Below are 68,973 nucleotides of genomic sequence, written 5' to 3' on the forward strand. Positions count from 1 at the left end.
CTGTCACCCTGACCCCTTTCCAGAGCCCAATCCATCGTGTGTGGGTGGATGGGGATGAAGGTGAGATAGAGAGCTGAGCTTTAGTGCGCACACCCTTAGGAAGGCTAGATGTCTATTCTGTCCTCAAGCCCCATCGGGCCCCAGCTCGCCACTCCAAATCCCTCCTGGCATGAGCGAGGAAGTGCCCTGAGGATGACACGCCAGCTATACCCTCCTGCCCCGGAGGACCTAGCTTTCAGCACAGGCCACCTGGCCACCAGTTCCACAGCCCTGCTATAGTCCACTACTCTTCCTTTCTTCTGTGAGGTCCTCCTTGTGCCCCTCCCCTCCCTTCTGCTCCTTCAGCTCCAATGCTGCCCTCCTGCTGCCACTGGCCCCAGAGCCCACACAGCCTCCTCAGCACCCCGTGAAAGTTGGCTTGGAACCTGGAGGAGTAGACAAGGGGGTTGACATAGGAGTTCAGGGTGCTGAGAAGCATCACGTAGGTCCTCCACACCGTGCTTTCACCCTGGACAAAGCCCAAGACATGGGACACGTGCAAAGGCCCAAAGCAGACAAGAAAGTTGAGCAGTGCGGCTGCCACCAACCCCGCCACCCTTCTCTGCCAGCGGTGGCTGCCCCACCTGCCGAGGATCCACACCAGGCGGCTATAGCAGCAGTTTGTGATGATCAAGGGGAGCACAAAGAGGGCCACAACCATCTCCAGCCACACAGGCAGGAGGATGACCAGCTGGTCCTCCTGGAACTCCATGTAGCAGGTCTCAATGGTATTCTGCCTATGGGAGGAGTTCCTTGAGAATTCCATGATGTAGACCACGCTGCAGTGAGCAGAAGACAGCAGCCAGCAGGCCACACTCACCAGACCCGCCTGTCCCAGCCTCGGCCGGGTCTTGTACCATAGCGGGTGGGCCACGCTCAGGAAGCGCTCAATGCTCATGGCTGTCAGGAAGAGGGCAGGGAGATAGACAGCAGTGAAGAAGATGAATCCGGAGAGAGGGCAGAGGATGAAAGGCAGGGGCCAGCGCATGCCACTGGCCGCCTCCACTATGCGAAAGGGAGGAACAGGTCGGAGGCGGTCAGGTTGAGCAGGAGCACGTCCACGGCCACTGGGTGGCACTGCAGCTTGCCCACGAAGACCACCAGGGCCAGCAGGTTGAGGGGGATCCCCACCAGGAAGGTGAGACGGTACACAGAAAAGGCGAGCCAGTGATTGCCAGAGAAGTAGGACTTGTCGGGGCCTGCACCCATGGTGGTGGCCACCGGTGAGAGAGAGAGAGACATGGAGTTGGTAGCGGGGGGCCTTCCTGCCCCTGGCCAGCAGCATCTCACCCAAAAGGGCACGTGGTCACTACACCCACCCTTCTTGTCTCTGAGTGTCTTGAGGCGAGGTCAGCCTGCCTGTCTTCCTGAACATGTCCTGTCCCCTGTCTCTTCCCCAGCAGAGAAGCACCAAGATGCTCCTCCACCCAGCCCCTCGGACCCAGGCTCACCTGCTTCTTTGAGACCCAAATGCTCCACCGCACAGCACCTTGCTGTCTCTCCAGACCTAGAGCGGTTGGCTATTTATCCGGCATAACTGATAAAGACCTGGCAGTGCCCATGATATCACTCACTGTTGAGCAGTGGCACAAAGATGCCTTGAGCTCCATTGCTAGGGCTGGTCAGTATGCAAAAACGGGAACAAATTTCATGACTGCGTGCCTCCCTCCTCATGCAGCCTCAGCTGGGATGCTCTGAACAGGCCTCAGCTGACGTCTTCTTCCCCTCCCCTTTCCTCCACTTGAATTCTGTCTGCTTCTCTAGAATGGCACTTATCTAGTTTGCCTTGTAAGGGCACAAAGCATGAGGCAGTGACAGACTGGACTCCGTGAGGTCTGTTCCTTCCTGACTTTGTGATTTGGGGGAAGTGATGTGTCTCTGCTTTCTCCCCTACAAAGCAGGGATCGTCATAGTACCCGTATCATATTTCAAAGCATGAACACATGCAGATTAAAACATATATACAGGTAGATTAAAATGTTAATAATATAGGTCAATTGCTTTTTGGAAATATTTATTTTAGATTCAGGAGCACATGTGCAGGTTTGTTATCCGGGCTTATTGCATAATACTGAGGTTTGGGCTTCTATTGAACCCATTATCAAAATTGTGAACTTGGTACCCAACAGGTAGTTTTCCCACCCTTGTCCTCCACCCTCCCTACCCCGCTTTGGAGTCCCCATTGTCTGTGGTTTCCATCTTTAATGTTTGTGTGTATCCATTGTTTACCTCCCACTTAAAAGTGAGAACCCAGCGTTTGATTTTCTGTTTCTGTGTTAATTCACTTAGGATCATTCACTTAGGCCTCCAGCTGCATTTATGTTGCAGCAAAGGACATGATTTCATTCTTTTTCATAGCTGCATAGTATTTCATGCTGTATACATACCATTTTTTCTTTATCCAGTCTGCCATTGATGGGCACCTAAATTGGTTCCATCACTTTGCTATTGTGAATAGTGCTGTGACAAACATATGCACGCAGGTGTCTTTTTGGTAGAATGATTTCATTTTGTGAAAAATGACATGGATAATTTGGTAGGAATTGGGTGGAATCTGCAGATTGCTTTGAGCAGTATGGACATTTTAATGATATTGATTCTTCTGATCCATGAACATGGAATGTTTTTCATTTGTTTGTGTTTTTTGGTTCTCCTTGTAGAGATCTTTCACTTTCACTTCCTTGGTTAGAGGTATTCCTAGGTATTTTATTTTTTGTGTGTGGCTATTGTAATTGGGATTGTGTTCTTTATTTGGGTCTCAGCTTGACAATTGTTGGCATATGGTGATGCTACTGATTTTTATACTCTGATTTTGTATCCTGAAACTGCCAGTCTCATTTATCAGGTCTAGGAGTATTTTGGAGGAATCTGTAGGGTTTTCTAGGTATAGAATCATGTCATCAGTGAACAGAGATAATCTGACTTTCTTTTCCTATTTGGATACCTTTTATTCCTTTCTTTTGCCTGATTGCTCTGGCTAGGACTTCCACTACTATGTTTAATAGGAGTAGTGAGAGTAGACATCCTTGTCTTGTTCCATTTCTTAGGGAGAATGCTTCCAATGTTTGCACATTCAGTATGATGTTGGCTGTGAGTTTGTCCTGGATGGCTCTTATTATTTTGAGGTATGTTCCCTCAATGCCTAGTTTTTTGAGGGTTTTTATCATGAAGGATGTTGGATTTTATTATACTTTTTTTCTTCATCTATTGAGATGATCATATAATTTTTGTTTTTAATTTTGTTTATGTGGTGAGTCACATTTATTGATTTGCATATATTGAACCATCTTTGCATTCCAGGAATAAAACCCACTTGATCATGCTGAATTATGATTTTGTCGTGCTGCTGCATTTGGTTTGCTAGTATGTTGTTGAGGATTTTTGGATCTATGTTCATCGGGCTATTGGCCTATAGTTTTCTTTTTTCACTGTGTCCTGACAGATTCCAATATCAGAATGAGACTGTTTTTGTAGAATGAGTTAGGGAGGAATCTCTTCTCCTCAATTTTTTTGGTATAGTTTCAGTAGGATTTGTACTATCTCTTCTTTGCAGGTCTGGTAGAGTTTGGCTGTGAATCTGTCTGGTCAAGGGCTTTTTAAAATTTGTAGATATTTTATTACTCATTCAATTTTGTAACTCAATATTGGTCTGTTCAGGGTTTCAATTTCTTTCTGGTTCAATCTTGGTTGTGTGTTTCCAGGAATTTATTTGTTTCCTCTAGATTTTCTGGTTCATGTGAATATAGATGTTCATCGCAGTCTCTAAGGATCTTTTGTGTTTCTGTGGAATTAGTTGTAATGTTGCCTGTGTTATTTCTGATTTGCTTTTTTTGGAGGTTTTTTTTTCCTTTGTTAATCCAGCTTGCAGCCTATAAATCTTGTTTATTCTTTCAAATAACCAATTTTTCATTTCATTGATCCTTTGAATGGCTTATTGGTCACAATTTCATTTAGCTCTACTCTGATTTTAGTTATTTCTTTTCTTCTACTAGCTTTGGATTTAGTTTGCTCTTGTTTTTCTAGTTCCTTTAGGTGTAATGTTAGATTATTAATTTGAGAGCTTTCTAACTTCTTGATGTAGGCATTTAGTGATATAAACTTTCCTCTTAAAACTGCTTTTGCTGTATCCCAGAGGTTTTGTATGTTGTGCCTCTATTTTCAGTTGTTTCAAAGCATTTTTTGACTTCTGCCTTAATTATTTGACTTCTTCCTTAATGACTTACCCCAAAGTCATTCAGGAAATAGTTGTTTAGTTTCCATGTATTTGTGTGATTTTGAGAATTCCTTTTGGTATTGATTTCTATTTTTATTCCACTGTGGTCTGAGAAGATGGTTGGTATGATTTTCATTTCTTTAAATTTACAGAGATTTGCTTTGTGACTAAGCATTGGGTCACTCTTAGAGTATGTTCTGTGTGCAGATGAGAAGAACGTATATTTTGTGGTTGTTGGGTGGAGTATTCTGTAGATGTCTATTAGGTCCATTTGATCACGTGTCCAATTTAAGTCCAGAATTTCTTTGTTAGTTTTTTGCCTCAATGATCTGTCTAATGCTGTCAATGGCTGCTGAAGTGTAGCTGTCCATCTCTTTTCTTAGGTATAGTAGTAATTGTTTTATAAATCTAGGTACTCCAGTGTTGGGTGCTTATATATACAGGATGTTAAATCTTCTTGTTTAATTGAACCCTTTATCATTAGGAAGTGCCCTTATTTGTGCTTTTTTACTATTGTTGGTTTAAAGTCTGTTTTATCTCATACAACAATAGCAACCCTTTGTTTTCCATTTGCATGAAAGACCTTTCTCCATCCTTTTGAGGGTTTGGGTGTCGTTATATGTGAGATGGGTCTCTTTTAGACAGCAGAAGGTAGGGTCTCATTTTTTTTAATCCAGTTGTCCATGCTATGTCTCTTAAGTGGAGTGTTTAGGCCATTTACATTCAAGGTTAATATGTGAGGTTTTGTTCCGGTTGTGATTTATCATAGTGTTGTTAGTTACTTTGTAGTCTTGATTGTGTAGTTGCTTTATAGGGTCTGTGGGCTTTGTACTTACGTTTACTTTTGTGGTAGCGAGTATCATTCTTTTGTTTTCACGTTTAGAGCTGCTCTGAGCATTCTTATAGGACCAGTCTGGTGGTGATGAATTCTCTTAGCATTTGATTGTCAGGGAAAAGAGTTTATTTCTCCTTTGTGATGCTTACTTTGGTAGGATATGAAATTCTCGGCTGGCATTTTTTCTTTAAGAAGCCTAGAAGGCTGGGAGCAGTGGCTTATGCCTGTAATCCCAGCACTTTGGGAGGCTGAGGCAGGTGGATCACAAGGTCAGGAATTTGAGACCAGCCTGGCCAATATGGTGAAATCCTGTCCCTACTAAAAATACAAAAAAAAATTAGCTGGACATGGTGGTGCATGCCTGTAATCCCAGCTACTTGGGAGGCTGAAGCAGGAGAATTGCTTGAACCCAGAGGCAGAGGTTGCATTGAGCCGAGATCACGCCGCTGTACTCCAGCCTGGGTGACAGAGCAAGACTCCATCAAAAAAATGAAGCCTAAAAATGGCACCCAATCTCTTCTGAATTGTAAGACTTCTGCTGAGAAGTCCACTGTTATTCTCAGTGGACTCCCTTTATAGGTAATTTGGCTCTTTTCTCTAGCTTCCTTAAAGATATTTTTCTTCCATGTAGTCTCATGACTATGTGCCTTGGGGATGGTCATTTTGTATAGTCCCTCTCAGGCATTCCCTGAATTTCTTATATCTGCATGTTGACCTCTTTAGCAAGATTGGGGACATTTTCCTGAATTATACCTTAAGATGCATTTTCCAAGTTGCTTATTTTTTCTTCTTCTCTGTCAGGAATGCCAATAAGTCATTCCAGGGCTGGCGGAAGGATGGGGAGGAGGAAGGTAAGGGACGGGAGCAACCTCCGCTGGCCAGCACTGGAGGACCCAGGCAGTGGCCTCAACTCCAAGGACTCTTCCCAGTGTGCGTGGCTAGAAATATTGGGTGTCCCTCCTGAGGCACAGGGGATTCGGCCCCAGCCGGCTACACAGCTTCCTTCCCTCAACCCCGGGAATCCCGTCGTCTGTTCAGCTCCCCAGTGGGGTCACTTGGGCCTCCCAGGAGGACCTAAGGAAGATTTCTAACCTCTCTGGACGCTCTGTCAGGTGTGCCCACACCTGCCGGTGAGAAGCCAGCTCTGCTCTATGATTCTGTCTGTGTCTCTCACTGTGCCCATGTCTCTGTCTGTCTCTGTTTCCTCCCGCAGAATGACAACACAACCTCTCCACATCTGTTTTCTCAGGCATGTGTGGGTCACCTGACCACTCTGCCCCTTCCGAGTTCCAGGTCCCCCATCATCAGCCTCTCTCTGTGTGGCCTGGCAGCTCCAGTTACCAGGCTTCAGCGGGGACAACAAGAGGGTCTCAGGCTATCACCACCTCCCTCCAAAGATGCCATCTCCCTCCCTCTCCCATTCTCTGACAGCCCCTTTCCCTTGGCTTCTGAGATGTGTGGAAAATGCTCACCCCCACTCCCACGATCGCTCACACCCTGATGGCTTTTCATCTTCACCTCCCCTGGGCTTTTGCTTATACAGACTGGTCTGAGCTGGGCAACGGCTGGGGACAGCAAAGCCCATGAAGCTGCCTCTGATTCCCTCTTATAAACCCTGGGAGAGGAGTGAGACTCCAGCTCTTCATGGCTCTCTTTTAACTGTGGAGTTTTCAGCTTTTCTCTTCTCTGCCTTGGGGTGGCAGTGCCCATTCTGAAGTTGCAGGATTCCACAGCAGCTTTGTCCCCTTTCTGAGCCACGAAGACCCCTACTTGCATCAACTTCTTTGCAGCCACCAGGGCTGAGTGCCCCGGGGATGGACAGGTGAGCCATGGGACAGAAAGACAGCTCATGGCTTCAACTCTCCACAGAGTCCCTCTCCTCCCGCCTGAAATCCAGTTCTCCACACACAGCCCGTCCTCATTCTTCCAGCACGCTTAACCCCAGGGAGGAAGCAGATATTTAAAGACCGTGGTGTTGAACTCCCCAATGTTCTGAGCCCAGCTGTCTGCATGCAATAGGTGTTCAACAAATGCTTCTGAAATACTGCCGACAGCATGCAAACGGGCTGGCGAGTCTCAGGTTGGGGAGGAGGTCCTGACCAGCTATTTCTCATGGGCCACCACTCGGGAAACATGAAAACTTCCTGAATGGCCACACTTTGATGAATACAGCTCTGAGGAACATCTTTCTGACTCTGCAGAAACCTGAAGTTCATTGTGCTGACTAATTACCTTTTTAATTTTTTCCAAGAGGACTTTTTTACTGGGAAAAGGTTGAATCCACACAAATAGCCAATATGCTTTGCATTTAGTTCTGTTTCTTATCATGGCCTGTTTACATTTGTCCTGCTCAGATGGCCTCATCTGACTTGGGACATTTGACTGGGTTAGGTAACCACAGGTGACACAAAGCTGGAGACAAGCAGAGTGGCTTAGGGGCATGGGTGTCAGAGCCCACTGACGCCAGCTTCTGGTCCCACTTCAATCACCCACCAGCTATAGGATCTCAGGTAGGAGATGTCACTTCTCTGGGTCACTCCCTCATCTGAAACTGGGGATAATGTTGGTACCTACCACAGGGCTATTGAGAGACAGAAGGAGATGATGTGTCAGGCTAAGGCCTTTAGACAGGGCAGCTGTTATTTTCATCCCTGCAAGCCAGATCCTCTCCCAGCATCCAGGCATCCGGTGTTTGGCCCTTTTCCTCCGGAGTCTGGTGTTTTCTCCTTCCATCCACCAGTCCCACCCGGCCCAAGCACACCACCAGAACAAAACCGGAGAAGAAGGAAACACTATTCTCTTTTGCTTGCTTCCACATTTATTTGGGTAATTTTTCTTCTATCATTGTTCATAAATGACTCTGATGATCCAGATTTATTGAGCAATGGGAACTTTCTGAAAAAGGCACTGTGGGAGCAGAATGCGGCCTCATTCCTGGCGCCCTGTCTCCCCCGCTCCTGACTCGCTGGTTGGGAGCAGCCCTGAGGATAGGGTTCTCCCCTCTCCTGCCCCTGTCACTCACTGGGCAGCCCCCTCAGACCCTGGGCACTGCTCTTAGCTCCTCTGCCACCCTCAAAAAAGCACAAAAGCTGCCTGCTGCTACGAGAACCTCATTGTTCTCCAGAGCAGCCTCTCACCCTGACCCCTTCCCATGGTGTGTGGGTGGATGGGGATGGAGGGGAGATGGAGAGCTGGGCTTTAGTGCGTACACCCTTAGGAAGGCTAGATGTCTATTCTGCCCCCAAGCCCCATCGGGCCCCAGCTCGCCACTCCAAGTCCCTGGCGTGAGCGAGAAAGTGCCCTGAGGATGACATGCCAGCTACACCCTCCTGCCGCAGAGGACCTAGCTTTTAGCACAGGCCACCTGGCCACCAGTTCCAGAGCCCGGTGAGTGTTCACTGCTCTTTCTTTCAGCTGGACGGTCCTCTCTCTGCTCCTCCCCTCCCTTCTGCTCATTCAGCTCCACGCTGCCCTCCTGCTGCCACTGGCCCCAGAGCCCACACAGCCTCCTCAGCAGCTCATGAAAGTCGGCTTGGAATCTGGAGGAGGAGAAGTAGTAGACAAAGGGGTCGACACAGGAGTTCAGGGTGCTGAGAAGCATCACGTAGGTCCTCCATGCCGGGCTTACACCGCAGATATAGCCCACAACGTGGGACACGTTGTAGGGCCCAAAGCAGACAAGGAAGTTGAGCAGTGTGGCTGCCACCAGCCCCGCCACCCTCCTCTGCCGGCGGTGGCTGCCCCCTCTGCCAAGGATCCACACCAGGCGGCTGTAGCAGTAGCTGGTGATGATCAGGGGGACCACAAAGAGGACCACGGCCATCTCTAGCCGTACGGGCAGGAGGAAGGCTAGCTGGTCCTTCCGGAACTCCAGATAGCAGGTCCCATTGGTGTCCTGGCTGTGGGAGGTGTCCCCCGAGAATTCCACGATGTAGACCACGCTGCAGTGAGCAGAGGCCAACAGCCAGCAGGCCACACTCACCAGACCCGCCTGTCCCAGCCTCGGCCGGGTCTTGTACCATAGTGGGTGGGCCACGCTCAGGAAGCGCTCAACACTCACAGCTGCCAGGAAGAGGGCGGTGAGATAGAAGGTGGTGAAGAAGATGAATCCGGAGAGAGGGCAGAGGATGAAGGGCAGGGGCCAGCGCATGCCACTGGCCGCCTCCACCATGCGGAAGGGCAGGAACAGCAGCAGGAGCAGATCGGAGGCAGTCAGGTTGAGCAGGAGCACGTCCACAGCCACCGGGCAGCGCCGCAGCTTGCCCACGAAGACCACCAGGGCCAGCAGGTTGAGGGGGAGCCCCACCAGGAAGGTGAGGAGGTACACCGAGAAGACGAACCAGTGATTGCCAGAGAAATAGGACTGGTCGGGGCCTGCACCCATGGTGGTGGCCACTGGTGAGAGAGACATGGAGTTGGTAGTGGGGGGCCTTCCTGCCTCTGGCCAGCACCATCTTACCCAAAAGGGCACGTGGTCACCATGCCCACCCCTCTTGTCTCCAGGTGCTTTCCAGGCTGGGTCAGCCTGCCTGTCTTCCTAAGCATGCCCTGTCCCCTGTCTTCCCCAGCAGAGAAGCACCAAGATGCTCCTCCACCCAGCCCCTCGGACCCAGGCTCACCTGCTTCTTTGAGACCCCAAATGCTCCGCCGCACAGCACCTTGCTGTCTCTCCAGACCTAGTGCAGTTGGCTATTTATCTGGCAGAACTGATAAAGACCTGGCCGTGCCCATGACGTCACTCACTGTTGAGCAGTGGCACAAAGATGCCTTGAGCTCCGTTGCCAGGGCTGGTCGGTATGCAAAAAGGGGAGCAAATTCCACAACTGCATGCCTCCCTTCTCATGCAGCCTCAGCTGGGATGCTCTAAACAGGCCCCAGTCAACGTCTTCCCCTCCCCTCTTCTCCACTTGAATTTTGTCTGCTTCTCTAGAATGGCACTTATCCAATTTGCCTTGTAAGGGCAGGAAGTGTGATGCAATGACAGAGAGCGAGCTCCATGAGGTCTATTCCTTTCTGACTTTGTGATTTGGGGGAAATGACTTAAATTCTCCATGTCTCTGCTTTCTCCCCTACAGAACAGAGCTCGTCATAGTAGTCATCTCATAGATCAACGCATTAACACATGCAAATTAAAACAATATGTAGATAGATTAAAAGATTACTAATACATGTTGAGTGCTTTGACGGAAGCCTGGCATGTGGTGGTGAGTGGGCAGCTGATGCCAGCTGCTATTTTCTCTGTCACTGGTTCAGGATTATCTCTGGGGTGACAATAATAATAATAATAATAATAATAATAATAATAATAATAGCAGTGGTGGCGATGATGACAGCAGCTGCCTTTTTGTGGGCACATAATCCATAGCAGACACTTTGCTTCTAGAGCAATGCTTTTATGTCATATCCTTGTCCCTCACCGTGGTGAAGTCACTTGTTTCAGGTGATACAGCTTGTGAAATGTCACCACCAGGGTTCAAACCCAAGTGCTGTCCAGTTTCCCGGGTGATCTCTTAGTTCATTTAAACAATCACGGGGCACGATGAGATATGATTTCACATCCACTAGAATGGCCACAAGCAAAAAGTCAGACAATGCCTATGGTTGGCGAGAATGTGGACAAACAGGGGCCTCATTCGCTGCTTGTGAGAATAATGGGAGGTGGTGCCCCCGCTTTGGAAAGCAGGTGGCAGTTGCTTAAAAAGTTAAACATAAATTCACCATGCGATCCAACAATTCCACTATAGGTATTTACTTAAGAGAAGTGGAAACTCAGGTCCAATTAAAGACTCAGTCCTAAATGTTCCCAGCAGTGTTGGTCATAGTCGCCAACAGTGGAAATGTCACCTGGCAGCCCATCAGCTGGTGAGTGAATTTTAAAAAGTGGCACATCCATATACTGGAATTCCATTTGGCAGTAAAAAGGAATGAGCTACCCATATACACCATAGCCTTATGCTGAGTGAAACAAGCCAGACATAGAAGACCATATATTGTCAGATTTCATTTATATGATATGTCCAGAATAGGCAAAGTTATAGAGTCAGAAAATAGATTCATGGTTCTCTGGGGGATGGAGGTAGAAATGAAAATTAAGTTGGTTTTTTCCTTTTTTTTTTTTTTTTTTTTTTTTTTGATACAGGGTCTTGTTCTGTCACCCAGGCTGGAATGCAATGGTGCGATCTTGGCTCACTGCAACCTCTGCCTCCCAGGTTCAAGAGATTCTTATGCCTCAGCCTCCCAGGGAGCTAGGATTACAGGTGTCCACCACCACGCCTAGGTAATTTTTATATTTTTAGTAGAGATGAGGTTTTGCCATGTTGGGCAGGCTGGTCTCGAACTCCTGACCTCAGGTGATCCACCCGCCCCAGCCTCCCAAAGTGCTGAGATTATAGGCGTGAGCCACCCTGCCTGGCCCAAGATTAAATTTAAATGAACATGAAGGATTTTACTAGGGTCATGAAAATGTTCTAAAACTAGCTGATGGTAATGGACCCACACCTCAGTAAATTTACTAAAAATCATTGGATTGTACACTTAACATTGGTGAATTTGATGATATGTACAAAATATCTCAATTAAGCTGTTACAAGTGCAGCAGTAGGCTGGGTACGGCAGCTCAGGTCTGTAATTTTAGCACTTTGGCAGGCTGAGGTGGGAGGATTGCTTGACAACAGGTTGTTTGAGACCAGCCTGGGAAACCTAGGGAGACCCTGCGTCCACAGGAAAAACAAACAAACAAACAAAAAAACAAGAAAGAAAGAAAAAAGAAATTAGCTGGGTGTAGTGGCATGTGCCTATGGTCCCAGCTACTTGGGAAGGTGAAGTGGAAGAATCGCTGGAGCCCAGGAATTCAAGGCTGCAGTGAGCCATGACGGTGTCACTGCACTCCAGCCTGAGCAAGAGTGAGACCCTGTCTAAAAGAAAAAAAACCTGCAGTCGTGAACGAAAAGTTTTTGCTGTCATGCTGTTTACATTACATTTGGTGGTGAGGGCTTGGGGGATGTAGAGGAAGGATCATGAAGACATGGATACTGAAAAGGCAAAGAGCCACTGGAGGGAACACTGGGGTGGGGGAGTCATGGGTACACAGGCTTGGCCTGCTGGGTTTGGTGATAGGAGGTTTGGGTCTCACAGGAGTGAGAGGCGCCTGGGGTGGATCTCACTGAGTCTCCTGGGTCCCAGGGAGGCACTGGATTTGCCCTAAGTGGGAGGAGGCAGGAGGAACTGGGAGAAGCAGCCCAGTACCCAGCAGGGGCTGTGGAGCAGGAGCCAAAGTGAGTGGGCCCTGGCGCCCCGCAGTGCGGGAGGAGGCACTGGGGCTCCCTGGGGTGGAGTTTGGGTTTTACTGAAATTCCCTGGTGTCGTCACTGCACAGGGGCCGGGCTTGTTTCTGGCTTCCAAAAGAAGTTACTTAATTTCTCTGGCCTGTTTCCATATTGATAAAACAGATGTAGAACTTTCTTTGGAAGGCCAGTAGAAGCATTCATTCATTCATTGAGTAAACATTTACTGAGCACCTACTGTGTGCCAGTCTCTCTTCTGGGTGTTGGGGGTATATCATCAGTTACAAGAACAATCCTTGGATGCGCAGACATTTCAGCCCGAACAGAGCTCATTTGTAGAAATTGGTGGCCGCCATTTGTTGTGCTCCAATACATCATCATGTGCACGGCATTGCTGTCATTTAGAGCAGGTGCCCAGGTGTCTGTTTCCTTCACAGCCACAGCCACTCCCCTCTGCCCTCCCTCTCATAGATTTGGGATGCCATCCTTTGCAAAATGGACCACAAATACAGGGTTAACTTCCACAAGCCCAGGTTTCCCAAATGTCCCCTGGCCCTTGGGGGTCCCGCTTGGAAGGATCACATCCTGCTTTTACCCTGTCCTTGCTGTAGGGCCTCAGGCAACTGTCTTCATCCTGTTCCAGGATCGCAGCTACCTGGTGCAGCACCTTTGTGCAAACTGGGTGCTCCCTTTCCAGAGGAGCCCACCCCGCACCAAGTGCTGCCTAAGGAGTGGCTGGTGCATTTCTTCAAATTAGAACACAATGCTCCTTCCCTTGATGCAAGCAAGACAGGCATGTGGCTTGCTGAACAAAGCACAGGCTAGAATTTAGTCAGTGTTTGCCCCTCTGCCCAGTACCCTCGTGTAGTGAACACCCACCCATCTGCACAGAAGTCGCATGGCTAAACCACAAGATTGTGTGAAGCTGAAGTGAGACAACACTCATTGCAGACACTCAGCATGGCACCCATCACGTATTACAGACTATATAGTTGACATTTGAATAGCACAGGTTTGAATGTGCAGGTCCACTTACTTGTGGATTTTTTTTCAATAAATATATTGGAAACATTTTCAGAGATTTGCAACAATTTGAAAAAAACTTACAGAGGAACCACAAGACTAGACATATATTTTAAAAATTAAGCAAAAGTTAAGTATGTCACGAATGAAAAAAATATATGTAGGTACTAGTCTATCTTATCATTTACTGCCACAAAATGGATGCAAAGCTTTTTTTTGTTTGTTTTTGTTTTTGTTTTTGAGACAGGATCTGGCTCTATTGCCCAGGCTAGAGTGCAATGGCATAATCTCGACTCACTACAATGGCATGATCTCAGCTCACTGCAACCTCCGCCTCCCAGGCTCAAAGCATCCTCCCACCTCAGCCTCCCAAGTAGGCATACAGCACCATGCCCAGCTAATTTTTTTGTATTTTTGGTAAAGACAGGGTTTCGCCATGTTGCCCAGGTTGGGCAAATCTCTTAAAGAATGTTAAAATTGGCCGGGTACCATGGCTCATGCCTGTAATCCCAGCACTTTGGGAGGCCGAAGTGGGTGGGTCAACTGAGGTCAGGAGTTCGAGACAAGACTGGCCAACATGGCAAAACCCCATCTTTACTTAAAATACAAAAAAATTAGCCAGGTATGGTGATGGGTGCCTGTAATACCAGCTACTTGGGAGACTGAGGCAGGAGAATTGCTTGAAGCCAGGAGGCAGAGGTTGCAGTGAGCCGAGATCACACCATTGTACTCCAGCCTGGGAGACAGAGCAAGACTCTGTCTAAAAAAAAAAAAAAAAAAAGAAAGTTAAAATTTATCAAAAATATACACACACAAATACAAACTCTACTTGGTGCCATTTGAAGTCAAGAGAAATGCAAGCAAACATAAAGATGTGCAGTATTAAGTTATAAGTACATATTTACTATAGATATACTATACTCCTGTAATAATTTCGTAGCCACCTCCTGTGCTGTCTCCGTGAGCTCAGCTGTTGAGTATCTGCTTAAAACACCACGTGAAGCTAATCGTCTCCTGGTGAGCAGTTCTCGCCAGCACATTGTGTATAGAAGTAAAAAGTGATGTCTCGTAGTTATTGCGTATTTTTCACCACGTTTAGTGCAATACCGTAAACTCTGAATAACCCCCTGGGCCTCATATGCGGGGCTGCTAGTGATGCCAGACTGCTTCCAAGAAGCAAAGAAAAGTTACAATATTACAAAAAAAGGTTGAACTGCTTGATATCTACCATAGATTGAGTTCTGCAGCTGTGGTTACTGCTGCTTCAGACAGACACTTTCTGTTATAAACTGACAGCATAAACTTACGGTATGGATAAATACAGCACAGTGCTGTGAAGGTATTTTCTGTTTCTAATAATGTTTTCAGTAACATGTACTTTTCTCTAGCTTACTTTCTTGTAAGAATACAGCACATAATACATATAACATACAAAATATGTCTTTTTCCTTTTTTTTCCAGAGACAGGGTCTTGCTCTGTCACTCAGGCTGGAGTGCAGTGGTGCGATCATGGCTTATTGCAGCCTCGATCCTGGGCTCAAGCGATCCTCCCATCTCAGCCTCCTGAGTAGCTGGGACTACAGGCATGCACAACCACGCCCAGCTAATTATTTTTATTTTTATTATTTGTAGAGGTGGGGGGGGGGGTCTCACTATGTTGCCCAGGCTGGTCTTGAACTCCTGGCTTCAAGCAGTCTTCCGGCCTCAGCCTCCTAAAGTGCTGGGATTACAGGCATAAGCCACTGTGTCTGGCTTCAAATTGTCTTACTCAATTGTTTATATACTGAGTAAAGCTTTTGGTCAACAATAGGCTATTAGTAGTTTAACTTTGGAAGGAGTCAAAGTTATGCACAGATTTTCCACTGCGTGGGGGTTCGGCACCCCATCCCCACGTTGTTCAAGAGTCAACTGCGTGGCCTCTGCCCATCACTGCGGGACCTTGCCTTTTCCCTCCCCGGCTGAAACATCTTTTCCCGCCAGCCTCCGTTCCCAGCTCCAAGGCTGCCCCCTTGCGAGTTTCACATGGTATAACAGTGTCATTATCCTGACTCCTGCCTCCTCTCCTACTCCGAAATCAAATGTTCTCACCTGAGAACTGATTTCAGCCTAGCCTGTCCTCAAGTGCATCACCGGAGTGACCACACCTGTGGGTCAGAAACAGCTTGCCTCCTCCTTCCCGTAAGTACAAGGCCTCTGCTCGCGGCCCACTGAAGACAGGCAGGTGAGGACGTGCAGAGGGGAGAGACAGACAGACGAGCAAAGGGGCCGACGTGTGCAGGGGCAAGCTTACCTCCCCCTGCCGCCGTGCTTTGGCTCCGTGCTCCTCTCTTGACTGGGGTGCTGCCCTCAGCAGGCGCCGCTCTCCGCTTGAGTGGCTCCAGGGAGGCCTCCGGGCCAGGCTGCCCTGCAGTTCCTCCGAAGCAGCCCTCCGCAGGGGCCTGGAGAAGCAGCCAGGCCCTCCTGCCTCATGCTCCTTCCCCCGAGCGGTGGCGTTACTTCTGGGACGTGCTCCCTTGCGTTCTTGCCGCACACACTGTCTTCAGGCCAGGACCCCTTCCCAAGTAACCGGTCACCAGCGGGTTGAGCACCACACTCCAGGCACCCGTGATGAGCCCCAGCTTCCGCCAGGAGCCTCCCAGATTGGGTTGCAGGAAGCTGGCCACGTTGGAGGCGTTGTAGGGTCCTAGGCAGAGCAGCAGCGTGAGGAGGGCCCCGCCGGCTACCCAGGCGGCCCTCAGCTTCCGCCTGTGAGTCAGGCCGGAGTGGGCCAGTGCCCGGAGGCAGCCCACGTAGCAGAAGGCTGTGATGGAGAAGGGCAGGAAAAAAAGCAGGAGAGAGAGGCTGAAGCGGGCCGGGCCGGCAGAAGCCGGGTCCCAGGCCTCCAGGCAGACAGGAGAGCCGTTGACCGGTGTGTTGATGCCCAGGGAGGTGTTGCTGTGGTCCAGCCAGCCTCCCGGAGCCTCCAACCCAAAGACCAGACCCAGGTGACACAGGACGAGGGCCCAGATGGCCGCGCACACACCCCAGGAATAGCACGGCCTCCGGAAGGCTTGGTAGCCCAAGGGGAAGGCCGCTCCCAGGTAGCGGCCTGCACTCAGGGCGGCCAGGAAGCCCCCGCCAGCATACAGTGGAGCAAAGTGGGCCACCCCGAAGACGGGGCACAGCGAGGCCGGCAGAGGCCAGGCCCCGGAGGCCAGCGCCTCCACCGCCTTCAGGGGCAGGGAGACTGTCAGCAACAGGTCGGAGCAGCCCAGGTTCAGGGTGTAGACCAGGCTGGGGGTGAGACGGAGCCGGGCGTGGGCCCTCGCGCCTCGGATGGCCAGGACGTTGAGCGGGAAGCCCAGCACAAAGGCTGCCACATAGAGGGCGAAGGAGAGCTGCGGGGGCAGGTCCATGGGGCCACTGTCCTGGCCTGCAGGACTCCTGTGTGCAGCTGGCTCCCTGGTCTCAGATCTTGGGGCTCCTGAGAGAAGGGGCTCCTGGGATCACTTGCGGGTTCCAGCCCTGCCTGGAGGATTAGAATTCGCCTGATGGGATCACCGAGGAAACGGAGGCCCACAGAGGAAGGCAGCAGCCAGGGAGCCCCGGAGCCTGGATGAGAAGCCAGGACCTGTGGCCCCTAGTCCTGTGCTTTCTCTCCACCATATCACTTCTCAAAACCAGGGAAGCTCCTGCAGTGTCACAGGAGATAGGATGTGGCACAAATGTCCAAGCCGACTCCCCCAGGGTGCATGGCTGGGTGGTGCAGAGGAAGAAGGCTTCTCGATTTCTGAGACTCTGTGGGGAGAAGGGGTGGAGATAATTCAGAACAGGGCTGGGCCCCACAGCCTGAGTCTTCCCTGGGAATGGGAGTTTGACTCCTGAGCCCACTGCCCTGCCCGGTCCCCTGGCAAAGCAAGAGCTACTCCCCGACAGTGGAAAGTGGAAAGCCAGCGGGGCAGCAGGGAGGAGAAGGGTGTGGATGAGGTGAGGGTGTGGCCAGGGGCAGGAAAAGGGGGTCCCCCTGGGAGAGCCCAAGGGTCAGCTGGGCCCCTTCCATGTCACAGTTGAGCTTAGCAGTTCTCAGGGGCCACCTGGGCAGGGGTCTGGAGGTCTGGGGAACAGTTAGGTGAAGAGAGGAACCACAGAGAGAGGGACCCACCTCCTGGCGCTGCCAGATGTCTCTGAGGCTCAGCAGTCCCCTCAGCGGGCTGATGGAGGATGCCCGGGATAAGCAGTGAGCCGGAAGGGGAGGAGGGCAGGTGGCAGGGCCATTAGCCTGAGGTTCTAGCAGCTTGGGTGAGCAGCTAATGGGGCATCCCGGCTGGAGGTGAGGCCACACCAGAGGAGGTGAGGGGCTGGGAAGATGCTGGAACACAGAGGGGCCAGGGAGGAATCAGGGTCCTGTCTGGGTAGGGGCCGGGTGTGTAGCCAGTGCCTTGCAACAGCAGGGCTCGGGGGCTCGGCCACAACCCAGTGCTAGTCCCTCCCCAGCCCTCCTGCTTGTTTATGCCTGCGCTGGGGCCAGGTCTTCTCCACCCTCGATGCACCCCTGGGCAGGCCCCGGGTCTCACTGGCTTACCTCTGACAACACAGGGTGGCCCGTGACCGCAGCCATGAAGCCATCTCCATGTGGCAGTGGGTGTGTGGGAAAAGGAGTGATCACACCCAGGTGCGGCTCTGCACAGGTTGTGGGCTTGTTTTAGTTTTTGCAAGGAGGGGCCCCTCTGTTCTCCCTCTCCTTCCCCTCTAGTTCCATGGTGGTGGCTTCTGACCTTTCCAGCACTGGAGGAAGGAGCAGGAGGAGGAAGGCAAGGGATGGGAGCAGCCTCTGCTGGCTGGCACTGGAGGACCCAGGTTGTGGCCCCCACTTTGCCTGTCAAGGGGTGGCGCAGATGTCCAAGCTGACTCCCCCCAGGGTGCATGGCTGGGGACATTGGGGGGCAGGGCACTCCCTGAGGCACAAGGAATGTGGCACCGGCCGGCTGCGTAGCTTCCTTCTCTCAGCCCTGGGAATCCTCCCAGCCTTTCATGTTTCCCATTTGGGTCACCTGAGTCTCCCAGGAGGACCTAAGGAAGATTTCTAACCTCGCTGGATGCTTCCTCAGGTGTGCCCACGCCTGCTGGTGAGAAGCCAGCTCTGCTCTGTGATTCTGTCTCTGTCTCTCACTGTGCCGGTGTCTGTCTGTCTGTCTGTTTCCTGCCTCAGAATGACAACACAGCCTCTCCACATCAGTTTTCTCAGGCGTGTGTGGGTCACCTGACCACTCTGCCCCTTCTGAATTCCAGGTCTCCCATCATAAACCTCTCTCTGTGTGGCCTCCTGGCAGCTCCAGTCACCAGGCTTCAGGGGAAACAGCAAGGAGGTCTCAGCCTATCACTAACTCCCTCAAAGACACCATCTCACTGCTTTCATACCTTGGAGTCACTAAATTGGTCCATGCTCTCCTTTTTCTCGAGAGCTGCGCATGGGGTGCAGCACCCGCTGTAAGCAGAGAACCGGCCTCCTACTGTTCAGTCTGTTGTTGGGAACCGAGAAATGGACAAAACCGAGGAAGAATCCAAAGCAGTGCCATTTCCCCTCCTATAGCAAAAGTGAAGCCCTGGGCAGCTGTTGGGTTTTCCAGATCTTCTCTGCTTTGGCCCCACCCACCTGGCGTCTGGATCTTTGCCCAAAGTCACCTCCTCCAAGGGCCTTCCGGGGTGCCTCAGCCACACTGATCCCTCCCGTGAATCTCACTTTTGTTGTCTTTCTTCAGTGCGACATTGTCTTGGCTGGCTCCTGAGCTAGAATGCCAGCCTCCTGAGGGCAAAGGCTTTGGTCTGCTTTGTCTACTGCATGTTGCACAGCAAGTGTTTGGGAACCTAAATGCACGATCCATTATCTGGACCTTGGGAGGACGGTGAGAGCTGGGGTTGAGGAGGGCGGCTTGCGTCTGGAGTCCTGACCCCCAGCTTCCTGGCCACCTGCTCTTCATGCTTCAGCAATGTCTATTGATGGCCACATCTCATGGTCAACCAGCCATGTAGTAGGTTTATGTCAGCAGCTGTGCTGAGGGACAGGGTGGGAAGGGGAAGACGCTCGGTGGTTGCCAGGGAGCCCGAGCCAGGCCCTTCAGGCTTAGGACTGCCTCAGCCGCTCCAGGGGATCTTGCCTTAAAAACCCTTCGCAGCCCTAAACTAGGGATCCCCAAGGCTGGTCCTATGCCTTATCTTTTTGGTGCCCTAACAACTGGCTGTGTACTGGGTGCATTTCCAGGTGCTCAGTATCTGTGTGCCGAGTGAATGAAGAAAGGGTTGAGTGACACCAGACCTCATTTTGGGCACAGACACCCCAATGCCCTCCCTGTCTCATTTAAATAGTTTTTGTTTTTGTTGTTGTTGTTTTGAGACGAATTCTTGCTCTGTCACCCAGGCTGGAGTGCAGTGGTGTGATCTCAGCTCATCGCAACCGCCGCCTCCTGGGTTCAAGTGATTCTCCTGCCTCAGCCTCCCAAGTAGCTGAGATTACAGGTGTGAACCACCATGTCCGGCTAATTTTTGTATTTTTGGTAGAGACAAGATTTTACCATGTTGGCTAGGCTGGTCTTGAACTCCTGATCTCAGGTGATCCGCCTACCCCGGCCTCCCAGAGTGCTGGGATTACAGGCGTGATCCACCACGCCTGGCCTTTAAACAGTTCTTAAAGTCTCATCTGCCTCCAGAAAAGTTAATGGTGCTCATGAGAAATCAAACCAGGGACAAAGTGGATTGATGGGGAGATCAAGGCCTCCCTGCACCGTAATTCCTAGAGTTACCATCCAGGTGCTGAGCAGAGATGGGAGGGAAAGGAGGGTGGGAAAGGAAGGTGACAGTTTGGGGAAACCTGCCACGTGCCAGGAGCCGATCTCCTTGATGGTCAGATAATGACACCCCTGCCCTCTAAAGAGAATGGGCCCCTTTGCAGAAGCAGGTGAATGGGTGGAGAAAGATCAAACCTGAGAAGCGAGAGGGGAGCTGGGGCACCTAACTGAAAAGTCTGAATCAGTGAAGAGAATTAGGGAACAGGTGCAGAGGACCTTGAACGACAGAAAAGCTGTGAGGTTTCTCAGGGTGGCTGGTCTTCAGGACTTTCTCTGGCAGCTATGGGTTGTGCAAGAACTGGGTAGCATCACTTTTGGGAAGAGCCGTTTTGAACTGGCTTCCGTTTTTCACATTCTTCGAGAAATGCAAATAAAGGACGGGGGTTTGTTTTCTGGGGGACTTTCAGCTTCTGTGCTGGGTCTCAGTGTGACTCCAGCATACATAAGTTGATGCCTCACTTCCTATCGTGGGCTACCTGCGTGGTAGGCAGTGGTCTCTCCCTCTCCACTTTACAGATGGAGAAAATGAGGCTCAGGCAAGCTGGTGAATGCTGCCAAGATCACTGGGCTAGTTAAGCCAAAGAATCAAGATTCAAGCTCTCATGCTTGTCTGCCTGCAGAGCCAGTATGCTTTTCCTAACAAGACACCAGACTCTCTAATCTGCTGGTTTGATCACTAAACCACTGACTCCATTTCCTTCCCCCCAGGCCGCGTGAAGGCTTTCCCCTCTCCTCATCCCCACTCTGACTCCACAGACTGAAAAGCGTTCGCTGGTTCTTTGAAGTGGCATCTGAGCCATTTTTATTGTGAGCTCTGTCTCCATGGCATGTTAATCCACAACAGTGCGTCCATCTCAAACCTGGAGTCCCTGGAGTCAAGGGGCTGCTGTTATGTACGCCTCCCTGTGCAATGCCTCACTTCCAGAGGAGAAGCCAGGCCAGGACTGGGCCCTTTCCTACTTCATTTCTGTCCTTTTCTGGGCTCTTCCCCAGAGGCAGAAACTGGGAGTAATATTTGTGACTGGGGATGTCAGATCAGAGGTAGGGGGCCAGAGAGATGTAGAAGGGAAGGAAAAATGATGACAAGCAGATCCCAGGAGGGACACAAGCAGCTGGGGGTGGGGGTGGCCAGTGGCCATGGTGGGGGCAGGGGGAGGTGTGCATGTCAGTGCAGGTGTTTAGATGGGTTTCTGGGTAGCAAGGAGAGTGGAAAAGAACAAGGACAGGAGTTTTGGAGCATTGGGGTTACCCTCACCGAAAAGACTGGCTCTGAGCCAGGCACAAGGTTCTCCGCAGTGAGCATGTGTGTGGTGTGTGTGTGTGTGTGTGTGTGTGTGTGTGTGTGTGTGTGTGTACGCATGCGCGGAGGAGGAAGCCGTGTGGTGGTGTCTGGGGAAGCTCTGGGACTTCCCGGGCCCCTGCTGCCTCCAGCGCCTCTGCCGCAGCCCATCCGGCGTCAGTGCTTGAGGATCACATAGTCCACATTTTCTTGTGCCTGAGGCCGCTCCCCAAACCCAAACTGAATCAGCTCTGAGTAATGAATCCCCTCATCTTCTGGAAAATCTGGAATGACGTTCTCATAGTCGCCCTGAGAAAACCGCGTGGTGGTCAGCCTGGCCCCGCTGTCACCAGCCTCCACTGCTGCTTTTCTCTGCATTCTCTCCTTCATTCCACCCGGGGGTCCAAAAGCCCAGGCGGGCATCCTTGTGTCAGGAAACTGGCTGTGGCCGGTATCCAGGACCCAGAGGTACCTGCCTGGCTCTGACCAGCTATGCCAGAGCAACCGTCTCCAACACCCAACCTCTGCCATAACGGATGCCTCCCCAAGTCCTTCCTATGTGGGACCCACCGCGGAAGCCAGGCGCCCGTCCCCAGCCTTCCACAGCCCCACCCTCCTTACCACCTGACGCTTCTGCAACACTGAATAAGTGACTGTGTCATCGCAGTCTGGGGGAGGTCTCTGCATCTCTGAGGTCTCTGCATTTCTGAGAGAGAGGGCAGACAGATGACCATGTATGAAGCATCTCCCATGAACTCTCCTCCCTCTCAGCACCCAGAGCCCCCAACAGCACCCCAACCTCAGCCCCTTATGTAAAACCTGAGGCCTCCCCAGTGCCCAAAGCTCACAGCAGGAGCTCGTGCAAATGTGTGTGGAGGGAGTAGGCGTGGGTGTGTATCACGAGGTCTTGACCTTTGTGATAAGAACGGACTGGGCATGTGCGCTGCTGACTTGAAGAAGCAGGTCCACTTCCGGAGACTGGCCCTTACCCAGAGGCTTGTTACAGAGCAGGAATGAGGCAGTGCATGTATCAGGGTGCCTGGCATGGGCCTGGCACAGAGGGCAGGCGAGACAAGAGCTTTTCCTCCCGCCTCCCTCCCAGGGTGCAGGGTCACGCTCCTGGTACCCTCAGTACCCAGTTCGTGGTGTGTTCGTCTCGGGAAAGCGCAGGGTGGCGTAGCTAATGCCATCTTCCATCATCGGATTGTAGCATCCCAGGGAGTGGGGACCTTCAGAGAGGGGGGTCCTTCTAACCTGGGAGGGATACGAGGGTGAAGTGCTAACCACCTGTTCCCCAACCCTTGGCCCCTTCCCTGGCCTCTGACAGCCCAGGTCTCCCCAGAGGACATTTTATCTCCTTCCTTCACCTTGTTTCCCCACTCAGCTTCACGGTCTGCCTCGTGCCTATCCTTTTTTTTGGTGGGGGTGCAGAGTCTCAGTCTGTCACCCAGGCTGGAGGGCAATGGCGTGATCTTGGCTCACTGCAACCTCCGCCTCCCGGGTTCAAGCGATTCTCCTGCCTCAGCCTCCTGAGTAGCCGGAATTACAGGCATGCACCACCACACCCGGCTAATTTTTAAAATATTTTTGGTAGAGACAGGGTTTCACCATGTTGGCCACGCTGGGCTCGAACTCCTGACCTCAGGTGATCTGCCTGCCTCAGCCTCCCAAAGTGTTGGGATTATAGGCATGAGCCACCGTGTCCAGCTTCATCCTACCTTTTTATTCCTCACAAAGAAGCTCTGGCCACTGGAATTCTCCTGAAGCCCCTGCTGGCTCTGTGTCCTCTTCCAACTGAGAAATAAAGGCACAGGTGTGAGGGTCAGGGACTCCACAGGCTGGAGGCTTCGAGATGGACACGGGTCTCTGCCAAGGGAAAGAGGAGGTGGTGGGGGGCAGCAGGAGCTCACCGTCGCTGGACCTTGAATCCACACATTGCCAGGATGAGGATGGCCAGGCAGGACCCGAGTCCCACAGCCACTCGCCTGCCAATGGTCTCCGGGCTATCTGGGTGGAGAAAGGAGAGACCTTAATCAGCTGAGAGGCCGGCTCTGCCTGGCAGCCTTTGCCTAGAAGGCATCCTGGACTTCTCTCCGCAGCCAGACTTGTTCTTCTCCCCTGCATGCATGGGACAGGGGTGCAGAGGAAGAGGGTGACACTGGCCCCTGCTTGCTCTGGGCCTCCCTTTAGGAGGAAGACACTAATTCTCCTGAGGAGCTGCTTTTCCCACAGACACGGCACGCCCAGAGCCTGTGACCCGCACTCGCATGAATGGGTGCAGCTCTTCACAGCAGTATGGCTGTGTGATCAGCTCTGAAAATGCACCTGTCTTCCACCCAGCAATTCCACATGGGAATGCATCTTGCAACTGTCCTTGCAAGCCCAAAACAAGAGGCTGCAGACCTAGGCCCTGAAGAGGGCACTGGGAGGAGGACGTATGCAACCTTCATATGCGAGGACTCCATGGCCCTGGGAAAAAGAGGAGGCTCTCAGGCTGTCTGCAGAGGGGACGCCCAGGGAACAATGGTTTTATACGATGGGATGTGTCTGTGAGATTTCTGATAACATGTTCCAGATATTTTCCTTTGGCCTTCAGTTGTGCTGGTGATGGTTCCCTTAGATTGACTGATTGATTGAGACAGAGTCTCGCTCTTTTGCCCAGGCTGGAGTGCAGTGGTGAGATCTTGGCTCACTGCAACCTCCGCCTCCTGGGTTCAAGCGATTCTCCTGCCTCAGCCTCCTGAGTAGCTCGGACTACAGGCATGCACCACCACACCCAGCTAATTTTTGTATTTTCAGTAGAGATGGGGTTTCACCATTGGCCAGGCTGGTCTCGAGCTCCTCGCTTCAAGTGACCCACCCACCTCGGCCTCCCAAAGTACTGGGATTACAGACATGAGCCACTGTGCCTGGCCAGGTTCCCTCAGTTTAAGGCCATGTTTCCAATTATTAATCTGAAATAGTACAATAAATTAATTAAATATGTTCCCTATGCTTCCAGATTCTTTTTTATTGTTGTTATTGTTTTGTTTGTTTATTTTAAAAAATTTTTTTGGTATTTTTTGTAGAGATGAGGTCTTGCTATGAGGTATAGGCTATGTTGCCCAGGCTGGTCTCGAACTCCTGGGCTCAAGTGATCCTCCCACCTCGGCCCCTCAAAGTGTTGGGATTACAGGCATGAACCACCACGTCCAGGCTCCAGACTTTAGACACTCTGTGTATGCATAGATACAGAACAATGTCCAAGCAGTATTATTACATGGAAAAAAGCAGAGAAAATTCCTGGGCAAAGTGTGAGCTCTGCCTCGTCTGTGTCACGAGGAAGCGTGTATGGGCACAGACCTCTGTATGTGAATTGCGCATGTGAAAAATACCCCTGGGGGAGACGGGATGACTGTGTGCAGTGAGGACCTTTGGTGGGGATAAGAGTTCTTGGGGATCAAGAGTGAGCCACATCTGTCTTTCCACTATCTACCCTTTCATGCTTACATTTTATTTTTTTACCGTGTGCTTGTATGATCTGTTTAAAAATCACTCAAGTCAACTACTCTGGAGGCCAAGGCAGGAGTATCACTTGAGCCCAGGGGGTCAAGGCTGCAGGAGCTGAGACTGTGCCACTACACTCCAGCCTGTGCAACAGGGTGAGACTCTGTCTCAAAAAAAAAAAAAATTCATTTACATCTTAAAAGATGAAAACAGGCCGGGCGCGGTAGCTCAAGCCTGTAATCCCAGCACTTTGGGAGGCCGAGACGGGCGGATCACGAGGTCAGGAGATCGAGACCATCCTGACTAACACGGCGAAACCCCGTCTCTACTAAAAATACAAAAAATTAGCCGGGCGAGGTGGCGGGCGCCTGTGGTCCCAGCTACTCAGGAGGCTGAGGCGGGAGAATGGCGTGAACCCGGGAGGCGGAGGTTGCAGTGAGCTGAGATCCGGCCACTGCACTCCAGCCTGGGCGACACAGCAAGACTCCGTCTCAAAAAAAAAAAAAAAAAAAAAAAAAAAGATGAAAACAAGGAGCCTGTCAGGGCTGACAGAAGACAGAGTAGTCAGAGAGAGAGAGAGAGAGAGAGAGAGAGAGAGAGAGAGAGAGAGAGAGAGAGAGAGAGAGAGAGAGAGAGAGAGAGAGAGAGACGGGGACTCAGTAGGAGCTCAGGACTTCTGGAAGGTGGAGCAGCCTGAGAGGGGACCCTAGACGGAGGCAGGAGAGACTGCAGGGGAGGTAGAAAAAGAGAGAGACTGATGATGCAGGACAGGATGACTTCTCCAGCACAGTGGCAAGTGGCCTGGAGCAAGGGGTGTGAATGGGAAAGGGGACAGTGACTTGGGGAAGAAGGGGCCAGCTGGTCTAGAAGGCTTTTCGGGAAGTCACAGGAGCAGACAGGGCCAGAGAGGAACCTGAGAGGAAACAGGGAGGAACTAAGGGCACAGTGGCTCATGCCTCTAATCCAAGGGCTTTGGGAAGCTGAGGCAGAAGGGTCACTTGAGGTCAGGAGTTTGAAACCAGCCTGGGAAACATAGTAAGACCCCATCTCTACAAAAATGTAAAAATTAGCCGGGTGGTCTATGTCTATAGTCCCAGCTACTCAGGAGGCTGTGGCGAAAGGATTGCTTGAACCCAGGAATTGGAGGCTGCAGTGAGGTGTCATTATGCCACTGCACTCCAGCCTGGGTGACAGAGTAAGACCTTGTCTCTATAAGAAGAAGGAGAAGGAAAGAGAAGAAGAAGAAAGAGGAGGAGGAGAAAGCAGAAGAAGAGGAAGGAGGAGGAGGAGGAAGAGGAGGAGTCAAAAGAAGAAGGAGAAGAAGAGAGAAAAGAAAGGAAAGAAAGGCAAGAAGGAAAGAAGAAAGAAAGGAAGGAAGGAGAAAGAAAGAAAAAGAAAGAGAAAGAAAGACAGAGAAAGAGAAAGAAAAGAAAGGGAGGGAGGGAAAGAAGGAAGGAAGAAGAAAGAAAGAAGGAAAGAAGGTCACCACCACCAAGAACAAGAGCAGGAAGAGGCCTTACAGTAGACGGTGAGGGTGAAGAGAGGCGAGTGGCCCTTGCCCACTCTGTTGGTTCCCTGGCACCAGTAAGCACCAGAGTGCTGGACCTTCACTGGCTCCAATCTCAGCATCCGGCCAGAGGAGGGAAGGCTTTGGTTATTCCAGTCAAACCAGGTGTAGCTGGAGATGGGAGGGTTGGCGTCACTCTCACAGGTCAGGGTTGCCGTCTTCCCCTCCATCACTTGGTTCCCCTGGCTCATGGACACACGCAGCCTCCTGGGTGCATCTGCATGGTGGCAGGGGGAGGGGGTGCAAAGTCACCACCAGGCAGGCCACTGGTCCCTGCTCTGCTCCACTCTCAGCCTCTGGCCCCAACTCACACAGCACTTCAAGTGTCCAGGCCTTGGACTCCGTCTGTCCTATGGAGTTGTTCACCCAGCAGCTGTAACTCCCAGCATCTTCTGGGGAGATGGAGTCAAAATTCAGCTGTCTTTCTTTCCCCAGAAGGCTGCCATTTTTCTCCCAGAAGAACTGGACTTCTTTGGGGTGGCTGCTTGAGAAGTCACATTGGAGGCTGACCGAGTTCCCAGAGTGAATCTCAGAAAAGGGCTTGATTTTCCGGACCCTCACACCTCGGGGGGCATCTGGAGGGCAAGGGTCCCAAGCTGACCTCTCCGCTCCCTGTCCCTTTTGCTGTCCCCAGGCCTCCCCTCCCCTTGGCCCTGAGGCTGGGCTCCTGTCCCTCAATTCTCTTGAAGACACTGGCCCAGGCTCTGGCCTCGTCCCCTTCTTCCCCTCATCCCAGCCGGGCCACCTCCCAGATCCCCCTGCCTAGCCCAGGGACTCACACAGGACATTCAGAGTGACAGGGGAGGCCCACGAGCACCAGTTGTTACAAGCTGCGCAGGCGATGGCTGTGTTGTTCCAGCCAACGTTCTGGATCTTCAGCACCCCAAGCAATGGCTCCTCCCAGGCGCCGCGGGGTTTCCATTCATAGTGGTTAACAGTGGGGTTACTGGAATTGTAGTTACAGGAAAGGGTCACCGTGTCTCCTTCTCGAATCGGTGTGGGGTTTTCAATTACCATGGTCACCTTCTTGGGAGGATCTGGAAGAAAGCCGGAGAGGTGAGTAAAGAAAAGCCAGCTGTCCATAGTACCTCTTCCCTCCTGCTTCCTCTTCTCCTGTTACCTGTTCCGGGCATCTACACAGTTCCTAAATTAATCTAAGGGGGGCTTGTGCTTCCTTCCTGCATCTATGTGAGAACAGAAACCTTGCCCTGGCTCTCTGGCCTGGCTGTGGTTTGGTACAGGGGTTCGGGGCACAGCACTGAAGCCAGACGGCTGCTGAGAGGTGCATGGGCATGGGCTGCGGGTCTCAGTTTACGCATCTGTCAAATGGGGTCCTGAGGCCGGGCACGGTGGCTCACACTTGTAATCTCAGCACTTTGGGAGGCCGAAGCAGGTGGATCACCTGAGGTCAGGAGTTCTAGACCAGCCTGGCCAACACAGCAAAACCCCATCTCTACTAAAAAGTTTAAAAATTAGCTACACATGGTGGTACATGTCTATAGTCCCAGTTAGGAGGCTGAGGCAAGAGAATCGTTTGAACCTGGGAGGTGGAGGTTGCAGTGAGCAGAGATCAAGCCACTGCACTCCAGCCTGGGCAACAGAGGGAGACTCCATCTCAAAAACAAAGGCCACGGAAGCTAGGTGGGGGGTGAGTCCTGAGAGTTCCTAACCTCCTGGAAATTGTTTCAAGAAGGAAATGAGATGATGCCCTTAGAGCAGAGTGTGGCGTGTGGCAAACACTCCACAAACATCGCTGCGGCTGTTGCAGTTGCGCATCCAGCTGTCTGAGATGCTCAGGATTTGGGCACCCTGTCCCGTTAGCACATATGACATGTCAGGTCCAAGGATGAAGCCTATGCGTTATTTTTGTCCTATGCTCTACTCGGTGACAAGATTCACTGTGTTAAAGAGGGTCTCACAATGGAGAGGTAATGAGACAATTTGCCCCAGTTCTTATCAAAAATTTCAAGACCTCTTTTAAGACTCAGCCACTGCCTAGGTTGGCTAAGTCTCTGTCTGTGTCCCTCATGGAGTCCTGGTTTCCTGCAGTTAATTATTCTTTTTTTTTTTTTTGGAGACAGAGTCTCAGTCTATCCCCCAGGCTAGAGTACAGTGGCCTGATCTCGGCTCACTGCAACCTCTGCCTCCTGGGTTCAAGCGATTCTCCTGCTTCAGTCTCCCGAGTAGCTGGGATTACAGGTGCCTGCCACCACACCCAGCTAATTTGTTGTATTTTTAGTAGAGACAGGGTTTCGCCATGTTGACCAGGCTGGTCTCGAATTCCTGACCTCAGGTGATCCGCCCACTTCGGCCTCTCAAAGTTCTAGGATTACAGGCGTGAGCCACCATGCCCGGCCAATCCTTTTTTTTTTTTTTCTTTTCTTTTATTTTTTTTTTTTGAGACAAGGTCTCGCTGAGTCATCCAGGCTGGAGTGCAGTGGCGTGATCACTGGCTCCCTGCAGTCTCGACCTCCAGGCTCAGGTGATCCTCCCACCTCAGCCTCCTGGGTAGCTGAGACTACAGGCATGCATGACCATGCCAGGCTAATTTCTTGTAGAGATGGGATTTTACCATGTTGCCCAGGCTGGACTCGAACTCCTGGACTCAAGTAATCTGCCCACCTCGGCCTCCCAAAGTGCTGGGATTACAAGTGTGAGTCACCATGCCCAGCTCACACCTATAATCCCAGTCCCAGCATTTTCTTTTTCTTTTTCTTTTTGAGACTCAGGTCTTGCTCTGTCACCCAGGCTGGAGTGCAGTAGCAGGAACACAGTTCACTGTGGAGCCTCAACCTCCTGGGCTCAAGCAATTCTCCCACCTCAGCCTCCCCAGTAGCTAGGACCACCAGCACGCACCACCATGCTCAGCTAATTTTTGTATTTTTTTGTAGAGATGGTATCTTGATGTGTGGCCCAGGCTGGTTTCAAACTCCTGGGTTCAAGAGACCCTCCTGCCTTAGCCTCCCAAAGAGCTGGGATTGCAGGTGTGAGCCACTGCACCTGGCCTCATTCATTCAACAAGCATCTACAGGCTGGGCGTGGTGACTCACGCCTGTAATCCCAGCACTTTGGGAGGCCAAGGCGGGTGGATCACGAGGTCAGGAGGTTGAGATCATCCTGGCTAACACAGTGAAACCCCGTCTGTACTAAAAATATAAAAAATGAGCCGGGCGTGGTGACGGGCGCCTGTAGTCCCAGCTACTCAAGAGGCTGAGGCAGGAGAATGGCGTGAACCCAGGAAGGCGGAGCTTGCAGTGAGCTGAGATCCAGCCACTGCACTCCAGCCTGGGCGACAGAGCGAGACTCTGTCTCAAAAAAACAAACAAACAAACCAAAAAAAAAAAAAAAAAACCCCAAGCATCTACCGAGCACCCTCCGTGAGCTAGGCACACAGCTGTGAACAGCAACAAGCAACAGAGCCCCTGCCCTGAGAAGCTTACAGGTCAGGAGACTCTGACTGCTCCTTGCTCTTGACTCTAGGACCCCAGAATGCCCTGCACCCCATCTGTCTTCCCCCTTCCCCATCCATCTTCTCTCCCTAGAACCAGAGACTCTGTGGCTACTCACACTGGACATCCAGCTCAGCTCCTGGGCCCCTCTGTCCAATACCAAGAATGTTTTCTGCCACACAAGAGTAAGTCCCAGCGTGCCAGGGGAGGATCTTTGGGATCTGGAATTCCTTCTCTGTCCTTCCCTGCACTTCTTTCCCATTGTGGTACCACGTGTAATTTGTTGGAAGAGGATTGGCCGGTGACGTGCAAATAAACTTGACTTCATTTCCCTCCACAGCTGGTGACTGGACAATCTGAACCCTGGAAGGTTCCGGGGTATCTGGAAGAGGGGGCAGAGGTGAGTGAAGGGGTGAGGAGAGCACCCCCAACCTGTGCACACGGTCCCAAGAGTCCCCGTAGCTCCCCTCTCCGGGTCCACCCCTGCTACCTCCCTGCCTGGCCCGTCCCTAGCTCCGAGGGGCTCACACTGCACTTGCAGGAACACTTTTTCCGACGTTCCCGGGCCCACGTCATTGGAGACCCTACAGCAGTACCTCCCACTCTGGGACTTGGTCACTTCGTGCAGGGTTAGCGTGAGTGTATTCTGCTCCTTCAGCGGGGTGCCATCCTTGAGCCAGGATACCGTCGTGTACTCCGGGTTGCTGCTGTTGACCTTGCAGATCATGGTCACAGAGTCCCCCTCCCTCACTATGGCTTCACTGGGAATGACCTCGATCTCCAACTTTGGGGTGTCTGAAGGAGCAGAGGGGCAGTCAGGGAGGGGGCGGGGAATTCTCAGAGGGCAGAGGGTGTGGAAAGTGCTTTTATTCTGACAAAGTGGTGACCTGCCAGTCCCTTCACCCAGGTGATGGTCACGGCCTCCTAACTCAGCTCTCAGCTTCCCCCTCCCACTTCCTCCTCCTGCTAGTCTCCACCAGCAGCATGCAGGGTTCCTAACACCATCCACCAGACCTCACCAATCCTGCTGGAAACCATGAGTGGTTTCCGTGCTTTGCATAGAATCCCAAACCCTCACCTCAGCCCTCGGGATCCAGAGTCCTGCTCCATCTCCTGCCTCCTGTCCTGCTCCATCTCCTGCCTCCTGTCCTGCTCCATCTCCTGCCTCCTGTCCTGCTCCATCTCCTGCCTCCTGTCCTGCTCCATCTCCTGCCTCCTGTCCTGCTCCATCTCCTGCCTCCTGTCCTGCTCCATCTCCTGCCTCCTGTCCTGCTCCATCTCCTGCCTCCTGTCCTGCTCCATCTCCTGCCTCCTGTCCTGCTCCATCTCCTGCCTCCTGTCCTACCATGTGGCCCTCAGAGGCCGTGAACTTCAGCCTCTGAGGTCCTCCCACTCCCAGCTTCTGCCTCAAAGCTTTGAACCTGCTCTTCTCTTTCCCTGAAATCCTCCTGTCACAAATATTTGCTGGCCTCAGCCCCTTCCTCCATTCCAGTCAGCTTAAGTGCTCACCTTCTTAGAGAGGTCTCCCTCCATCACTCCCCTCTCCCGGCCTTATTTTTTCCCTAACACACATATCACTACCTACAATAGTGTTGTATATTTCTTTGTTAACATTGCTTTGTTCCATATTCTAATGTCTTGGCTCATGCTCTGTATTTCTTTGTTAATCCATTTGTTGTCTGTCTCTTTCACTGCAGCGCCGGCTCCGTGTGGGGCAAGAGCTTTGCTCACTGCTGTACCCTGCCCCCACCCTGTGCCCCCCACTGGCAGCCGTAATAAGGCCTGGTGCCTAGTAGGTTCGTGATATATATTTATTGAATGAATGAGGCACAAGATAATGATGCGAAAAAAATTCCCACCAAGAGGAGAACAAAAAGACCTAACCAGATAATCCCCAAATCATGTCATGGCTTGAGGATGGACCGTTTTATTCTGTTAGGCTAAAGCAAATCTGTTTCCCAAAACACCAGGGCTGACTAGGCGGTGTGACCGGGGTTGGAGGACGGCACTGTCTGTGCAGGCTTCTGGGTGCCCTGGGTGTGTGCCCCCTGCAGGGCTGGGGAGAAGGTGACACAGACCTTGCCCTTCCCATAGGCACGTCGGGGAGACTCACGCTTCACGTTCAGCTGCACCGTGTCTTCGGAGAGGACCTTCCCGTCCACATCGTGAAGCTCGCAGGTCACGATCTTCCCATGGTGACTCCACTGTGGCGAGAACTTGAGCTCACTCTGGGTGAAGACAGACTTGGTGCTCAAGGAGGTCGAGGTGACAGCAGTCTGCCTCATTGGAACCCTCTCTAGTAACCACTGCAATTTGATCTGATACCCATAGCAGGAGAAATTCAGCGAGCAGGTCAGAATGACTTCCTGGGATTCTTGAAGTTTTGGAGGGAGCTGGATATGAGGTGGAAAAGGTCTTTCTGCAAAAGAACAGAGTCCATGCTGGAGCCTGGGGGACTGAAGACGTGAGCGTACACCTGGCTTTAGATGTCCTGTCCCAAATCACCCCTCAGGAACCCCTTGCCACTTCATTCCACCTCTCTCCAGTCCTGCTTTTTTGTTGTTGTTGTTGTTTGTTTTTGTTTTTGTTTTGTTTTGTTTTTTTTGAGATGAAGTTTCCCTCTGTCACCCAGGCTGAGGTGCAGTGGCGCGATCTTGGCTCACTGTAACCTCTACCTCCCCAGTTCAAGTGATCCTCCTGCCTCAGCCTCCCAAGTAGCTGGGATTACAGGTGCCCACCACCACGCCCAGCTAACTTTTTGTATTTCTAGTAGACACAGGGTTTCGCCATGTTGGCCAGGCTGGTCTTGAACTCCTGACCTCAAGTGATCCTCCTGCCTCGGCCTCCCAAAGTGCTGGGATTACAGGTGTGAGCCACCATACCCGGCCTCATATTTTTTAGAGCCAGGGTCTTGCTCTATCACCCAGGCTGGAGTGCAGTGGCACAATCCTAGCTCACTGTAGCCTTGACCTCCTAGGCTCGAGCAATCCTCTCACCTCAGCCCCCTGAGTAACTGGGACTACAGGCATGTGCCACCACACCTAGCTTGTTTTTTAAACATTTTGTAGAGACAGGGTCTTGCCATGTTACCCAGTCTGATCTCAAACTCCCGGGCTCAAACGATCCTCCAACCTCAGCCTCCCAAAGTGCTGGGGTTAGAGGCGGGAACCACTGCACCCAGCCCAGTCCTGCTTTTCTCCACCTTGAATCACTTTTGCTCACTTGAAATCCTCTCTGAAAGGCCTTGACCACACTAAACCTCCTTGGGAACTGTAATCCACTCTTTTTTCATGCTCATTGCCAGATGTCTACTTTCTGAATGATTGTAAAGTTCTATTCCCACCACCTCTAAGTGAATTCTATCAGTTTAGTTCACAGGCTTTTCAGCTTTGACAAACTTGTGTTGGTTTCATGGCTTCCTTCAGTACTACAGCCACCCAAACACCACATTCCTTTAGTGGGGTGGGTCTGTGTGCACCCAGCCTCAGCTCTCCCCAAGGCTGGACCACCTCCTTCAGACAGCGGGGTCTGAAGCTGCATTGCTCACCCCAAACTTAAGGCTGCTTAGAACTGCCCATCCAGGAAACGGTGTGGAACGGAGTGCCCACACTCTCTATGGCAGGGGCCCCTCACACCTGTGTTTTATGGGTCAAAGCCACGCCTACATGTGCAGTGCTATAACTGAGCTTATAACTCAGTTATACTGAGCTTACAACAATTTTATGTTATACAAATTGTAAGATGTTCGTTTTGCTTCTTTTCTTTTCTCTTTGTCCTTTTCTTCCTCCATGCACGATTAGTTACATTTGGTCATTTCAGTAGCAGGCAACCATTAATTCACTAATAATTGTTTAACTTACATCCTGAACCCCTGGCAGCTGCCTGCAAGATAAATGAACTTGTCTCTCTTTCAAAGAACAATGATCCTTAGGTCACACAGACCTCCTTGATGACATCCAGAAATTTGATGAGCCGAGAGGCACAACAGCTTTAATGATCGGGAGGTCACCTCCTACACACCTACTTTACTCATAAAAGCCCCCAGTAACGCTCAAAGTCAGGTCAGATTTGAGAGTTTCTCTCTTCTGCCCCCTCGCTTTGGCTAAATTAAATAATCCTTTCTCAGCTTCTAGGCACTGATGTGTCAGTGTTTGGCTAACTACGCATCGGGAGCTCAAACCTGGCCTGTGGGGTTCAACGACAGTGTCATCTAACCTTGAAGAGCTCATGAGAACTTGCCATGAACATTAACACACTGAGAGATTTCACTGGAAAATCTAGATTTCCATCGTCTCTTGAAAAACCAGATCAGGCCAGGTGCGGTGGCTCACGCCTGTAATCCCGATGCTTTGAGAGGTTGAAGCAGGAGGATTGCTTGAGACCGGAGTTCAAGACCAGTCTGGGCAACACAGGGAGACCCATTTCTACAACAAATTAAAAAGTTAGCCGGGCATGGATGGTGGCATGCACCTGTGATCCTAGCTACTTTGGAGGTGGGAGGGATAGCTTGAGCCCGGGAGATCAAGGCTGCAGTGAGCTGAGATCGCACCACTGCACTCCAGCCTGGGTGATGACAGTGCGAGACCCTGTCTCATAAAAAGGGAAAGGAAGGGGAAGGGGAAAAGAAGAGAAAAAAAGTTAAAAATTATTTTATGGTTTTTATAACACAGGTTCAGTTATGGCACTGCACATGTAGGGGTGGATTTGACTCATCAAACACAAGTCTGGGGCCTCTGCCCCAGCAAGTGTGGTTGCTCCGTTCCACACACAGTTTCCTCTATAGGGAGCTCTGAGCAGCCCTAAGTTTAGGGTGAGCGATGCAGATTCAGACCCCGCTGTCTGAAGGGGGCAGTCCAGTCTGGGAGAGAGCTGAGGCTGGCTACATGCAGACCCACCCCACTAAAGGGATGCGGTGCTTGGATGGTTACTGTACTAAGGCCAAACACGAGTTTGTCACAAAAGCTGAAAAATACATGGTGAGAAAGAAAGAGAGAAAGATCAGGAAATCCGACAACCTTGGAATCCAGGTCTCAGAGGGGCAAGAACTGAGGGTCAGTTGGGACATTCAAGGTCCCGCAGCTCCGACTAGTGCTGACGCGTTGCCATCATCACCCGCTGGCGTCCCCTGCCTGAGCTCTGCAGGAAGCTCGGTTTGTGAGCTCTCTGCCAGCAGTCAGGTATTTCCTGCCTCCCACTCACCCCTGCCCAGAGCAGAAGACCCGCTCCCCGAAGGCCTTACCAGAGACATTGAGGTGTATTTTTTCCATCCATTTCTCAGTCTTGGACTCCATCCTCAGCCCCAGCTGACCACTGTCATTGACGTGCACCGGGTGGATACTCAGTGTGCAGTTGTTGTTATTCTTGTCCCCCAGGAATTGCACCCTTTTCTGCCCTGAAGGAACCTTCCCATCCTTTGTGCTTTCATAGAGTCTGGTCCCTTCGAACTTCGAGATGTTCTTGTTATACTCAGGATTGTGGAACAGGATGAAGCTTTCCAGGGCACCATCTAGGACTCTGTAGGTGCAGGGGACCCAGACGCAGGCCCCCTCCCAGGCGTAGAGGGTTTCAGGGTGATCAATATTCCATTTACTTGAGTCAGAGAAAGCCAAGTATTCTAGAACTCACCACAGTGATCAGAAAGCATTACTGAGGGGGGCATGAGAGCCTTCTTTGACAAATTATTCTTTATTTTAAAATTTGTTTAATTTTTAATTCTTTTTAGAGATAGGGGTCTTGCTAAGTTGCCCAAGCTGGCTTCAAACTCCTGACCTCAAGTGATCCTCCCACCTCAGCCTCACAAAGTGCTGACATTTCAGCCATGAGCCACTGCACCCAGTTGAGAACTTTCCAAAAACTAAAGAATTCTCTCTGAAGATAGTGGGAGAAATACAGAGATACACAAAGACAGCAGGATGCAATGAGAGAAGCGTATGTATATATGGGAAACATATATATTTGTATGTACATTTATCTATACACACTGCCACCCCCACCCTACCCTATGTTGACACCTCTCTGCCTGGGTCTTTCCTCCTCCTCCAGTGCCCACTGATAGCCCAGAACCCCAGTACTGGCCCAGGCCACAGTCCTTACCCAGGAGCAGGAGCCAGGGGCCGAGGAGATGCATGGTGTCGTGTCTGGGTGGAAGCCTGAGCAGGGGAGAGTTTGTCTTTGAGCCATCTGGCCACTTACTTCTTCCACATGGCTTTTCTTGCTCACCCACTGAGCTCCAACCCTTCCCCTGGATCTGGTAGGACTGGGTCTGGTTGCATTACGGGGATGTGGCATTTGAGATGCTCACGGAGTTCTTTCCTTTTTTTGAGACAGAGTCTTGTTCTGTCTCCCAGGCTAGAGTGCAGTGATGCAATCTCTGCTCACTGCAACCTCTGCTTCCCAGGCTCAAGCACTTCTCTGGCCTCAGCCCCCCAAGTAGCTGGGTAAAGGCAGGTGTCATCACGCCTGGCTGATTTTTGTATTTTCAGTAGAGATGGGGCTTCACCATGTTGGCCAGGCTGGTCTTGAACTCCTGACCTCAGGTGATCTGCCAGCCTCGGCCTCCCAAAGTGCTGGGACTACAGGCGTGAGCCACCACTTCTGGCCGGGAGTTTTTTCTGGGTATGCTGTGCCTCTCCTTCAAACTGAGAGCCCGGTGAGGGCAGCCTCTCTCTCTTCCCAGAACTCCTTCCTTCCTTCCTTCCTTCCTTCCTTGCTTCCTTTTTTCCATCCATCCATTCATCCATCTCTAATTTGACAAACTTCCTGCCTGGCTCGCAGGCTTTGAGTGGCACCAGACCACTGAGTGCCTTGAATGCCAGGCCCCGGATAACATGGAGCTCTCTCTGGTGCTACTCATCAAGGATTATACTCAGGGACAGACATGGTCAAAACTTGGTTTGAAAGACCAGGCAAAAAGGAATTCTAAAACCAGTAACAAAGTATGGGTGAGCCAGGCGCAGTGGCTCACACCTGTAATCCCAATACTTTGGGATGCCAAGGCAGGCAGATCGCTTGAGGTCAGGAGTTCAAGACCAGCCTGGCCAACATGGCAAAACCCCATCTTTACTAAAAAATGCAAAAAATTAGCCGGGCGTGGTGGCACACACCTGTAATCCCAGCTACTCGGGAGGCTGAGGCAGGAGAATTGCTTGAACCTGGGAAGTGGAGGTTGCAGTGAGCCAAGATCGTGCTACTGCACTCCAGCCTGGGTGACAGAGCCAGATCCTGTCTCAAAACAAAAACAAAACAAAAAATAAAGTGTGACACCAGGAGAGCATTTTGAGGGGTCTGGAAGGTCTCTGGAGAATGCCCCACAGGCCAGGTAGGAAACGTAAATCAACCAAGTGGGGACAAAGGTTGTACCTCCTATAAAGGTGGTAGCTGTCTCAGTTCCAGTCAGTTATTGCCAGACAGAACCTGAGCTCAGCACTGTCTGATCTTCCACTGTTTTAAGAGAAGTAAGAAGCTAAACTTCTATGTGGAATGACCTACTTAAAAAGAAAAATAGACCAAGGAGAAGTGGCCATTGTAGGAGGATTACTTGAGGTCAGGAGTTTGAGACCAGCCTGGGCAACATAATAAGACCACGTCTCTACAAAAAAAGTTTAAAAATTAGCCAGGCATGGTGGTGCACACCTGTGGTCTCAGCTAATTAGGAGGCTGAGGTGGGAGGATCAGTTGAGCCCAGGAGGTCAAGCCTGCAGTGAACGGTGATCTCCCCACTGCACTCCAGCCTGGGCAATAGGGCATGACCCTGTCTTGAAAAAATAAAAAATAAAAAATACATAAACTAAAAATATGCAGAGCTGGTCAAACAAAACCTATCTGTGGGTTAGGTTCTGCAATTGCTGCCCATCTTTCTCTCTTTCTCTGCAATGAGCTTATCCTCCACCATCCCTGACCTCTGCATAGAGTTATATTTACATAGAGTTAAATTTAAGTCCCAATTTACATGATCGTGGCCCTCTGTGCTGGCCCCCGGGGACCCCGAAGGATGTGACAGCAGAGTGTGTCTCCGGTCTCAGCACCAACCCAAGTCCCTCCCACTCACCTGCCAACATTTCCCACGCATCAGTGTTCCTCTCTCTCTCTGTGTTTGTCTCCTCGGGCCACATGGCTCATGCCGAGGGCTGCCGGGTATCAGTTCATGGGTGTGGGGAAAGCTAAGCTGCTTGTGGACAGCAGGAAGGGGGTCTGGCTTGACCTGAGCATGAATTTGGGGTGCAGGGTCTGAAGCTGAGGCAGATTCCCCAGGCAGAGTTGACATGAGCCCTGCAAGTGCTCATAATGTCACATGCAAAAAACATCTTCAAGGTCACATACACTTGAGAAAGGCAGGGTTAAAGAGTTAAGTAAAATTATTATTATTATTATTATTATTATTATTATTATTTGAGACAGAATCTCATTCTTCTGTCATCCAGGCTGGATTGCTGTGGTGTGATCTCAGTTCACTGCATCCTCTGCCTCCAGGGTTCAAGTGATTCTCCTGCCTCAGCCTCCTGAGTAGCTGGGACTACAGGCATGTACCACCACACCTGTCTGATTTATTTGTTTGTTTGTTTGTTTTAGTAGAGATGGGGTTTCACCATGTTGGCCAGGCTGGTTTCAAGCTCCTGACCTCAGGTGATCCCCCCAACTTGACCTCCCAAAGTGTTGAGATTACAGGCGTGAGCCACCGCACCTGGCTTAAGTAAGATTCTTTATTGCAGAGCTTTAAAAACCTTTTAGGAAACTCTATCTATACCATTAATCTCTAGGTATGGGGATTAGAGTATAGTATAATACATTGTCCATACTTCTTTGACCATGGGATCTATTTTACATGTTTCATAAAAAACTTTGCAGGGTTGCAGGACCAGTGTTCTTTGAAATCCCCTTAAGGTTACCTAACGGGTAACAAGGGCTGTGGCAAGGAATAGACTCTGTTTCCTGCAGCCGACACTTGCCTCCAGGAGCCAGGCCATCGTCCCTCCTCTGCTGGCACCCTCCAGCCACACCCTGCCCTGGGCCGGGCTGGAGCATCCCAGCATGAGTGGGAGGTGAGTGTCTCCAGAGCAGGGCTGTGTGCTGCCTCAAGGAGCTCCAGGAGTCTCTGGAGCACAGGAGTAGGGCCCCAGGCCCGGGAATTGGAAGGCTGAGGGTGGGGTGGAGGTTAGGGACAGCAGTTATTATGCACAGAGGCTCAGGACAGGGCCATGCTGTACAGACCTCCTCAGTCCAGGCCTGTTGAGGGCCTTGCAGAACCTTGGGGCCGGCCTCCCTGGCTTCTTCTTCCCTCCTAGGCATCCAGTAACCTACCCTACTCTCAGAAGACTCAACAGGCCTGGCAAGGAGGATGCTCAAGACAGGGGTCTGTCTACAACCTGTTGTAACACAGATAAGAGAGAGCCAGGGAGGTCCCCGCTGTATTCCCAGCTCTGGGAGGTATGCCTGGCCTATAACTGCTGTTCCATAATAATTTGCTTGTTGAATGCAAAATAAAAGCAAAATGGTTTTTACCTCTTTCCGCGTGTCTTCCCTCTTCAGGGACCCTGGCAGCATCTGAGAGCAAAAGGAGAAGTACAGTAAAGTCTCTGGTGACAGAGGTTTCCCCTCCATGGCCACACCCCCTGCTTCTCTATGGCTCTGAGGGGGACCAAGTAGCATCATGATCCGGGGAGTGGGGAAAAGAGACGAATGAGGGGGATGCGGGCTCGGAGTCAGATTGGAAGACTCGAGTATGTATGGGCAGTTCTTCCTTTCAGTATGTGGGTTTGCAATATCAGATCAGTTTCAGAATGGGCTCCTCCACAACTCCCCCTCTACCCAGCTCTCAAGAAATGCGAATGACTCAAGTCAAGCAGGAGAACTGGAGCCCGCTGAAAATGGCACAGGCCCACCTGAAAGTATTTGTAGTTTAGTGACACCATCCACTTATTACCATTTCCACTCTTTTCATCAGAGGCGTAAGTGGTGGGGAATCTGACCACCTACACTGAAGCCCCCAAAGGTTGAGGGAGGAGCACATAGATATTGAGGAGGAAAAAGATATCTCGGCTGGGAGCGGTGGCTCATGCCTGGAATCCCAACACTTTGGGAGGCTGAGGTGATGGATCACTTGAGGTCAGGAGTTCGAGACCAGCCTGGCCAACATGGTGAAATGCCGTACCTACTAAAAATACAAAAAATTAGCTGAGCGTGTTGGCAGGCGCCTGTAGTCCCAGCTACTCAGGAGGTTGAGAAGGAGAATCACTTGAGCTCAGGAGGCGGAGGTTGCAGTGAGAAGAGATCGCATCACTGCACTCCAGCCTGGGCAACAGAGTGAGACTCTGTCTCAAAAAAAAAAAAAAAAAGAAAGGAAAAGAAAAGATATCTTGTAGGGCTGGGCATGGTGGCTCACGCCTGTAATCCCAGCAGTTTGGGTGGCCAAGGTGGGCAGATCGCCTGAGCTCAGGAAATCAAGACCAGCTTGGGCAACCTGGTGAAACCCCATCGCTACTAAAAAAAAAAAAAATCCAAAAATTGGCTGGGCATGGTGGCAGGTGCCTGTGGTCTCAGCTACTCAGGAGGCTAAGGCAGGAGAATCACTTAAGCCTGAGAGGCTGAGGTTGCAGTAAGCAGATCGTGCCGTTGCACTCCAGCCTGGGTGACAGAGCCAGACCCTATCTCAAAACAAAACAAAACAAAAAAAACTAAAAAAGGTATCTTGTAGGAAGTGTTATTGAATGGAGAGTCTTGAGGCTGAAACCTCATCACGTTTATAATCTTGTAGCCAGCGAGTGTCTCAGGAGCAGAACAGATAGCAGTGGAAGCCATGCACATCCTATAGATGATGAGGGATGCGCTGAGAGGTCTTCACTCCAGCACCACTGCCCTCCACAGGCAGCTGGCCATAGGGAGGGAAACAGAGAGAGGGAAGAACACCTTCCAAAAGCACCGATGGGGCTGGGTGTGGTGGCTCACACCTGTAATACACTTTGGGAGAGCGAGGCAAGAGGATCGCTTAAGGCCAGAAGTTTGAGACCAACCTGAGCAACACAGCAAGACTCTGTGCAGCTACCCAACAAAAACAAAAAATGAAAAGTAGCCGGGCATAGTGGCATGTGCCTGTGGTCCAAGCTACTTGGGAGGCTGAAGCAGGAGGATCACTTGAGCCTGGGAGTTTAAGGCTGCAGTAAGCCATGATAGCACCACTGCACTCCAGCCCAGGCAACAAAGTAAGACCTTGTCTCAATGAATAATAAATAAATAAAATGAACAAAAAGCAGTGATGTTCTGGAAAGATGGAGTAGATGTATTTATTTATTCTGCCAAGTATAACTGAAAACCTTGAACATGACAAGATAAGCATAAGAAGACTGAAAGATGGAGAGAAGCAGACTGGTTAGGGACCTCGAGACTTAAGGAACGGTGGTGAATTCCCTGGGATTTCTCTTTGCCTCATATATCTCAGGGTGAATATTGAAGAAGCCAACAACTGAAAATGCCAAGGGGCACAAACAAAACAAGTCCCAACAAAACAAGTTCTAGCAAAACTATGATTTTCTAGCCAAAGAACAAGGAAAGGGGCATCCTAGAAAGACAGAGCTCTTTTAGTCAATATCTGCTCTGCTCCTGCCAAGTTCCATCCTCACCCCTGTCAGCAAAGGCTGGGTGGGAAACCTGGACTTTCACCCTCACCAGGCTGTAACAAAGAACCCTAGCCCACTCCCATACTCAGTCGGAGTGATGCCAGAGTTGGAGCTGGGACCTTCACCCCTACTGGGATCACCCTCTCCCAGTGTGGTGTTGGTGGAGACCGTGTGGGCAGCCTGGATATCCACAGCCACCCCAATGCAGAAATGAGGCCTTTCCCCCACTCCCACTGGAGTAGTGTCAGAGGGGGCCTAGTGCAGAGTTGAGACTTTCACCACCACTCAGTGGTAACAAGCGCCACTCTCTCTCTCTCTGACACACACAGTGTCAATGAAAGCCACATAGGGAGCAGTAATGAAGCAACCCTCCCACTCCCAGCCTGGGAGTTGTCGTGGATTCCTAGTGGGGAACCTGAACTTCCACCCTTACCTAACAATAACATAGAGGCCTCATCTCTCCTAATCCCCCAGGTTCAAGAAAGGCTGAATGGAGAACCTGGACTTTTATCCCTGTCTGGAAGCAATGAGGCAGTGCCCCACTTTATTTCGCTGGAGCGGTATAAAGGGAAGCCCGCTAAAACAAAAGATTTAAATAAGATCCAGAGTCTTATAACATAGTGCCCAGAATATCCTGACTTCAATGGCAGATCACTTGTCATACTAAGAATCAGGCGTTCTCAGACTGAGTAACAAAAGATAATTAACAGACACAAGCATCAAGAGGACACAGATGTTAGAATAATCTGACAAAGATTTTGGAGCAGCCATCATAAAAATGTTTCACTGAGAAATTATAAACGTGCTTGAAACAAATAAGGTAATAAAAAGTATCAGCAAAGAAATAGAAAATATAAAGAAGAACCAAATGGAAACTTTAGAACTAAAAAATACAAGAGCTGAAATAAAAACCATAATGGATTGGCTCAATAGCAGAATGGAGAGTGTAGAAGAAAGAAGCAGTGAAACAAAACATATAACAATAGAAATTACCCATTCTGAGCAATGGAAAGAAAATAGATGAAAGGAAATGGAACAAAGCCTCAAGGACATGTGTAACTATAATAAAAGAAGATCTAACATTTTGTCATTGAAGTCCCAGAAGGGGAGGTAAAGGAGGGTGGGCCTTAAAAAAAATTCCAAGAAGTATTGGCTGCAAATTGTCTTCATTTGACAGCATACATGCACAATATACATCTATAGATTCAAGAAGCTGAGTGCATCACAAACAGGATAAATCCAAAGAAATTCATGCCAAGACACATCATAGTCAAACTTCTAAAAACAAGAGGCAGAGAAAATTCTTGAAAGCAACCACATAAAAATGACACATTACCTATACCAGGAAGACTGTTCAAATAACAGTGGGTTTCTCATCAAAAACTATGGAGTCCATAAGAAAGTGACACAATATTTTTCAGGTGCTCAGAGAACTGTCAATCTGGAATCAGTCCTGTATCTAATGGAAATACCCTTCAGGAATGAAGGGGACATCAAGACATTCTCAAACGAAGGAAAACAAAGAGAATTTTTGTTCAACACGGACCTACCCTAAAATTATGGCTAAAGGCAATTCCCTGAACAGAAAGGAATTAATTTTTTTAAAAAAGGAATCTTGGAATACCAGGATGGAAGAAAGAACACTTGTTGAATGCAAAAAAAGAACAAAATGGTTTTTACCTGTTTCCTCATATCTTGCCTCTTCAGGGACCCTGGTAGCATCTGAAAGTAAAAGGGAAAGTACAGTAAAGTCTCTGGTGACAGAGGCTTACCCTCCATTGCCACCCCCTGCCTCTGGAAGAGCAAACCTATGGGTAAATACAATAGACTCTTCTTTTCCTCTAGAGTTTTCTAAATTACGTTTGACAGTCAAAGCAAAAACTGTAACACTGTCTAATTCTGTTCTCAGTGTATGTAGATAAAATATTTAAGCAATTATCCTATAAATGGGAGAAGAGAAAGGGTTGTAAAGGGAAGTAACTGGTAGAGTGTTGAAACCAGTAGACTCTGATAAATTATGTATGTTGTAATACCTAGAGCAACCTATAAAAAAGCTATACAAAGTAATATACTCAAAAACACTACAGATAAATCAAAATGGAATTCTAAAAAACTGTTCAAGGAACTCACTAGAAGCTGGAGAAAAGAAAAAAGAATAAAAGAAAATAAAAAATAAAATGACACACATCAGCCTTAGCATATAAGTGATTACATTAAATGTAAATGGCCTAAATAAATGCTGTTTACAAGAAAATAGCTTGAAGGCTAGATGCAATGGCCCACACCTATAGTCTCAGCACTTTGGGAGGCCAAAGTGGATGGATCACTTGAGGCCAGGAGTTCAAGACCAGCCTGGCAAACATGGCAAAACCCTGTCTCTACTAAAAGTACAAAAAATATTTGCCAGGCATGGTGGTGCATGCCTGTAATCCCAGCTACTCGGGAGACTGAGGTGAGAGGATTGTTTGAACCTGGAAGGCAGAGGTTGCAGGGAACCAAGATCATACCATTGCACTCCAGCCTGGGTGACACAGCAAGACCCTGTCTCAATAATAATAATAATAATAATAATAATAATAATAATAATAACAATAACAACAACAACAACAACTTCAAATATAATGATATAGGAGAGTTAAGCATAAAATAATGGAAATAGATATACCATGCAAAAAGTAGTCAAAAGAAAGTAGCAGTGGCTATATTAATAACAGATAAAGTAGACTTCAGAGCAAAGAAAATTACCAAGGCCAGAGACGGACATTATATAATGTGGGAAAAGTCAATCCACCAAGAAGACATAACCATCCTAAATATGTATGCACCAAACAACAGAGCTGAAAAATATATGAAGTAAAACCCAGTAGAAATAAAAAGAGAAATAGGCAGTCGGGCTCACACCTGTAATCCCAGCACTGTGGGAGGCTGAGATGGGTGCAATCAGGAGTTTGAGACCAGCCTGGCCAACGTGGTGAAACCTCATCTCTACTGAAAATACAAAAATTAGCCAGACATGGTGGTGAGCACCTGTAGTCCCAGCTACTGGGGAGGCTGAGGCAGGAGAATCACTTGAACTCAGGAGGTGGAGATTGCAGTGAGCTGAGATCGCACCACTGCACTCCAGCCTGGGTGACAGAGTGAGACTCCATCTGAAAAAAAAAAAAAAAAAAAAAGGAACAGGCAAATTCACAAACATAATTGGGAACTTCAGTATTCTCTCTCAACAATAGAACAATCAAGCAGAAAATCAACAAGAATATATAAGAACGCAATGACACACCATCAACCAACAGCATCTAATTGACATTCATGGAATTATCTACCCAACAATAGCATAATACACCTTCTTTTCAAGCATCTATGGAATATATACCAAGATAAATCATATGCAAGGTCATGAAACAAACGTCAGACATTTGAAATAACTGAAATTACGAAGAGTATGTTCTACTACCCCAATGGACTCAAATTAGATACCATAACGGAAAGTTAAAAGAAAAATCTTCAAACACTTGGAAACTAAACAAAGCACTTCTAAATAATCCAAGGGTCAAAGAAGAAATCGCAAAGTAAAATTTTAAAAATACATTGAATGGAATGAAAATGAAAATAGAACTTACCAAATTTTAGGAACCAACTAAAGCACAAGAGGGAAATTTATATCACTAAATGCTTAGTGATTTAGTGTCTGGCCAAGTGAAGCAGCTCACGCTTGTAATCCTAGCACTTTGGGAGGCCGAGGCAGGTGGATCATAAGATCAGGAGATCGAGACTATCCTGGCTAACACAGTGAAACCCTGTCTTTACTAAAAATACAAAAAATTAACCAGATGTGGTTGCGGGTGCCTGTAGTCCCAGCTACTTGGGAGGCTGAGGCAGGAGAATGACATGAATCCGGGAGGTGGAGCTTGCATTGAGCCAAGATCACGCCACTGCACTCCAGCCTGGGCGACAGTGTGAGACTCTGTCTCAAAAAAAAAAAAGAAAACAGGAAATGTCAAATCTATAATGTAAGATTCGATCTCAAGAAACTAGAAAAATAAGAGCACATTAAATCCAAAGCAAGCATAAGGAAGGATATGATAAAGAAAAAGGGAGAAAGCAATGAAATTGGAAACAGAAAAATAATAGAGAAAAGAAAATATCTTTTCAGATCAACAAAGTTGGCAACCTCTAGCAAGACTGACAAAAAAATAAAATAAAAATAGATTGCTAATATCAAGAATGAAATAGGGGATAGCACTACAGACCCTGCAGATACCAAAAAGATAATAAGGGAATACTATGAACAACTTTACATATATAAATTTGACAACTTAGATGAAATGGATCAATTCTTCAAAAAGTACAAACTACCACAACTCACCCAATGTGAGTTAGATAATTTGAATAGCACTATAACTGTTAGGTAATTTAACATGAGAAAAAGAAATCTTCAGACCTATATGGTTTCACTGGAGAATTCTACTCAACGTTTAAAGAAGAATTTACACCATTCCATATAATCTCTTTTAGAAAATATTAGAGGGAATGCTTCCTAACCCTTTCTATGAAATTAGTATTAACATTAAACCAAAAAAGGAAAGTACAGAAAAGAAAATTACAGGCCAATATTCCTCATGAATATAGATGCCAAATCCTTAACAAAATATAAGCAAATAGAATTCAGTAGTAGTCCAGGCGCGATAGCTCACGCCTGTAATCCCAGCATTTTGGCAGGCTGAGGCGGGAGGATCACTTGAGGCCAGGAGTTTGAGACCAGCCTGGGCAAAATAGTGAAACCCCTATCTCTACAAAAAGAAATGTTTTTAATTAGCTGGGCATGGTGGCACGTGCCTGTAGTCCTAGCTACCTGGGAGGCTGGGAGGGAAAAGGATTGCTTACACCCAGGAGTTTGAGTTTGCTGTGAGTCATGATTGCACCACGGCACTCCAGCATGGGTGACAGAGCAAGGCCTTGTCTCAGAAAAGGAAAAAAAAATCAACAATATATAAAAATAATTATATAGCACGACCAAGTGGGATTTATTCATTGCAGGGATGCAAGGCTGGTCTAACAATTGAAAATCAATCAGTGTAATCTTCCATATTAATAGGATAAAGAAGAAAAATCACATGATCATATCCATTGCTGTGGAAAAAGCATTTGATAAAATGAAACACCCATTTGATAAAATGAAACACCCATTAAAATGAAAAGATTTTAAAACTCTTTGAAAACTAGGAATAGAGGGGAAATTTCTTGACTTGATAACCTACAACTAACCTATAAAAACTACAGCTAGCACACTTAACTAACACTGCAGTCCTGAATACTTCTCCCCTAAGATCATAAACAAGACAAGGATGTTTACTGTCATCACTCCCATCAACATAATACTGGAAGTTCTAGACAGTGCAATAAGATAAAGAAAGGCAATAAGAAAGACATAGATCTGAAAGGAAGAAAGAAAACTATCTGTATTTGCAGACGACATGATGGTCTAAGTAGAAAATTCCAAAGAACCAAAAAAAAAACCACCTAAAAATAATAAGTGAGTTTCACACATTTACAGAATACAAGATTAACACAAAGATTAGTCACATTTCTTTATATTAACAATCAACATGTGGAAACCAAAATTTAAAATGCAATTCCATTTACAATGGCTAAAAAAATACTTAGATGTAAATTCAACAAAACACACATGACTTAAATACTGAAAACTACAAAACACTGCTGAAAAAAGTCAAAGAATACCTAAATAGAGAGACATACCATATTCATGGATTGGGAGACTAAACATAGTAAAGATATCAATTCTCCCAAAATTTGATACACATACAGATTTAATGCAATTACTACCATAATCCCAGCAAGATTTTTTTATAGATATAGGCAAGATTATTCTAAAGTTTACATAGAAGGAACTAGAATAGGCCAGGTATGGTGGCTCATGCCTGTAATCCCAGCAGTTTGGGAAACCAAGGTGGGCAGATCACTTGAGGCCAGGAGTTTGAGACCAGCCAGGGCAGTATAATGAGACCCCATCTCTACAAAACAAAATTTTTAAACAATAAATTTTTTAAAAAGAGAACTTAAAATTTTTTTTTTAATTTTAAATAAAAAATTTTAAAAAAGAGCAGTAAGAATATTGTTTTCTTACCTATGGGAAAAGCAAAAAATAGTAATAAAAAGAGTTAGAATGGAAACCATTTCTGAAAAAGAAGAATAAAGGGGGAAGAACCACTATACTTGATATCAAGGTTTATTATAAAGTAATATACAGTAATCAAAACTGTGTGGCCCTGGTGAAGATATAGATGCATCAATCCACTGAACAAACTAGAGAACCCACAAATAGACTCACACAAATATGGCCAACTTGTTTTTAACAAAGGAACAAAAACAATTCAATGGAGGAAAACGGTCTTTTCAACAAATGATGGTAGAGTAATTGGATATCCATAGACAAAAACATGAATCTCAACCTAAACCTCATACTTTCTATAAAAGGTAGTTTAGAGTGGAGCATAGATTTTCACGTAAAATGTTAAGCTATAAAACCTCCCGAAGCGCTGGGCGCCATGGCTCACACCCATAACCCCAGCACTTTGGGAGGCCAAGATGGATGGATCACCTGAAGCCAGGAGTTTGAGACCAGCCTGGCCAACATGGCGAGACCCTGTCTCTATTTAAAAATGCAAAAAAAAAATTAGCCAGTTGTGGTGGTGCGTGCCTGTAGTCCCAGCTACTCGGGAGGCTGAGGCAGGAGGATCACTTGAATCCGGGAGGTGGAGGTTGCAGTGAGCTGAGATCATGCCACTGCGCTCCAGTCTGGGCAACAGAGCGAAAATCTGTCTCAATTAAAAAGTAAAATAAAATAAATTTTTTTAAAAAAAACCTCTGGAAGATAACATAGGAGAAAATCTCTGAGACCTAGAGCTTGATGAAGCATTCTTAGACATGACACCAAAGGTATGATCCCTAAAAAAATCAATCCAACTTCATCAAAATTATTATTTTTTTTTTGCTTTGTAAAAGACCTAGTTAAGAGAATGAAAAGACAAATTACAGACTAAGAGAATATATTTGCAAACCACATATCTGACAAAGGACTCATATCTAGAACACATATATAAAGAACTCTCAATTCAACGTAGAAACGCCACATAAAAAAATCAGATAATCAATTAGAAGACTGGCAAAAGCCATAAAGAGAAATTTCAGCCAAGGGGATATATGGATAGAAACTAATTATCTAAAAAGATATTCAACATCACTAGCCTTTAGACAGGTTAAGACCACAATGAAATATCACTACTACACATCTATAAGAACAGCTAAAATAAAAGATAGTATCAAATACTGGAGAGGATGTACAGAAACAAAACCATTTATATATTGCTAGTGTGAATATAAAATTGTCCAGCCACTCCGGGGGAAAGTCTCAAAACAATTCCTCCAAAGATTAAGCACAGAATAACCATACACTCCTGCATCTCCACTCCTACGTATATAACCAAGAGAAACAAGAACATGTTCACCCAGAAACTTGAACACAAATGTTTACAACAGCATTACTCATGAAAGCCAAAAAGTAGAAAAAACCCACGTGTCCATGAAGAGATGAATGAATAAAGAAAATATGGGAGGCCTACACAATAAAATATTATTTGATAATAAAAAGGAATGAAGTACTGATAGATCCTACAACATGGATGAACTTTTTTTTTTCCCCGAGACCGAGTTTCACTCTTGTTGCCCAGGCTGGAGTGCAGTGGCGTCATCTCGGCTCACTGCAACCTCCGCCTCCCGGGTTCAAGCGATTCTCCTGCCTCAACCTTCTGAGTAACTGGGATTACAGGCATCCGCCACCACGAACAGCTAATTTTTCGTATTATTAGTAGAGACGGGGTTTTACCATGTTGGCCAGGCTGGTCCTGAACTCCTGACCTCAGGCGATCCACCTGCCTTGGCCTCCCAAAGTGCTGCGATTACAGGCATGAGCCACGGCACCTGGCCATGGATAAACTTTGAAAACATTAAGTGAAAGAAGCCAATCACAAAATGTCACATATTGTATGATTCCACTCATGTGAAATATTCAGAAAAGGCAAATCTATAGAGACAGAAATAGATACCGTGGTTGTGTAGGGCTGCGGTGGGGTGGGGAATGTGAGAGGAAATGAAGAGTGACTGCTAATGGATGTGAGATTATTTGGGGGGTGATGAAATGTTCTAAAACTGGTTGTGGTGAAGGTTGCATAACTCAGTGAATAGACTCAAAACCATTCAATTGGACATTTTATATGGGTGTGTTTTATGGTATGTGAATTGTATCTCAGCAAATCTGTTATGTATGTAGAATATATGTAATACATAACAGCTTTATATACAGTGTGTGCATATATGTGTGTGTATGTATATTGTGTATACATATATAATAAAAATCAGGTTGGGCGCGATGGCTCACACCTGTAATCCCAGCACTTTGGGAGGCTGAGGCAGGTGGATCACCTGAGGTCAGGAGTTCGAGACCAGCCTGGCCAACATGGCAAAACCCCATCTCTACTAAAAATACAAAAATTAGCAGGGCATGGTGGTGTGCACCTGTAATCCCAGCTACTCAGGAAGCTGAGGCAGGAGAGTCACCTGAGCCCGGGAGGCGGAGGTTGCAGTGAGCCGAGATCCCGCCACTGCACTCCAGCCTGGGTGACAGAGGGAGACTCTGTCTCTAAATAAATAAATAAATAAAAACCAGTCCAATTAGAAAATAGGCAAAAGACATGATAACACATGTCCCTGAAGAAGGTATATAGAAGGCAAATAAGTACATGAAAAGATGTCCCACATCACCAGCCATTAGTGAAATGCAAATTGAAACCCATGACAAGATACCGCTTTAGAACAGCTAAAATTAAAAAACCAATAATGACAACACCAAACACTGGTGAGGATGCCGTGAACTTGAATCATTCACACATGACCGGTGGGAATGCAAAATGGTCCAGCTACTCTGGAAAACAGTTTGTCAGTTTCCTGAAAAACTAAACAAAATATACCTACCAGATGACCCAGCAATTGAATTGCACTCCTGAGCATTTTATCCCCAAGAAACGAAAACGTATGTCCACACAAAAACCTGCACACAATTAATTATTCACAGCAGCTTTATTTGTAATAGCCAAAAACTGGAAACAGGCCGGGCGCGGTGGCTCACACCTGTAATCCCAGCACTTTGGGAGGCCGAGGTGGGCGATCACCTGAGGTTGGGAGTAATCCCAGCATTTTGCGAGGCCAAGGAGGGCGATCCCCTGAGGTCAGGAGTTCGAGACCAGCCTGGCCAACATGGTGAAATCCTGTCTGTGCTAAAAATACAAAATAAGCTGGGTGTGGTGGTACATGCCGGGAATCCCAGTGTAAAAAGTAAAGTAGAAGTTCCTCTTCAGAGACTCTCCTCCCCATCTAATTAAGAATAAATAGCTGGGCGCGGTGGCTGAAGCCTGTAATCCCAGCACTTTGGGAGGCCGAGACGGGCGGATCACGAGGTCAGGAGATTGAGACCATCCTGGCTAACATGGTGAAACCCCGTCTCTACTAAAAAATACAAAAAACTAGCCGGGCGAGGTGGCGGGCGCCTATAGTCCCAGCCACTCAGGAGGCTGAGGCAGGAGAATGGCATAAACCCGGGAGGCAGAGCTTGCAGTGAGCTGAGATCCGGCCACTGCACTCCAGCCTGGGCAACAGAGCAAGACTCCGTCTCAAAAAAAAAAAGAATAAATAGTAATTTCTCTTAGAAGCAAAATTTATTCAAAGATCTGTGCTAACATTCTTAAATATCTTCTAGCCGTAATAAAAAAATCAATGTACTCCCACAATTTAGCCTAAATATTTGCCCTAGCATGCTTATACTAGTTCAAGAAAGCATTAAGTCATAGTCTGTTCCTCTTCCTTATGTAGAAATGTTTTTACCTTTCTCAGCATTCCACAAGTTACTTCCTCCTTCTTTTTGCTCTCCTCTGCCTTTGCCTCTTTTAAAAAGTTTTAAGTTGCTAGCCAGTCAGGACAAATACAGAATGTGAGGTCCCGTTCCAGCCAATAGAAACCAGACACAGCAATAAAGCAGATGTGTCAAATTATAAATGACCCTGTCTCCTTTGTGCGGTGTACTTTTGGAGCAAAACCGCCAGCGAGTATACCCTTTCTGCAGAAAGTAAAAATAGCCTTGCTAAAGAAATGAAATTTATATTCAAGTGCTATTTCTTTACAGGACCAAAAAACAAGCATTTCTAACACAAGCTACTCAGGAGGTTGAGGCAGGAGAATTGCTTGAACCTGGGAGGCGGAGGTTGCAGTAAGCAGAGATAGCACCTGGGCAACAAGAGCGAGACTCCATCTCAAGAAAAAAAAACAAAACAAAAACAAAAACTGGAAACAACCAATGCGTCCTTCACTAGGTGAGTGGCTTAACAGATTATGCTACATCCATGCCATGGAGTACTACGCAGCAATAAAAATGAGTGAGATATGAAGAGGATACAGGCAACAACTTGGACGACTCTGAAGAGCGGTACAGAGAGTGAAAAAAGCGTCTCCAAGGATCACATGTGTTATAACATTCTTTTTGTTTGTTTGTTTTTTGAAATGGAGTTTCGCCCTTGTCCCCCAGGTTGGAGTGCAGTGGCTCGATCTCAGCTCACCGCAACCTCTGCCTCTCGGGTTTAAGTGATTCTTCTGCCTCAACCTCCCGAGTAGCTGCCTGACACCATGCCTGGCTAATTTTTGTATTTTAGTAGAGATGGGGTTTCACCATGTTGGCCAGGCTGGTCTCAAATTCCTGACCTCAAGTGATCCACCTGCCTCAGCCTCCCAAAGTGCTGGGATTACAGATGTGAGCCACCACACCCAAGCGTAACATTCTTGAAATGACAGAATGACAGAGGTGGAAAAGATGAAAAGTTGCCAGGAGTTAGGGATGGTGGGGGAAAGTGTTTGACTATGAAGGGCGTAGTACAAGGGAGGTCTTTGTAGTAACAGAATAATTCTGTATCTGGACTGCAGTTGTTGTTATATACATCCAGATGTGATAAAATGACAGAACTGTACACACACATTATACCAATGTCAAATTCCTGGTTTTGATACTGTCCTGAATGATTTAGTCGAAGTAACCATCAGGAGATGCTGGGTGAAGCACACACCAGACTTCTCTGTTCTATCTTTGCAACTTCTGTGAATCTATACTTATTTTTTTAAAAAAAGAAATTTAAGACAGAGTCTCCCCTCTGTCACCCAGGAAGGAGTGTAGTGGTGCGATCATAGCTCATTGCAGCCTTGAACTTGAGGTGGGCTCAAGCAATCCTCAGCCACCCGAGTAACTAGAACTACAGGCATCAGCCACCATACCCCGTTAATTTATTTTTTATTTTTTGTTGAGTCGGGGTCTCTCTACATTGCCCATTCTGGTCTCCATCTCTTGGCCTCAAGCAATCCACTTCCTCGGCCTTCCAAGATGCTGGGATTACAGGTGCCAGTCACCGCACCTGGCCGTAAATTTTTATTTTTTATTTTTTTAATTCCAGCAATCTCAATGGGGAACTCCAGGCCAGGTGGCCAGGTCGCCAGGTCCCAAAGGTCTCAGGCAGGGGACCCTTTGGGACTTGAATTCCTGCTCCTCACCTAGAAGGAGTAGCTGAGGTTTCTGCTGGCCACGGCGCCAGGTGTGGCTCATAGTCTTGTAACAGGAGGGGACTGGACAATGGGTCTGTGGACGTGTCTTGATTTCTGGAGGCCAAGGGCTGCATGGAGAAGGCAAGGGAGGAGGAGCACAACTCCTGAGAATGCAGCCTCGGCACTTTCACTCTTCCTCCCTGTCGTTCCTCCAAACAGGTCGTTGGTCTTTTTTGGTGACTTGACTATCACCCCCTTACCAGGGGAGCAGTGAAAGCAGGCAACGAACAGAGTCCCTGTGAGCCCTGGGTGGCCACTCCCTGCCTGGCTGTGTCCCCCTCACCACCCCCACCTCTGCCCAGGACGGTAAGATGGGAACAATGATAGTGCCTTCCTCACAGGGCTGGCGACAGCACACACAGGACACACTCAGCAACCTGAACATCTCATGACAAGCATGTGGTAAACAGACCTGGGTTCCAGTCCCAGGTCTGCCATGTGTTTGCTGTGACATCCGTCAGTTTCCCCTCCCAGGGTGATAATAAGATTGCCGTTACAACTTCAGGGCTGTGCTGTGACAGGTCCCCAGTCCTTACAGCACTTTGCACGGTGGCTGCTATGGAACGGGCTTTCTGTAAAAGTGAGCCGTCATTATTCCAGACATTGTCACGTACCCTGCTGACCCAGCACTCCCTGCAGACATTTAATTCACGCACCTCTGGCTACTCAGCCCCAGCCTGAGCTTCACAGAGAGGCCCTTTGGGACTAAACTGTCATTTCCTTCCCACTCCCCAGGCAGATCGAGCTCCAGGGTGGGAAGGGGTATTTGGCTCAGCTGCTACCAGACTTCTCTGTTCTAGCTTTGCAACTTTGCTAATTATTTCAAAATTAAAAGAAATGTTTTTTAAATTTGCGAGGTGAGGTTGTCACCTCCTGTTTAAGGAGCAGCCTGGAGTTGAGAGTGAGAAGAGTGGGGAAAGAAAGAGACTTGGCTACTTCTCCTTTTTTTTTTTTTTTTTGAGACCAAGACTCGCTCTGTCGCCCAGGCTGCAGTGCAATGGTGCAATCTCGGCTCACTGCAACCTCCGCCTCCCGGGTCCAAGCAATTCTCCTGCCTCAGCTTTCTGAGTAGCTGGGACTATAGGTGCGCACCACCATGCCTGGCTAATTTTTGTATTTTTAGTAAAGATGGGGTTTCACCATGTTGACCAGGCTGGTCTTGGACTCCTGACCTTAGATGATCTGCCCGCCTTGGCCTCCCAAAGTGGTGGAATTACAGGCATGAGCACCACAGTCGACCTTTTGTTTTCTTTTTTAGCGACCGAGTCTTACTCTGTTGCCCAGGCTGGCGTGCAGTGGTGCAATCACAGCTCACTGCAGACTCAAACTCCTGGGCTCAAATGGTCCTCCTGCTTCAGCCTCCTGAGTAGCTGGGACTACAGGCATGCGCCAATGTGCCCAGCTTATTTTTAAACATTTTTTTCCTACATATAATGTCTGCTGTGTTGCTTAGGCTGGTCTTGAACTCCTAGAAAGCACTTCTCAGCAGTGCAGTGCATCTCCACCCCTGGCCAGTCGCAAGAGCCCAGCCCTGCATGATCACCCACCTGCGGAGGAGGCTCTGGAGTGGCCAGTGCCGCTGGGAGCTCTTTCATCAAGGAGGATAATGGAGCTGCCTACCCCAGGCACCGTCCCAGGGACAGGGTGGGAGGCGGGCCAGGGATGGATCGGTCATCTCCGTCAGGAGTGACTCAGGAGGTCGGCAGACCGGGAGGGACAAAGAGACCCGTGTCATGACCATGGCCCGGTGCCTGGGTGTCCTCCCTCCCGCACATGGTGGCCCAGCCCTCCTGGCACGTGAGGCCATGAGACCTTCTCACCTCCCTTCCTGCCCGGCCAGCCCTCATCTCAGCATCTGCCCCCATCTCTCTGAGTCACTGTGTCATGTGTTCTGATTCTTCCTCAGCTTGGCATTTCACAGGGAGGGGGTGCCGTTGTCTTCCCTGTCCCTGAGGGCCTCCCTGGGCGTGAACTCGGCCGGAGTGGGTCACTCTTGCGTTCTCCACTGAACCTGCCCCTCGCGCTTTCTTCGACCTCTTAAGGAAGCAGCTGGAGTCACCTTTGACTCTTCAAGTGAGTCCTGCCACTTCCTCCTCCAAAATGGGTCCTGACCCCACCCCTCTCCCCATCTCCACTTCCTCTCTCTTGGACAATGGCCAGGGCCTCCCAGCCCTGTCCCTGCCTCCACTGGTAGCCTGTGTTCACTGTCCACGCAGCTGCCCGTGGGCCTCTGAAGCCTCAAGGCCTCCATCACACCCCCCGAGCTCACTTGTCCAGCGGCTTCTCAACGCGCTCTTTGAAAGCCCAAGTCCCCGGCTGGGCGCGGTGGTTCACACTTGTAATCCCAGCACTTTGGCAGGCAGAGGCAGGCAGATAACTTGAGGTCAGGAGTTCGAGACCAGTCTGGCCAACATGATGAAACCCTGTGTCTATTAAAATACAAAAATTAGCCAGGCGTGGTGGTGCGTGCCTGTAATCCCAGCTACCTGGGAGGCTGAGGCAGATGAATCACTTGAACCCGGGAGGCAGAAGTTGCAGTGAGCTGAGATCGCGCCACTGCACTCTGGCCTCAGCAACAGAGCAAGACTCCATCTCAAAAACAAAACAAAACTAGAATTAAATTCCACTGCTGGGTGGGGTGGCTCACATCTGTACTCCCAGCACTTCGGGAGGCTGAGGTGGGTGGATCACCTGAGGTCGGGAGTTCAAGACCAGCCTGGCTAACATGGTGAAACCCGGTCTCTACTAAAAATATAAAAATTAGACTGGCGTGGTGGTACATGCTTGTAATCCCAACTACTCAGGAGGCTGAGGCAGGAGAATCGCTTGAACCCGGGAGGCAGAGGCTGAAGTGAGCTGAGATTGTGCCACTGCACTCCAGCCTGGGCAACAGAGCGAGACTGTCTCAAAACAAACAAACAAACAAGCCCCAGTCCTGCCTGTGGCCTACAAGACCCTGTGTACTCAAGCTTCCTTGGGCAACCACTCCAACTCCATCACTCCACTCAAGCCTGCTTCTTTCCTTCTTGTTCCACGAACGTAACAAGTACATTCTCGCCAGGGGCCTTTGCACTTGATTTTGGCCTTCCCTGGACCCACATTCCCCAGGAACCCACAGATCTCCTTCCCTCACTTCCTTCCGGTCTCAAGTCAAACAACTTCTCTTTCTGAAATGGCAGCCTGACCCAGCACAGCCTGACTTTGCACCCCCTGTGGTTCCTTCACTGTCAGAGGTCATGTGTTTGCTTGTCTTTCTGATCGTTGTCTGTCTCTTCTGCAGAATGTCAGCTCTGGGAGGCCAGAGAGTGATTTTTGGGGGTACTGCTGTGACCCTGGGGCCCAGCATAGGCCTGGCACGCAGAGGGGCTCAGTGAGCATGTGTTGAATTCTGGTGTTCTGGTGGGGTCCAGGAGCTGGGTGGGGAAGTCTGAGAGAGTGAACTCGAGTTCAGGTCCTACTTGTTTGTTTGTTTGTTTGTTTTTTGAGACAGGGTCTCACTCTGTTGCCCAGGCTGGAGTGCAATGTTTCAGTCTCGGCTCACTGCAAACTCCATCTCCTGGGCTCAAATGATCCTCCCACCTCAGCCTCCCGCGTAGGTGGGACTACAAGCGCATGCCACCGTACCTGCCTAATTTTTGTATTTTTTGTAGAGACAGGGTCTTGATATGTTGCTGAGACTGGTCTCAAACTCCTGGGCTGAAGCCATCCACCAGCCTCAGCCTCCCAAAGTGCTGGGATTACAGGCATGAGCCACCACGCCCGGCTCGGTCCTACACGTTCACCATGGTTGAGTGCTGGTCCCTCCTAAGGATGGTCTTTGTGTTAAATTCCTTCATTGTTTCCCAAACTTTAGAGGTTTGCCTACAACCTTCAGGACTTTTGTCCTGTCTATGAGTCACCTGTAACATGTTTATTTAATACATTTTATTTTGTTTTATTTTATTTATTTATTTATTTATTTATTTATTTATTTATTGAGAAGGAGTCTTGCTCTGTCGCCCAGGCTGGAGTGCAGTGGCCGGATCTCAGCTCACTGCAAGCTCTGCCTCTCGGGTTTATGCCATTTTCCTGCCTCAGCCTCCCAAGTAGCTGGGACCACAGGCGCCCGCCACCTCGCCCGGCTAGTTTTTTTTTTTTTTTTTTGGTAGAGACGGGGTTTCACCGTGTTAGCCAGGATGGTCTCGATCTCCTGACCTCGTGATCCGCCCGTCTCAGCCTCCCAAAGTGCTGGGATTACAGGCTTGAGCCACCGCACCCGGCCTATTTAATACATTTTAAAAATCAATTCAGTTGATTGATTTTTTCTTATTTATTTATTTATTTTGACTTAGCCTCATGTGAAGCCGGTTTGGCATTCTGGTTTCCTGTTGTTCTGGCGCATACTAAATGAAGCATACACAGTAGCGTCACAGTGGCTCCCGGGGCCCTCAAGCTGCACTTTGGGCAGAGCGGGGTTACTCCCCGATCCCTGGTTATTGACAATGTTCTGCTCCTCTGGGCGAAGTCCTCCCAGGCCAGACCTGCTGGAGCCAGGGTCTGTCGCAGGGGACAGGTGTGTCAGGGCAGGGCTGGTGAGCATGTATGCAGGGGAGCTGGAAGAGGCTTCCCTCCCGGCTGCCGAGAGGCCCCTGGGTATCCCCAGCCCCATCTCAGGCCTCTCTGGCCTTGCTTCAGCTCCTCGAATTTTGCAGTTTTGCTAAACACGTTCCCACTTGGGGCCTTCACACATATGTGAGTTTCCTTCCATAGGGAAGCCTCCCCTGCCCCCTCAGACCTTAAGTCACACTTAGATTCTATGCTGTAAAACAGCGGTCCCCAACCTTTTTGGCACCAGGGATCGGTTTCATGGAAGACAATTTTTCCATGGACCTGAGAGTGGGGAGGGAGCTGGGGATGATTCAAGCACATTACATTTATTGTGCACTTTATTTCTATTATTATTACATTGTGATATACAATGAAGTAAGTACACAACTCACCATCATGTAGAATCAGCGGGAGCCCTGAGCTTGTTTCCCTGCAACTAGACGGTCCCATCCGGGGGTGATGGGAGACAGTGACAGTTCATCAGGCATGATCTGTGAGTACGCAGCCTAGATCCCTCACATGCACAGTTCACGATAGGGATCGTGCTGCTACGAGAATCTAAAGCTGCTGCTGATCTGACAGGAGGCGGAGCTCAGGCGGTCATGCTTGCTCGCTGGCTGCTCACCTCCTGCTGTGCAGCCCAGTCACTAACAGGCCACAGACCAGTATCAGTGTGTGCAGTACAGCACTGGGGACCCCTGCTGTAAAAACTCTGAGCTATCCCTTGGGAGCAGATGTCATAGTTGTGGTTTGATATGTGCATGAGATTCTTTCATGTCCTTCTTCCTGCAAGACTGTGAGCCCCGTGAGGAAAGGGCATGCGCTCTGCCAGCTTGGATAGGCCCCAGAGAGTGCCTTCCTTCCCACTGCCCACAGCCCGGCCCCCACACATGTCTCCTTTCCTCCTGTATGTGGACTTCCCGTCCCAGCCAAGCAGCCCCATGTCACCTCCTCTCCCGATCTAGTTTGTTTATTCCTGCCTCTAGGCCTTTCTTTTGGTCTCTGTGCTGTGTCCTCTGCTTTCTTCAAAATGCAGGGAGAGGCGGGGGCATGGTGGCTCATGCCTGTAATCCCAGCACTTTGGGAGGCTGAGTTGGGTGGATCACTTGAGGTCAGGGGTTCGAGACCAGCCTGGCCAACATGGTGAAGCCTTGTCTCTACTAAAAATACAAAAATTATCTGAGTGTGGTGGCACGCGCCTGTAGTCCCAGCTACTCAGGAGGCTGAGGCAGAAGAATCGCTTGAATCTGGGTGGCAGAGGGTGCAGTGAGCCGAGATCATGCCACTGAACTCCAGACTGGATGACAGAGTGAGACTCCATCTCAAAAAAAACAAAAAACAAAACAAAAACCTGGGAGAGCTGCCGTATAGGAAACCCTGCCCTCACTGCCTGCAGCCGACAGCTTAACCTTACTGTTTCTCCAGCACCCGGGCTCCGTGAGCAGCTGTTGGTTCTCACCAAGATAGCCGTGTAGCACAGCATCGGAGTGTGGCCTCTGGAGCCAGTGATCGGGGCTCAAATCTGGGCTCCACTGCTAACAGTTGGGGACCGCGGAACTGATGTAACTTCTCCAGGCTTCAGTCGCTTGTTCTCAAACATGCACATGCATCAGAATCTACCAAGGACTTCTCAAAACACAGATTCCTGGGCCCCACCCCAGGGTTTTTGATTCCTGAAGTCTGGGGTGGGGGCTGAAAATTCACCCCCCAGTGAATTTTTTTAGCAAGCTCCCGGGTGCTGCTGATGCTGCTGCCTAGGGACCACACTTTGAGAACCATTGTCATAGTTGTTAGGGAAGGTAAATGAGGTTAACGGAGATTAATTAACACAAACTGGGTAGAATCATAGAAAGCGTTCAACAACTGTTAGTTACTAATCCCATTTACACCAGACACTCTGGCCCTTTTTTACTTCCTCACAGGTATTATAGAAAAAGTGCAATTGATACAAAAATTAGCTGGGCGTGGTGGCAGGTGCCTGTGATCTCAGCTACTCAGGAGGCTGAGGCAGGAGAATCGCTTGAACCCAGGAGGTGGAGGTTGCAGTGAGCCGAGATCGCACTACTGCACTCCAGCTTGGGCGATAGAGTGAGACTCCATCAAAGGAGAAAGAACGAAAGAGAGAAAGAAAAAGAAAGAAAGAAAGAAAAAGGAAGGAAGGAAGGAGGGAAGGAAGGAAGAAAGGAAGGAAGGAAGGAAGGAAGGAAGGAAGGAAGGAAGGAAGGAAGGAAGGAAGGAAGGAAGGAAGGATGAAAGGAAAGAAGGAAGGAAGGAAGGAAGAGAAAAGAGTGCATTTGAATCAGAAGAATTGATCCCAGGGCCTGGCCACACCATTTCCGAGCTCCGGGACCCTGGGAAAATTACCTAACTTCCCTAAGTCTCAGCGTTCTCATTGTCACAGAGTTGTCCTCGGAGACCCTTCTCAGGATAGCCTGAGCCTCTGGAAAGTGCTTGGTATACAGCTGGTGCTTAATTAATGTTTCTCGAACTGAATGTAGGGATGTGTAAAATTTGCTGACACTGCAAACTGCAGCATGAGTATGAGAGATGGGGGTGAAACCAACATGGGCTCGTGAGACCTAGATCTGCGGCTCGCACTCCAAGCTGCAAGGACCAGGAGGTAATCTCAGTGTAAGAAGCCAGCCAGGTGTGGGACAATAGGGAGTGGTGGGGACTGTGGTCAATGCACAGGACCCTCCCTTTCAACAAGTCATGGCCACGTGCAAGTGCAAGCCTGGTGCTGTCAACTGATCTGACTGCGACAGAAACGAGCATGAGGATTTTTATGTGAAATCACCCAGAAGTCAAACCAGACCCAGCCCGCAGCTACCAGCTCAGAGTAGGAGCAACTTAATGGCCACTGGCCCTGGGTTCAAGGCTAAAATCCCTGGGCCCTTGCCTGCACATCAGGCTCAGCCGAGGGCAAGGAGAAATTCTGTCATCGTTCTGTAGACAGTGGGATGGCAGGCTGCCCAAAGACGGGTCAGAAAGCATCAGGATCTAGACTGGCTTTGGCTTCGGGGCATTTATTTCATGTCCCTTTTGTACAGGCCCCGGGGCCAGGTGTTGGGGCAGGAGACCAGGCAGGAAGTAGCAATAAATAACATGGACAGACAGAGCTCCTCTCCGGACAGATGAGGGTAAAGGTGGTTAGAGAGGAGCCGTAATGAGGGCGTGGGGGTGCTGGCAGGGAGGGGCAGCTGGGAAGGAAGGGGAGGTCAGGTCCCCAGGACCTCACTGTCACCTGTCTCATTCCCCTCCTGCCCCAGCCCCCGCTACTTTTGGGAGGAAGGGAGCCCGCAGCCAGTGGGGGCCAGCGAGGGTCCTGAGGGGGGGTCAGCCACACGGGCTGCCCCCAGCTCCTTCACTTGACCCGGATTTCAGCATACTCAGCTAGCTCCTCCGTCAGCGTGTAGCTGTCCTTGGTGGGCCGTTTCCCCAGGTCCGAGTGAGAATAGCTCAGGTCCAGCTCTGGGGGTTCTCCCCGAAGGCCCAGCAGCCTCCTCTCAGATCCCAGGCGCCTCTCGCTCTAGGAGGGGAAATCACCCATTAGCAGGGTCCTGCTCCCTGCCTTTTCCCCATGCAGAGGCCAGAGTGTTTGCACCCTCAGAGCTCCTGAGTTCCGTACCAAATAAATCCCTGTGTCAACCTCCTTTCTCAAGGACCGCAGGCCCAATAGGCCCCGCGGTCACCGGGTCCCACTCTGGAGCTTTCTGCCAGTGTTAATCATTGCTGAGCTTGAAATCTGCCTACAAATTCAGTTTATCCAGGAAGCTTTCTTCTTCTTCTTCTTTTTTTTTTTGAGACCCAGGCTGGATTGCAATGGCTCGATCTCGGCTCACTGTAACCTCCACCTCTGGGGTTCAAGCGATTCTCCTGCCTCAGCCTCCCGAGTAGCTGGGATTACAGGCGCCCGCCAACACGCCTGGCTAACTTTTTTTATTTTTAGTAGAGATGGGGTTTCACCATGTTGGCCCGGCTGGTCTCGAACTCCTGACCTCAAGTGATCCAACCGCCTCAGCTTCTCAAAGTGCTGGGAAGCCACCTAGTCGGGACCCCATCTTTCCAAATTCCTGGAAATACCTGGTTTGGGACGTATCTCCCATGTTTGGATCCGGCATGGGTTCCCCCTCAATCTGGGAGGTCCTGCAAGTGACACGTGGGTTCCACTCATGCTTCCCACCCCCCAGTCACAGGAATTTGGACACACAGGACGGGGGCCACAGACAGAAGGGAGCTGCAACAGGACAGACTAGACAAGGCCAGCACTGCCGGGCAGGCCCAAACTTCACCAGAGACCACCTTGACACCTGACAGGGACACACGGACATGCACGCCAACCCCAGGGCCCAAGGAGGGCCCAGAGGAGGTCACACTGAGGCCCCCGGAACCTACCTCCTGGGGCGCTCAGTGAGAATCCAGGGTAGAGACCTCTTTGGACTATTGGAGAAGGAAATGCAGTCACAGACGCAGGCAGGGAGAGGGAGGGGTTCCTTGGGCCCCACGTCCCATGCCCCCTACACAGCTTCAGCCTGGGCACCGCCTCCCCAGCCTCCAGGTCCAACCTAGCCCTGGAATGTCCTTCCTCTCCTCCTCTGAGAGGCCACCCCACTCCCCTGCCCCTTGGCCTCACAGACCCCTCCCAGGCCCTCGGTGATCCTGGTATCCAGGTTCCCAGGCCAGCCTGGCGCTGCAGGGCTCTGGTCCTTACCTCGTACTTCTCTGGTGCCCCAGAGATGCGGAAGTCACTGCTGAACAGGACGGGAGGGTTGTCCCCTGCCGAGAAGCTGGGGCTCTCTGTCACGTTCTTTCTGTAGGGCAGGACTCGTCAGACCTCCCTCTGCCCTCCCTTTCTGCACCCCCATGTGTTTTAGGAGTTTGGCTCAGGGGACCTCAGAGTTCTCCCACCCATCTCTAAGATGTGGCAACCAGCCTCTCCTGCCCACATAGCCCATCCTTCCCACCTCTGTGGCCCCTGCCCAGCTGGGGATGAGCCACCTGGCCACTGGACTCTGCTGTTTTTCAGGACCCCCGTCTGGATTCTCCAGGTTCCCCCTCATAGGCTCTGGGTCTGTCTGCCCCTCTTGCCACCAGGATGTGGAGCAGAGAGGTGAATTTATTTCTCAGGACAGCTGATGTGTGTGTGCCACAAGGAAGAAACGCGGCTGCAGTTCAGTTGGGCCAGGTAGCTGTGGTTTGGGGCTGGAGAGGCTTTTTGTTTGTTTGTTTGTTTTTAGAGACAGGGTCTCTCTTTGTCACCTAGACTGGAGTACAACGGTGAAATCATAGCTCACTACAGCCTCAACCTCCCAGGCTCAAGTGATCTTCCCTCCTCAGCCTCCGGAGTAGCTGGGACCACAGGCCACTATGCCTAGCTAATTTTTTCATTTTTTTGTAGATGGGGTCTCCCTATGTTGCCCAGGCAGGCTTCTAATTCCTGAGCTCAAGCAATCCTTCCACCTCGGCCTCCCAAGTAGCTGGGACTACAGGTGTGTGCCACCATGCCTGGCTAATCAAAAAAAAATTTTTTTTTAGAGATGTGGTCTTGCTGTGTTGCCCAGGCTAGTGTCAGATTTCTGGCCTCAAGCAATCCTTCTGCCTTGGCCTCCTAAAGTGCGGGATAACAGGTGTGAGCCAATGCACCTGGCCAAGGCATATATTTTTTGCCACAGATGTGTGTAATCTTTGGGGCTTCTGGCGTCAAGTGGACCTGCTGCTGTGGCTGTAGGGAGTAACTGGGCTTTCCCCACCACACTGGAGTGTGCAGGGGAGAGTTCCTGGAGATAGGGAGGCTGTCAAAATAGAATGTGGGTAAACAGGTCTCAAATGATGTGTGTAAAGGACTCAGCCCGGGCCCTGGTGTGCTCCTCACCAGCAGGGGCTGGAATTAACAGGAACCCTCTCTCCTCTGTCCAGCTGAACATTCCCAGAGCAGAATCTGCCTTCTCTACACTCATGGTGCTGCCTTCCCCCGCCCACTCCAGGCCTCCATCTCCCACCAGGTCCCCTTTTTGGATCATCCCCAGATCAGCCCTGGCTGGCACTCACTTCCTGCGTGTCTGGGTAATGTAGCAGACGATGGCAATCAGGATGGCAAAGGCGACCACAGCGCCCACAGGCCCGATCTTGGCCCACATCAGTCGATCTGAGGACAGAGAAGACCCAGGCGCCCTTAGGGCTATGGGTGGTGGTGACAACACCTGAGAACTTTGGAGACGTGCTGGGGTGACAGTCAATGTATTCACGCAGCCGGGGCATCCTTGCACTGACTGGCACGGAGGCTCCTGGCGCCAGGGCAATCCCTTTTGTGCTGGAGAGGCCCTGGGGAGGGGTTCATACCGCAAAGGTCCGAGCAAACTCGGGCAAACTCAGAGCGGCTTCTCCTCTCCAACCAGAAAGGGAGAATTTGACCTTTTTCTCAATCTGCATAGCCCATGCTCTGTGGCTGTTGGTCAGCCTTGGGAGGTTGGATCCAAGAGGAGCCCGCTCCCTCCTGTGGCTCCCACCCCAAGTCCATGCCACTCACGGGCTCCCTGGAAGGGCAGCTCCAGGCTCTTGGCGCCATAGAGGTTCCTCGCGGTGCAGATGACACGGGGCGGGGCCTGGGCCTGCGCCCGCAGCGTAAGGATGCTGGTGAGCACCAGGCCACTGCGCTCCGAGTACACGAACTCCCGCTCGCTGTCGTTCACGGTCACGTTGCGCGACGGCAGCTCAAAGGCCACGGATGGCTCCGGGTTGGACTTCACCACGCACAGGCACTGCACCGTGTCTCGGGCTGCCGCACAGTGGGACTCCAGGAGGAGCACAGGAGCGACTGCAGAGGCAAAATCAGGACTGAAGGTGACCAGAAACCAACCAGGCCCGGCCTGGGGGACTCCTTGGCTCAAGGCAAGGCCAGCGTGGCCAAGGATGGTGGGGGCGGTAGCTTCATGTAGGGCCCTCCAATTTCCCCCTCCTTTTTTCTCTGTCCTGACTGAGAGTGCCTTGACCTCACTACGACCCCCCCGGCTGCCTGTTTTCACTGCAAGCTTCACTAACCCACGCCAGGGGCCTTGAACATTCCCAGGCACTGATAAAGGTGTTTAGATTGTTGCTCAAAACACTGAAAGAGGCCGGGCACGGTGGGTCACAGCTGTAATACTAGCACTTTGTGAGGCCGAAAAGTGGATGGATCACCTGAGGTCAGGAGTTTGAGATCCTGGCCAAGATAGTGAAACCCTGTCTCTACTAAAAACACAAAATTAGCCAAGTGTGGTGGTGCACACCTGTAGTCCCAGCTACTTGGGAGGCTGAGGCAGGAGAATCATTTGAGCCTGAGTGGCAGAGGTTGTAGTGAGCTGAGATCTTGCCACTGCACTCCAGCCTGGGTGACAGAATGAGACGCTGTCTCAAAAAAACCCCAAACAACAACAACAAAAATGAAAGAATGAAAGAAACCAGCCGCAGCCCTGGGCCAAATTCCCTAAACCCTCATGTAAACCCATACCCTGACCCTCACAGACATGTCTGGGTAGAACATCCCTTTCTCTCACTGTAGCACCATGCCAGTTCCCCTCCCAAATGCTTTGGACTGGTGATCACCTGGTGTTTAGTGCCTCTCTCTTTGGAATCCCAAGTGGACTCATTTCGAGATGGTTTGGGGTGCTCTCTTGGGACGATTCTTCTGGTGCCACTTTTGAAGCAACTCTAGCCTCAGGTTTGGCCTGGATGGAGCACTATGTCACAGGGATGGGCTGTTTCTCCTGGGCCCTGGCTCTTTCACTCTCTCTAACCTCATTCACCTTGAAATACATAAATCAGATCACAGCACTCTGCTCAAAACCCTCCTTCTGTTGCTCCGCGATTCACCTACGATACAAATCCTTTATTTTTTATCGTTTTGAGACAGGGTCTGGCCCTGTCGCCCAGGCTGAAGTGCAGTGGCAGTACTATAGCTCATTTGCACTCCTGGCCTCTAGTGATCCTCCCGTCTCATCCTCCCAAAGTGCTGGGATTACGGGCATGAGCCACCGCACCCAGCCACATTTGACCATTTTTGACATGCAGAAAAATTTCACATAGTTCAATGTAATATATACAGCAAAAAAGTACAAATATTCACCCTAAATGAAATCAGTACAGATTACAAACAGCCTTGTGTTCTTTAGCCAGATTTTGCTGTCAAATCAGGGTGTTGCCAAAATTGCAAAAAGCCTTTTGATTTTAAAGCTTTATGTTCAGAACTGCAGAGGACAGTAAATCCATCTTACTCATGACAGTTACTGGAGGGTTTTTGTTTGTTTTTGTAGAGACAGGGTCTTGCTATGTTCCCCATGCTGGTCTTGAACTCCTGAGCTCAAGCAATCTTCCTGCCTTGGCCTCCCAAAGTGCTGGGATTATAAGGTGCAAGCCACTGTGCCCAGCCCAAAATACAAAGTCTTTTATCTACAAGGCCCCTCAGGCCCTGCCTGACCACATGCTCTCTCCTTCTCTCCCCCTGGCTTAGTCCTTTCCAGCCACACTGGTTCCTTGCTGTGTCTCAAAATTGTGGAGCTTTCTGCCACTCCAGGATCTGTGTGTTTCTCCCTCAACCTGGAACACTTCCATCAATTGCTTGTGGAACGCCCTCCCTCGCTCCACGTCGGCCTCTACCCACGCAGCATCTCCTTCTCTGACCACCCAGGGAAGCCGTACCTCGCTCCATGCGTCATTCACTCCCTGCCTAACTCAGTTCTCCTCCCCAGCACTCACCCTCCCTGCATCACACACTGATATAAAGGGCCCCCTGTTTGCATCAAGACAGGGGCTTGCTCCATCTCCACTCTGGGCCTCACACGTAGAAGGGAGGAACTATGGAACTCTCCCAGCCCCCGGCCTCCCCAGACCCTTGGGGCTCACACAGGGTCAGACTATCCCCGCCTTTCTGGCTTCCAGCCTCTGCTCCTTCCTTTCAGTCCCCGCTGCAGATGCCCCCCACTTCCTCCCCTAAAGCCCCCTTGAACCCTGGCCGTCCCTCACCCATGGGATTCCCTTCTGCCACTAGCACCAAACACCACCCTCCACCCAAAGTCACTTGGTTGAGCTTTGCTTTGCTGCCACTGGATTACAAAAATAGTACTGGCAGCCTTTTTTTTCATTTTCCAAAATAGGAAATTATTATTATTATTATTACTATGATTTTTTGAGATGGAGTCTCTCTCTGTCGCCCAGGCTGGAGTGCAGCGGCGCGATCTCGGCTCATGGCAACCCCTGTCTTCCAGGTTCAAGTGATTGTCCTGCCTCAGCCTCTTGAGTAGCTGGGACTGCACGGGCATGGTGATGCCCGGCTAATTTTTGTACCAAAATACGAAACTGTATTCCAGCACCGAATGCTGCTTTTTAAACTATGTTCTCTTTCTCAGCTGGAGAGTCTAGCACCCTCCTTGGCTTGCTCTAGATGGAGCACGGGTTCTCAGTGAGTTCTTATCAAAACCCACTTACACACAGGCAAGAGACCCTTGGCTCACCTACCCCACCTATTTTCAATTTCCAGCAAAAAGAATGTGCCGGTAACAGTGGTGAGAGTCACACGGGCACACGGATTCACGGCAGGGATGGGAACCTCTGTGCATACGTCTCTAAGTCTACTAAATAAAAAGTCCTCTTCGGGCAGAGATGCAATATGCTTGCTATAGCGTTAACCAGCTAACACACCATAGAGTACATTAATAACAGCAAACCTGAACGGACAGACCTAAAACTTTTTCAAAGCACTTCCACTCAAGACAGCATCACTGGTGCTCTGGTGACAAAGTGTCTAACCTGGATGTTAGCGGAACGCCGATACCCTGCTGGTGCACGTGCTTAGTACCTTTGCAGGCAACCTGTGAAGCTGCGGAAACTGTTATGGGACTCTAGAAAAGCCTCAAAGACAAAGGTACAAAGAATGAGGAGTTTGCAATGGGATGGATTTGGCTTGAATCCCAGCTCTGCCATCTACTGGCTGGATGAGGCCACTCAGCCTCCTGGACCTATGGGATGGAGTTCTCATCTATGCAAAACCAGGGGGTTACAGTCAGTAACTCACAAGGGGCTATGAGACTCCGAAGATAGGCGCGCAAGTGTGTTGTAAACACTTAACATCCCATCCGGGCGTGGTGGCTCATACCTGTCACTCCAGCACTCTGGGAGGCCAAGGCAGGAGGATCACTTGAGCCCAGGAGTTTGAGACCAGCCTGGGCAATAGAACAAGACCCCATCTCTACAAAAAATTAAAACATTAACTGGGCATAGTGATGCGTGCCTGTAGTCCCAGCTACTCAGGAGGCTGAAGTGTGAGAAACAGTTGAGCCCAGGAGGTTGAGGCTGCAGTGAGCAGTGATCACTGCATTCCAGCCTGGGCAACAGGGCAAGACCCTGTCTCTAAAAAATAATAGTAATAATAAATACGTTTAAAAAATAAAATAAAAACACTGAACGTCCCACCCAAGTACTCGTGGGTAGATAGACAGAACCATTCCAGCCGAGGGGTCCCATGAGCAAAACCTCAGCAGCAGAACACACACAAATATTTAACCTGGAGTCCAAAGGAAAAATCAGCGAGAAAGATGATGGCATCCAATATCCACAGAGTACGTAGCACTATGAACACTCAGTATTGTTCTCTTAGTTCTTTTTTTCGGGGGCAGTGGAGGGGTGGGACAGAGTCTTGCTCTGTCATCCAGGCTGGAGTACACTGGCTCCATCTTAACTCACTGCAACCTCCACCCCCCCAGGCTCAAACGATTCTCCTGCCTCAGCCTACTGAGTAGCTGGCACTACAGGTTTGTGCCATCACGCCTGGCTAATTTTTGTATTTTTAGTAGAGATGGGGTTTTGTCAAGTTGGCCAGGCTGGTCTCAAACTCCTGGCCTCAAGTGATCCAACTGTCTCAGCCTCCCAAAGTGCTGGGATTACAGGCGTGGGCCACCGTGCCCAGCCTAATTCTCATAGTTCTCACAGCCATCTTTGTGGTAAGATACTGTTATGAATCCTTGCTAAGGGTTGCAAAACTGAAGTCACTTGCCTGAGCTCATGCAGGAGGATGGGGACAGAGCTGGGATTCTGGCCCAG

At 49.6% G+C, this 68,973-nt stretch overlaps 5 protein-coding genes across 12 annotated transcripts in view; all 5 read right to left on the reverse strand.

The window, feature by feature from the left end:
• Positions 1-228: 228 nt before the first annotated feature.
• On the reverse strand, positions 229-1,248 carry LOC104667105 (G-protein coupled receptor 42). Its single transcript, XM_010369309.2, is given in 3 exon segments — positions 229-351; positions 353-1,059; positions 1,062-1,248. Coding segments are annotated over 3 exon segments (1,017 nt in total).
• Positions 1,249-7,897: 6,649 nt separating this feature from the next.
• Positions 7,898-15,731, reverse strand: LOC104667106 (free fatty acid receptor 3). Of its 2 annotated transcripts, none has more exons than XM_030913507.1 (2): positions 15,684-15,731; positions 7,898-9,874 (listed from the first exon to the last, which is right to left on the reverse strand). In XM_030913507.1, the coding sequence occupies exon 2, from the start codon at positions 9,496-9,498 to the stop codon at positions 8,431-8,433; it is 1,068 nt and encodes a 355-aa protein (XP_030769367.1). In that variant the 5' UTR covers positions 9,499-9,874; positions 15,684-15,731; the 3' UTR covers positions 7,898-8,430. The 2 variants fall into 2 exon arrangements, with proteins under 2 accessions (XP_030769367.1, XP_030769368.1); XM_030913508.1 differs by having other exon boundaries at positions 7,898-9,482; positions 15,684-15,725.
• Positions 14,478-19,809, reverse strand: FFAR1 (free fatty acid receptor 1). Its single transcript, XM_010369312.2, has 3 exons — positions 17,955-19,809; positions 17,535-17,741; positions 14,478-17,170 (listed from the first exon to the last, which is right to left on the reverse strand). The coding sequence occupies exon 3, from the start codon at positions 16,786-16,788 to the stop codon at positions 15,886-15,888; it is 903 nt and encodes a 300-aa protein (XP_010367614.1). The 5' UTR covers positions 16,789-17,170; positions 17,535-17,741; positions 17,955-19,809; the 3' UTR covers positions 14,478-15,885.
• A 1,180-nt stretch (positions 19,810-20,989) lies between these two features.
• CD22 (CD22 molecule) lies at positions 20,990-55,628 on the reverse strand. 7 transcript variants are annotated; one of them, XR_004052272.1, is made up of 16 exons: positions 54,864-54,983; positions 53,729-53,888; positions 43,285-43,326; positions 39,494-39,535; positions 35,235-35,609; positions 32,109-32,414; positions 30,524-30,790; positions 30,114-30,377; positions 27,326-27,583; positions 26,858-27,121; positions 26,500-26,763; positions 23,404-23,496; positions 23,212-23,287; positions 22,629-22,747; positions 22,115-22,199; positions 20,990-21,802 (listed from the first exon to the last, which is right to left on the reverse strand). XR_004052272.1 is itself a non-coding variant. In XM_030913730.1 (16 exons), exons 1-16 carry the CDS (start codon positions 54,909-54,911, stop codon positions 21,671-21,673), a joined length of 2,799 nt encoding a protein of 932 aa, XP_030769590.1. In that variant the 5' UTR covers positions 54,912-54,976; the 3' UTR covers positions 20,990-21,670. The 7 variants fall into 7 exon arrangements, 6 of the variants coding, with proteins under 6 accessions (XP_030769590.1, XP_030769591.1, XP_010367616.1 ...); XM_030913730.1 differs by having other exon boundaries at positions 23,404-23,500; positions 54,864-54,976; XM_030913731.1 differs by lacking the exon at positions 54,864-54,983 and adding an exon at positions 53,266-53,384 and having other exon boundaries at positions 23,404-23,500; positions 53,729-53,769.
• Positions 55,629-60,913: 5,285 nt separating this feature from the next.
• Positions 60,914-68,973, reverse strand: part of MAG (myelin associated glycoprotein) — an 18,464-nt gene continuing 10,404 nt past the window's right edge. The window contains exons 7-10 of the mRNA XM_030913734.1: positions 64,430-64,717; positions 63,952-64,048; positions 62,615-62,714; positions 60,914-61,432 (exon numbers count right to left, since the gene is read on the reverse strand). Coding sequence (XP_030769594.1) covers positions 61,268-61,432; positions 62,615-62,714; positions 63,952-64,048; positions 64,430-64,717 — 650 coding nt within the window. The 3' untranslated portion in view covers positions 60,914-61,267. The remainder of the gene's footprint in view (positions 61,433-62,614; positions 62,715-63,951; positions 64,049-64,429; positions 64,718-68,973) is intronic.

This window comes from Rhinopithecus roxellana, chromosome 12 (genome assembly GCF_007565055.1).
Source record: "Rhinopithecus roxellana isolate Shanxi Qingling chromosome 12, ASM756505v1, whole genome shotgun sequence".
In the NCBI taxonomy this organism is placed as follows: domain Eukaryota; kingdom Metazoa; phylum Chordata; class Mammalia; order Primates; family Cercopithecidae; genus Rhinopithecus; species Rhinopithecus roxellana.

What these genes read in the sequence shown, in the direction of transcription:
- LOC104667106 (XM_030913507.1), bottom strand. Translation starts at nt 9,498, where the DNA reads ATGTCTCTCTCACCAGTGGCCACCACCATGGGTGCAGGCCCCGACCAG.
- FFAR1 (XM_010369312.2), bottom strand. Translation starts at nt 16,788, where the DNA reads ATGGACCTGCCCCCGCAGCTCTCCTTCGCCCTCTATGTGGCAGCCTTT.
- CD22 (XM_030913730.1), bottom strand. Translation starts at nt 54,911, where the DNA reads ATGAAAGAGCTCCCAGCGGCACTGGCCACTCCAGAGCCTCCTCCGCAG. An exon ending in GACCTGGGACTGGAACCCAG is followed by an intron (nt 43,327 to 53,728) that starts GTCTGTTTACCA and finishes TTTTACTTTCAG; the next exon opens with ATGCTACCAGGGTCCCTGAA. An exon ending in CTGGACACTTGAAGTGCTGT is followed by an intron (nt 26,764 to 26,857) that starts GTGAGTTGGGGC and finishes GCCACCATGCAG; the next exon opens with ATGCACCCAGGAGGCTGCGT.